General features: G+C 51.1%; 2 protein-coding genes across 3 annotated transcripts; both read right to left on the reverse strand.

Annotated features, from left to right (window-relative positions):
• Window positions 1–15,575: 15,575 nt before the first annotated feature.
• LOC142245691 (zinc-binding protein A33-like) lies at window positions 15,576–26,787 on the reverse strand. 2 transcript variants are annotated; one of them, XM_075318623.1, is made up of 7 exons: window positions 25,713–26,787; window positions 22,861–22,956; window positions 21,661–21,891; window positions 21,562–21,584; window positions 21,260–21,384; window positions 17,794–17,905; window positions 15,576–16,110 (listed from the first exon to the last, which is right to left on the reverse strand). In XM_075318623.1, the coding sequence occupies exons 1-7, from the start codon at window positions 26,400–26,402 to the stop codon at window positions 15,687–15,689; spliced, it is 1,701 nt and encodes a 566-aa protein (XP_075174738.1). In that variant the 5' UTR covers window positions 26,403–26,787; the 3' UTR covers window positions 15,576–15,686. The 2 variants fall into 2 exon arrangements, with proteins under 2 accessions (XP_075174738.1, XP_075174739.1); XM_075318624.1 differs by lacking the exon at window positions 22,861–22,956.
• A 3,706-nt stretch (window positions 26,788–30,493) lies between these two features.
• Window positions 30,494–48,712, reverse strand: LOC142245688 (nuclear factor 7, brain-like). The gene is made up of 9 exons (XM_075318619.1): window positions 48,386–48,712; window positions 43,283–43,357; window positions 36,494–36,651; window positions 33,769–34,224; window positions 33,359–33,454; window positions 33,036–33,269; window positions 32,927–32,949; window positions 32,717–32,847; window positions 30,494–31,225 (listed from the first exon to the last, which is right to left on the reverse strand). The coding sequence occupies exons 1-9, from the start codon at window positions 48,588–48,590 to the stop codon at window positions 30,687–30,689; spliced, it is 1,917 nt and encodes a 638-aa protein (XP_075174734.1). The 5' UTR covers window positions 48,591–48,712; the 3' UTR covers window positions 30,494–30,686.
• Between the last annotated feature and the right edge of the window lie 23,377 nt (window positions 48,713–72,089).

Consider the following 72,089-nt stretch of genomic DNA (forward strand, 5'->3'; position numbering starts at 1 on the left):
TGCCGGACAAAAAAATGTTGCAAGATACGTTGCCTCCGGCCGCCGCTTTAATTAATTTTGCCGCATCCGGAAAAAAACAGATGCAACGCAAAGCCATCAGGCACAATCCGGTAACAATGCAAATCTATGGGGATAAAACGGATGCGGTACCGGATCCGTTTTACCCGTTTTTTTCCGGATTGTAACTGATGGAAAAAACCTGATGTGTGAAAGTAGCCTAAAGGGGACTTACAATTCATGGATAAAAAAATGGCACCATCTGAAAATCTTAGACGCAGTCGTTGCATTTTTTGTGCCCATTAAACATAAACTATATGTTACAAGTTGGCCCAGTGACTCACAATCATGCACAACACAGTACGTGGGACACCCGATCGAATGTCTTTAAGGCTATGTGCGCACTAGACCGTTTTTCCCGCGGATTTACCCGCGGATTTGCCCCGGAAATTTCTTGAGAAATGTCTGCAATCTTTGTGCAGACATTTCCCATGAAATTCAATGAGAAAAAAAAATAGCTGTGCGCACTGTGCAGATTTTTCTCAAGAAAATTTCTTGAGAAAATTTTCTCGAGAAACTTTCTTGAGAAAATGTGCATGTCCATTAATTTCCGCAGGTACCTGCGGTATTCCGGGGGTATTCCGCAGGTAGCAATGATGTGCGGTATACCACCGGAATAGCCGCGATTTACCTGCGGTAATGCCCATCGCTGCCTGCGGTTTTGCAGGAAGCGATGTCATTATGCCAGGAAGAGGAGCAGAGGAAACACAGACGTCACACTCCCTGGACGCCGCACAGAAGCACTTCCGTGCGACCTCCAGGTGCCCGTGCAGTGTGTGTCCTGCTCCGGCCTCGCGGCTGCCTGCACTGCAGTGTCAGTGTGTGCCCGCAGTGTCAGCAGCCTGTCACGCTGCAGCGCAGGCAGACACGGACATCCTGCAGTGCTGGGAGCCGCGGGGATTACGATCGCTGCTGTCAGGAGGTGAGATCATTACCTGCTGTGACGATCTCCTGCCTCCTGACGTCAGCGCTGTCACTGCTGTCTAGAGCCGACTCGCGAGCGGCCCGAGACTGTCACTAGCGGTGACGTCACGGGCTCTCGCGATAAGTCAGTGACAGCGCTGACGTCAGCAGTACAGGAGATGATCACAGAAGGTAATGATCTCATCTATGCTCCTGATGGCAGCGCTCGTCATCCCCTGCAGTGACCTGAGCTGACCTATTGATGTTAGCTCAGGTCACTGCATTGCTCTCCCAGCCAATGGGGAACATTCTGTTTTTCATTGACTGGGACAGCGACTATGGTATGGATCGCCGTGCCCCCCCCCCTTATTGGATTACGCCGGACGTGGAATTGATTGTGCTCTTTTCAATAAATTGGTTAAAGAGGGAATGTTTTGGGGAGTGTTTTTTCAAATAAAACTTTTTTTGTTGTCTATTTTTTAATTATTACTGACTGGGTTGGTGATGTCGGGTATCTGATAGACGCCTGACCTCACCAACCCCAGGGCTTGATGCCAGGTGACATTACACATCTGGCATCAACCCCATATATTACCCCGTTTGCCAACGCACCAGGGCGCGGGATGAGCTGGGGCAAAGCGCCAGGATTGGCACGTCTAATGGATGCGCCACTTCTGGGGCGGCTGCGGCCTGCTATTTTTAGGCTGGGGAGTGTCCAATAACAGTGGACCTCCCTAGTCTGAGAATATCAGACCCCAGCTGTCCGCTTTACCTTGGCTGGTGATCCAATATGGGGGGGACCCCACGTTTTTTGTTTTAAATTATTTATATAATTTAAAATAACAGCGTGGGGTGCCCACTGTTTTGGATTATCAGCCAAGGTGAAGCTGCCAGCGGTGGTCTGCAGGCTGCAGCCGTCTGCTTTACCCTAGCTGGCTACAAAAAATGGGGGGACCTCACGTCATTTTTTTTTAATTATTTATTTATTTTATGGCTAAATACAAGCAGGGCTGTGGAGTCGGAGTCGGAGTCGTGGAGTCGGAGTCGGAGTCGGAGCTCATTTTGGTGGAGTCGGAGTCGGAGTTGGAGTCGGTATAAAATGCACCGACTCCGACTCCTAAAATATATAATAAATTGGGGACAGGAGTGCAATGCAGAATGTGCTGAATATTTTACTAAATAATAACATTTAGTATAATGCTTATATTTAAGTGAAAAATTTATTGTAGTATAATGTGAACATCAGACATTTAATTGTTTTTATGATACAATAATCAAGATATTTGGATAGAACATAAAATATTTATTGGATACAACTTTAGAACACAAAAAACTAATAAATTGTAAATATGTAATATTATATATATAAACACAGTGTATATACACACACAAGATATATATGTAATCTACTGTATATTACATAGTGTATTACATATTTACAATTTATTACAGTTTTTTGTGTTCTAAAGTTGTATCCAATAAATATATTTTATGTTCTATCCAAATATCTTGATTATTGTATCATAAAAATTATTAAATGTCTAATGTTCACATACACATATTCATGTACTACAATAAATTTTTCACCTAACTATAAGCAATATATGTAGGAGTCGGAGTCGGAGCCGGAGTCGGAGTCGGAGCCGGAGTCGGAGTCGGTGCAAGAGAATTTGAGGAGTCGGAGTCGGAGTCGGAGTCGAAGGTTTGGCTTACCGACTCCACAGCCCTGAATACAAGGCTAAGCACCCTTTAGGCTACTTTCACACATCCGGCTTGAGCTCTGCGGCTCAATCCGGCTGTGCAAGCTATGCAACGGATGCGGTGAAAACACCGCATCCTTTGCATAGGTTTTTCCTTTGCGGCCAGTCCGGTTTTTGCCGCTTGCGGCATGCTACTGAGCATGCGCAGTGGCAAAAACCGCATGCGGCGGCCGGATGCGGTTATTGCCGCATCGCGCCGCATCCGGCCGCCATAGGCATGTATTGAAAAATGTGCCGCATCGGCCGAATGCGGCGCGATGCGGTTTTTTTTGCCGCACGAAAAAACGTGCCAGGCAACGTTCCATCCGGCCGCCGCATCGGCTACATCTGCCGCATGCGGCAAAAAACGGACGGAACGCAAGGCCATGCGGCACAATGCGGCACTAATTAAAGTCTATGCAGGAAAATCGCAACCGGCAGCAAAAAAAACCGGTTGCGATTTTCATGCAAAGTGCCGGATTGTGCCGCATAGCAAAAACCGGAGGTGTGAAAGTAGCCTAAGTGCCACATGAAAGTCACTAAAGGGTGCCAGCTTAGAAAATGCAGGGAGGTGGAACATTATATAGGTTTTTCTCATCTATCTATCTATCTATCTATCTATCTATCTATCTATCTATCTATCTATCTATCTATCTATCTATCTATCCCTCTATCTATCTATCTATCTATCTATCTATCTATCTATCTATCTATCTATCTATCCCTCTATCTATCTATCTATCTATCCCTCTATCTATCTATCTATCTATCTATCCATCTATCCCTCTATCTATCTATTCATCTATCTATCTATCCCTCTATCTAGCTATCTATTCATCTATCTATCCCTCTATCTATCTATCTATCTATCTATCTATCCATCTATCCCTCTATCTATCTATCTATCTATCTATCTATCTATCTATCTATCTATCCCTCTATCTATCTATCTATCTATCTATCTATCCCTCTATCTATCTATTCATCTATCTATCTATCCCTCTATCTAGCTATCTATTCATCTATCTATCCCTCTATCTATCTATCTATCCATCTATCCCTCTATCTATCTATCTATCTATCTATCTATCTATCTATCTATCTATCTATCTATCTATCTATCCCTCTATCTATCTATCTATCTATCTATCTATCTATCTATCCATCTATCCCTCTATCTATCTATCTATCCATCTATCCCTCTATCTATCTATTCATCTATCTATCTATCCCTCTATCTATCTATCTATTCATCTATCTATCCCTCTATCTATCTATCTATCCATCTATCCCTCTATCTATCTATTCATCTATCTATCTATCCCTCTATCTATCTATCTATTCATCTATCTATCTATCTATCCCTCTATCTATCTATCTATTCATCTATCTATCCCTCTATCTATCTATCTATTCATCTATCTATCCCTCTATCTATCTATCTATTCATCTATCTATCCCTCTATCTATCTATCTTTCCCTCTATCCATTATCTGTCTATCGATTATCTTTATTATTTATTGCAGGGACAAACCTGCGGTAAATCCGCGGCAAATTCGCGGCAAATCCGCGGCAAAAACGCATGCGGATTTGGTGCGGATTTTTTCCGCAGGTGCGGAAATCTTTCACTGGCAGAAGTTTCTCAAGAAATTTTCTTGAGAAACTTCACATTTCTAGTGCGCACATAGCCTAATAATTTATTTTAAGGGTGAACAGACAAGACAGTTGTTTATAAGATTTTGGGTATGTCACAAACCACCGGGGGGGTCACTCAGAAATCCCCCGCGCTGGCTACCAGTACGTCACAATCGGGGGGTAACAAGTGGGGGTCACCCCTCCTTTATACCTCCCGACCGACAGACAGAGCACGTGACGCGCTCTCTAGCGCCCCTCTTATAGTCAGGCCAATTATGGAATTGCCCGACCATAAGCAAGGAGGCCGCTATACTACTTATGCCGATTATTGAAGGGTCCCCGGTGAGAGTAAGGTATATATTCCCCCGACCTCCGCGGGCGGAATATATAAAATCTCCCCGAATCTCACTGGCCTCCCCACAATAATCCTTGGCACACTTCGCTGCCACCAACCGATTTACGGTAACTATTAGCCGAACACACAGACGTGGGATTCAAGATCGAGATAACAGAACAGCCCAAGATTAATTATATAATTTAATCAGCCTAAAGCACACTAGAAACTACAATATATACAATAGGGAATCTACAGAATATACATATGTCAGAGTACAGTTACAATCAAAGCATGGGTTACAAACAGGCATACACAGTTCCAGCAGTTACCTTGTTGCGTCTGGCCACAGGGGGGCGCTGTAGACCAGGTTTCCAGGAACTCCCACAGATGTTTCCTACACGTGACCCCCAGCGAAAGAACACTGGAAAATGGCCGAAGTAGGGTTATCAACCTGGGCAAATCCAGGTCCCCTCCTACCTTAGTGACCTCAGAGGGAGCACTGCTCCACCCCTGGCTGGAGTTATGGACAAAATCCACAACATGGAATATGGCCATAACTTTGCCTGGGAGCGTCGTAGGCGGACGCCAATGCTCTCATTGTGATAGTTATGAATTTAGCCACAGAACGAGGGGACTCATGACCTGTCTGCCAGTTCCCCATTGGCTGATATCACGCCTGGGGCATTTCCCAATGTCCTGCTCCCATAAAAAGGGTGTGCCAGCATCGTCCGCATGCGGAGACACCATTTTTATGGTTGCCATATTTATCGGAAATATGGCTTGCGAGATATGAACCATTTTTTACTGGAGTCGTTCTGTCTGGCTAGTTCCATAGCCTTGCTAATTAGCTAGCAGCCCCCACTACAGGGTCACGGCAGGGAGTCATCCTGTGTCCATTGTCCCCAAGCCACCTAATTTCCATATCACAGGACATGGCCATGGAGGTGTAAGTGGAACACTGAGAACAAGAAGGGAGGGGGCACTGCCAGGGAGTGATGAGGGATTATGACTGGAGTCATAATTCATCTTCATATCCCGGGATTTGCCTCACACCTCCCCCCTTTTGAGGGCGCTAGGGGGCAGCACACTCCGGTGTTCCCCCGTGCGCCCGTCCGCGACCTCTCCTTGTCGGGACAGCCCGTCTGCGTTACCGTGGTCACGGCCCCTTTTGTGGCGAATGGTGAAGTTGTATTGCTGGAGCGCAAGGCTCCATCGCAACAATCGCCCATTCGTCCCAGAGACGGTGTGCAACCAGCTGAGGGGATTGTGGTCCGTCTCCACGATGAAGTGGCGCCCGTATAGATAGGGTTGCAGACGCTGCAGGGCCCACACTATGGCCAGGCACTCCTTCTCCATCGTGGAATAGGCAACTTCCCTTGGTAACAGCATCCTGCTCAGGTACAAGACTGGGTGCTCTTGGCTCGCAGAGTCCACCTGGCTGAGCACCGCACCGAGGCCGAAGTCACTGGCGTCGGTCTGTACTACAAACGGCCGCGTGAAGTCGGCTGCCTGTAGCACGGGCGGGCTGGACAGGGCGTCCTTTAGGGCCCGGAAGGCTGTCTCGCAGTCCATTGTCCAATCGACTGCAGAGGGCAGCTTCTTCTTGGTGAGGTCCGTCAAGGGCTTTGCCAGGCTACTATAGCATGGAACAAACCTCCTATAGTACCCAGCGGTCCCCAAGAAGGACATCACCTGCTTCTTGGTCCTGGGGGTGGGCCAGGATGCGATGGCTTCCACTTTCTCAGGCTCGGGCTTCAGTGTTCTCCCACCTACCCGGTGACCGAGGTACTGGACCTCGCTCATGGCCAGCTGACACTTTCCCGGCTTGATGGTCAAACCTGCCCGGTGGATCCGCCTGAGCACCTGTGCTAGATGCTCTAGGTGGTCCTCCCAGGTGGGACTGAAGACGGCAATGTCATCTAGGTACGCGGCCGCGTACCCTTCAAGTCCCTTGAGCAGGGTGTTGACCATCCGCTGGAAAGTGGCAGGGGCATTCCTCATCCCGAATGGCATCACCGTGGACTCGTATAGTCCAAATGGGGTAATAAAGGCAGAGCGTTCCCTGGCCTTGCGAGTCAGGGGGATCTGCCAATATCCCCGGCTCAGATCCATGATGGTCAGGTACTGAGCCCCGGCCAACTGATCGAGCAGGTCATCGATGCGTGGCATTGGGTACGCATCGGCGACCGTGACAGCATTGAGCCCCCTGTAGTCCACGCAGAACCGAGTGGTTCGGTCCTTCTTAGGGACGAGGACTACAGGCGAGGCCCAAGCGCTGTTGGATGCCTGGATCACCCCCAGCTTCAGCATCTCGTCAATCTCCTGGCGCATGTGTTGCTGCACCTCCAGGGAGACCCGATATGCTGAACGCCGGATCGGGGGATGATCCCCAGTGTCCACGTGATGGACAGCCAAGTTAGTCCTTCCGGGCTGGTTGGTAAACAACCCCCGGAAGGGGTGTAGGGTGGCCCACAGCTGGGACCGTTGGTCCTCCAAGAGCTGGTGGCCAACCTCCACATCCTCAATGGATCCGCCTGCCCTAACCTGGGCTAGCATATCCAAGAGGGTTTCCGCTTCTCCCTCCTCGGGCAGGTTGCACACGGGGAGCGCACATGCCTCCCGCTCATGATGTGCCTTCATCATGTTCACATGGAAGGGCTTCCGCCTTCCACGGGCAGGGTCCAGGGTGACCAGGTACGTCACAGGGTTGAGCTGCTGGTACACGAGGTATGGGCCTTCCCAGGCTGCCTGAAGCTTGTCCTGTGGTACGGGGACCAGTACCCACACCTTTTGACCCACTTGGTAGGTCCTCTCACAAGCGTTCTGGTCGTACCAACGCTTCTGATCGGCCTGGGCTTGAGCCATATTGTCGTGTACCAGTTGCGTCAAGGCCTGCATTTTGTCCCGGAAGCGCATGACATACTCGATAACCGACACTCCAGGGGTGGCCAAATCCCCTTCCCAAGCCTCTTTCACCAGAGCCAGGGGGCCCCGCACACGTCGCCCGTACAGGAGCTCAAACGGTGAGAATCCTGTTGAGGCCTGTGGAACCTCCCGGTAAGCAAATAACAGGTGTGGGAGATACCGCTCCCAGTCACGCCCATGGGAGTCGACCAACATCTTAAGCATCTGCTTTAAGGTGCCATTGAACCGCTCGCACAGGCCATTAGTCTGTGGATGGTACGGGCTGGCCACCAGATGTCGCACCTGGACTTGCTTACAGAGGGCCTCCATCAGCTGGGACATGAATTGGGTCCCCCGGTCAGTGAGCATTTCCTGGGGAAAACCCACTCGGGAGAAAATCTCCAGCAATGCGGTGGCCACCTTGTCAGCCCGAATGGACGACAAGGCCACTGCTTCTGGGTACCGGGTGGCATAATCCACTACCGTCAGTATGAAGCGTTTCCCGGAGCTGCTGGGGATGGCCAGCGGGCCGACCAGATCCACAGCCACCCTCCTGAAAGGCTCATCGATGATGGGCAGAGATACCAGTGGGGCTTTGGGGCGTGGCCCCGCCTTCCCCACTCTCTGACAGGTTTCACACGAACGGCAGTAGGCAGCCACATCGGCCCCCATTTTTGGCCAGTAGAAATGCTGGTTCAACCTGGCCTTGGTCTTAGCGATCCCTAGGTGTCCGGCCATCGGAATCTCATGTGCGATCCGCAACAACTCCGTCCGGAACGGATAGGGTACCACCAACTGTCGGTCCCTGGGCCACGCCTCCGGTGAACCCTGCTGGACCGTGGCCCGGTACAGCCGTCCTTGGTCCCAGACCACTCGCTCCGGGTCCGAGTCCGAGGGAGGCTGTGCCGCCTGCTCCTTTAGAGCTTTCAGGCTGTCGTCAGCTTCTAACGCTGCCTGAAACCCCTGACTAGATGTGGCCAGAATCGACGAGACTGTCACATCTTCGGTCAGTACCCCGGGACCTGTGTCCTGGCCTCCACCTGACTCGGCTGCCACTTGGTCAGAAGGGGAAGAGCTATCGGACCTCCGGGAGGCCCCTTGGCTTCCAGCACTCCCACTGCGGGTGACAGCGGCCACAGCCGCTGCGACCGTGGGTCGTGCCTGCTCCTCCTCCGTTCCTGACCAAGTCGCCGGTTCAGGCAGACCTACCTGGCTTCCTGACACCCCGGTTGTGGGGGAACCCTGCACCGAGATCTTACCTGGGAGCACTTCCGCTCCGGGACCGGCCCCAATCTCACCTGCCTGTTCCCCCCCTGCAGCAACAGAACCCCGCTGTGAAATCTCTGGGGACCCCACATTTGCTGTGGTAGCCCCCACCCCACACACTGGTCCTCCCCCTGCAGCACCCTGCTCTCTGCTTATCCCTGCAGAGGGCAACAGATCCCAGCTCACTGGCTGATCACTTGTAGAGGCATTGTCACACCTTTCTCTGACCCCCTCCCCTCCTGTCACAGCTGCAGCTGCGTGTGTGTCTATGGTGTCTGTGCAAGCCGAAATATCAGAGTTCACTCCCTCCTCCCTTACATCATTCATAGATAACACATTAACATTGTCAGGAGTCATGTCAGTACGGGCTGAAGGTTCAGCCCTTGGTTGGGGCCCAAACTGGGAGGTTATCTGCCCCAAATCTGTCCCAAGTAGCACGTTTGCAGGGATCCGATCAGTTACCCCCACCTCCCTCACCCCTCGCCCTGCGCCCCAGTCCACATAAATGTCAGCAACAGGCAGCGCCGGGTCAGTGCCTCCAATCCCGGAGACAGCGAGGGTTTTTCCAGGGATCAAGTCTTGGGGGGACACCATCTCAGGCCGCACCAGAGTCACCTCCGAGGCGCTGTCTCGCAGTCCTATGGTCACAGACCGGCCGACGGTGACAGGTTGGAAGCTGTCCAGGGACCTACCACCACCCCCACCCACACAATACACCTTGGGCGGCCCTTGGGACGGGGACGGAGCCGGGGCCTTGGGACGCTGAGGGCACATGGCCTTGAAGTGTCCAGGTAGGTTGCACTGGTGGCACCGTCTTGGTTCCGCCACGGGCCTGGAGAGGGGAGTTGAGGGGGACACCCCCTGCAGTCTAGGGGCAGGTGGGGCAGTCGCAGAATTCATCTTACCCCCTCTCCAGGTGCTGCTGGTGGCCGCTCTCCTGGCCTCAGGGGCCCGGTTGTTGGTGTAGTCATCGGCAAGGGCAGCTGTAGCCGTGGACCCCTTTGGCTTCTGGTCTCGGATGAACTGGCGGAGATCCTCAGGGCAGTTCCACAAGAGTTGCTCCGTGATGAACAAGTCCAGGATCTCCGGTCCGGTGGAAAGCTGCAGGCCTTGGGTCCAGTGGTCGGCAGCTCGGGCAAGTGCCCGCCGGTGGTCAGCCCAGGAGTCCTTTGGTCCCTTCTGTAGGCTCCGGAACTTCTTGCGGTAGGACTCTGGAGTGAGGTTGTACTGTTGGATCAGGGCCCGCTTGATGGTGTCGTAGCCCTGATCTGCCTCAGCAGGCAAGTCCCCAAGGATATCCAGGGCCTTACCCCTTAAACGGGGGGTCAGGTATTTGGCCCACTGGTCCTTGTCCAGATGGTGCTGCAAGCAAGTCCGTTCAAAAGCAGTCAAGAAAGAGTCCAAGTCTCCATCCTTCTCCAGCACTGGGAAGTCCTCAACACGGACCTTTGGAAGTTTGGTGTCTCGAAGGTCACGTGTGGCTGATGAGGGCCGGAGCTGAGCTAGCTGCAGCTGGTAGTCACGGTCTGCCTGTCGCTCTCGCTCTCGCTCTTCACGCGCTGCCTGCCGCTCTCGCTCCGCAGCCTCACGCTCTGCGTGCCGCTCCGCAGCCTCAGCGTCACGCGCTGCCTGCCGCTCTGCCCTGCGCTCTGCCAGGAGTTCCTTGTAGCCCTTCTGGTCTCCAGCCTGGAGAAGGGCCATAGCCATTTGAAGAAGGCTATCCGAGCCTCCCAGGCTCGGTGGAATGGCACGTGGTGATCTGCGGCACGCTGCAGAGCTAGGCGATTCACTGTCCCTTTCAGAGCGGAGGGCTGGCATCTGGCTCGTTGAGGAACCTTGGGTGAGCTCCTCCTCATCTTGTCCAGCAGTGCCAGGTTGTGCAATGTCCTCGGCAGAACGGTTTTCTGGCGTCGAGCTCCTGGAGGACTCGTGGGCAACCTCCTCATTGCTGTCCACAGCACCGTCCTCCCTCTCTTCGGCTCCTGCCTTAGCATTGGCCAGTTGCATAGCTCTGCTCCTGGTGCCATCAGCCATTCTTGCAGACTTTTGGTCACTGACACAGAACTGACACCTGATGCCTCCACACACCTTACAGTATCTGCACTCTGACACTTTAGTGTTGAGCTAGTCTGAAGACCCCAGCAGCCACAGCTGCTGCAGGCAGTCTTTAGTGTCTGGGAGTATGGGTCTCACACTCACACACACTATTATCTCGATCCCACCGCTATGCCACCAATATGTCACAAACCACGGGGGGGTCACTCAGAAATCCCCCGCGCTGGCTACCAGTACGTCACAATCGGGGGGTAACAAGTGGGGGTCACCCCTCCTTTATACCTCCCGACCGACAGACAGAGCACGTGACGCGCTCTCTAGCGCCCCTCTTATAGTCAGGCCAATTATGGAATTGCCCGACCATAAGCAAGGAGGCCGCTATACTACTTATGCCGATTATTGAAGGGTCCCCGGTGAGAGTAAGGTATATATTCCCCCGACCTCCGCGGGCGGAATATATAAAATCTCCCCGAATCTCACTGGCCTCCCCACAATAATCCTTGGCACACTTCGCTGCCACCAACCGATTTACGGTAACTATTAGCCGAACACACAGACGTGGGATTCAAGATCGAGATAACAGAACAGCCCAAGATTAATTATATAATTTAATCAGCCTAAAGCACACTAGAAACTACAATATATACAATAGGGAATCTACAGAATATACATATGTCAGAGTACAGTTACAATCAAAGCATGGGTTACAAACAGGCATACACAGTTCCAGCAGTTACCTTGTTGCGTCTGGCCACAGGGGGGCGCTGTAGACCAGGTTTCCAGGAACTCCCACAGATGTTTCCTACACGTGACCCCCAGCGAAAGAACACTGGAAAATGGCCGAAGTAGGGTTATCAACCTGGGCAAATCCAGGTCCCCTCCTACCTTAGTGACCTCAGAGGGAGCACTGCTCCACCCCTGGCTGGAGTTATGGACAAAATCCACAACATGGAATATGGCCATAACTTTGCCTGGGAGCGTCGTAGGCGGACGCCAATGCTCTCATTGTGATAGTTATGAATTTAGCCACAGAACGAGGGGACTCATGACCTGTCTGCCAGTTCCCCATTGGCTGATATCACGCCTGGGGTATTTCCCAATGTCCTGCTCCCATAAAAAGGGTGTGCCAGCATCGTCCGCATGCGGAGACACCATTTTTATGGTTGCCATATTTATCGGAAATATGGCTTGCGAGATATGAACCATTTTTTACTGGAGTCGTTCTGTCTGGCTAGTTCCATAGCCTTGCTAATTAGCTAGCAGCCCCCACTACAGGGTCACGGCAGGGAGTCATCCTGTGTCCATTGTCCCCAAGCCACCTAATTTCCATATCACAGGACATGGCCATGGAGGTGTAAGTGGAACACTGAGAACAAGAAGGGAGGGGGCACTGCCAGGGAGTGATGAGGGATTATGACTGGAGTCATAATTCATCTTCATATCCCGGGATTTGCCTCACAGGGTACATTTCCATTCATTTGGAATTAGTGTAGATTCTATTTGTCCAAGAAGGACATCATGGAGACCCGACCCTATGAAGGTTTGCAGGCTTAGATATTGCCACTAATCCACCACAAGGTGGCGCTTGGCACAAGTCATCGCTACAAAGAGCAAAATGAGTGATCCGACCGCAGCATGAGGTCCACTGGGATGTAGAGAAGTGTGTTCCTGTCCTGTAATGATATCATTACCGTTCATGGATCTTAGTTGTACTCCATGTGACAGATGCCACAGTAGGTTGCAATGTGTAGCACGGTGAGAGGGGAAACAGTTAAATAGTACGTGATGATGCCATGCCGAATCGTCTGGATACACAAAATGGCCATTTTTCCATTAAACACTTCATTTTTTTGTGTTTTTGTCCCCAATATGTGGTCTGTTGTAATGAACAGGTGTTTTGCACCTGTCCTTGATCTATTCTTTGCTTCCCATATCCCAGTCTGCTAAACTGTTGTGTGCCACGTTGGACTTTGCCAATGGCCCCTGCATGATCTCATGTGATCATCTACCTGGGCCTATATAAGGCTCACTAAGACATACACCTTTGTTTATTAAGCCTTTAGTGTACCGGAGCCCTATCTGCTGCTTCCAATATTTATGCTACCTGCCTGTGGTCTCCAGAGTTTCTACTATCTGTCTGCAGTCTCCAGACCATCTCCTGTCTGCCTGCATCTTCCTGGACCTCTGCTACCTGTGTCTGTGCTACCTGCCTGCTGTCTCCAGAACCTCAGCTACTTTTCTACAGTCTCCAGGACCTTTGCCATCTGTCTGCGGTCTCCAGAAAGTCTCTTGTCTGCCTGTGGCTTCCAGGACCTCAACTACCTTTTTGTAGTCTCCAGGACCTCTGCTACTTGTCTGTGGTCTACAGGACCGCTCCTACCTGCCTGCTGTCTCCAGAACTTCTACTACCTATCTGCAGTCTCCAGAACATATTCTGTCTGCCTGCAGCTTCCAGTACCACTGATACCTGTCTGCTGTCTCCAGGACCTCTGCTACATGTCTGTGGTCTCTAGAATGTTTCCTGTCTGCCTGCAGCGTCCAGTGCCTCTGCCACATGTCTGCTGTCTCCAGACCTCTGCTTCCGGCCTGCTGTCTCCAGTACCTCTGCTACCTGCCTGCTGTCTCCTTGACCTCTGCTACCTGTCTGCTGTCTACAGGACATCTCCTGTTTGCCTTCGGCTTCCAGTACCTCTGCTGCCTGTCTGCGGTCTTCTTGACCTCTGCTACCTGTCTGCCTTCTCCAGGACCTCTGCCACCTGTCTGCGGTCTCCAGGACCTCTGCTACCTGTCTGCCATCTCCAGGACGTCTCTTGTCTGCCTGCAGCGTCAAGTGCCTCTGCCACCTGTCTGCTGTCTCCAGGACCTCTGTAACCTGTCTGCTGTCTCCAGGACGTCTCATGTCCGCCTACGGCTTCCAGTATCTTTGCTGTCTGTGGTTTCCAGGACATCTTCTGTCTGCCTGAGACTTCCAGTACCTCTGCTACCTGTCTGCTGTCTCCAGGACCTCTGCTACCTGTCTGCTGTCTCCTTGACCTCTGCTACCTGTCTGCGATCTCCAGGATGTCTCATGTCTGCCTAAGGCTTTTTGTACCTTTGATGTCTGTGGTTTCCAGGACATCTTCTATCTGCCTGAGACTTCCAGTACCTCTGCTACCTGTCTGCGATTTCCAGAAATGTCTCATGCTTGTCTGCAGCGTCCAGTACCTCTGCTACCTCTATGCTGTCTTCTTGACCTCTGCTACCTGTCTGCCGTCTCCAGGACGTCTCCTGTCTGTTTGCAGCTTCCAAGACCTCTGCTACCTGTCTGCTGTCGCCTTGGCCTCTGCTGCCTGTCTGCGATCTCCAGAACGTCTCATGTCTGCCTACGGCTTTTAGTATCTTTGCTGTCTGTCATTTCCATGACATCTTCTCTCTGCCTGAGACTTCCAGTACTTCTGCTATCTGTCTGCGGTTTCCAGAACTTCTCATGCCTGCCTGCAGTGTCCAGTACCTCTGCTACCTGCCTGCTGTCTCCTTAACCTCTGCTACCTGTCTGCCGTCTACAGGATGCCTCCTGTCTGCCTTCCGCTTCCAGTACCTCTGCTGCCTGTCTGCGGTCTTCTTGACCTCTGCTACCTGTCTGCCTTCTCCAGAACCTCTGCCACCTGTCTGCGGTCTCCAGGACCTCTGCTACCTGTCTGCCAGAAACTTCCAGTACCTGTGCCACCTGTCTGCGGTCTCCAGGACCTCTGATACCAGTCTGTGATCATTTGGACGTCTCCTGTCTGCCTTTTGGCTTCTAGGAACTCTGCTACCTGCATCACCTGCCTGCTGCTCCAACACCCGTGTGCCCACCCGGACCTTGGCGTTAGAAGATCCATCTCACCAGATCAGATGAGCCTAACAACAGGATATGTGAATGCGTCACGGCAGGTCCCCGCTAACTACTGATGGTGCTGCATACATCCTATGGAGAGTAAAGCGGGCTTTACACGCAATGACATCGCTAACGAGATGTCATTGGGGTCACGGAATTCGTGACGCACAGCCGGCCTCGTTAGCGACGTAGTTGCGTGTGAAACGCACAAACGACTGTTAACGATCAAAATTACTCACCTAAATTGTTGATCGTTGACGCATCGTTCTAATCCCAATTATCGTTGCTGTTGCAGGACGCAGGTTGTTCGTCGTTCCTGACGCAGCACACATCGCTACGTGTGACACCGCAGGAACGAGGAACATCACCGTACCTGCGGCCGCCGGCAATGAGCAAGGCAGGAGGTGGGCAGGATGTTCCGCCCGCTCATCTCCGCCCCTCCGCTTCTATTGGGCGGCCGCTTAGTGACGCCGCTGTGTAACCGAACGAATCGCCCCCTTAAAAGAGAGATTGTTCGGCGGCCACAGCGACGTCGGTGAAGAGGTAATTGCGTGTGATGCTGCCGTAGCGATTTTGTTCGCTACGGCAGCGATCATCCCATGACGCACCACCGACGGGGGCGGGTGCTATCGCTCGCGACATCGCTAGCGATGTCGCAGCGTGTAAAGCCCGCTTTAGCTGGGGATATTTTACTCTGATAGACTGGTGTTAGAATGGTTTAAAAAAATAAAGCGCTCGTCTTAATAAATTATCCTCAAAGTCTATTAAATAATAACTTCTCGGAACACAATGCTTAAGCTTTATTCGCGTAAAATGAAAGGTTCTTGGCTTGGTGATCACAGTGTCATTGATTATGTTGATCTCATGTGACGGATATCGGACATTGTAATTATTACCATCAACTATTCCACATTTGGTCGCTACAAGCATCTGATCACAGTCGGATGTGGACCATTTTCATCTCAGCGTCTTCAGCAGTGCTGGTCCCAATGTATGGATAGAGTTTCCCAGTGAAGGTCTCGGAGAAGCTGCAAAGATGATCCTTCTTCTGCACGTCATAAAATGAGATCTGACCACCCTCGTAATCCAGGTAGACCCCCACTCTCCTCGGTGACTCAGAAATGCCCAGAATAATAATCTTCTCAGTCAATAAGTAAAGGCCAATTCGGATATTATACGACAGCCCCCAGAAATCACCAAGTAGAAGAATGTGGTTTGCCTCCTTCCTATTCAGCGTCTCCTTCATTAAACTGATGTCCCAATCCTTCTTCCCATCTACGTCGATCTCCCAGTAGTGGCGGCCATTAATGAATCCTTCGCTGGTCAAAGCTAAATCAAGGCAAGAGAACCTCTTCGGGCTACAGGAAACATAAGATAAGGAATAATTTAATCACTTGAAGCTTTCTTGATGCCCTATAAGTAACTCAATACAGCCAATAATGTCTAAACCGCTGGCAAAAAAAGTGAGTACACCCCTAAGTGAAAATGTCAAATTGTGCTCAATTAGCCATGTTCCCTCCCAAGTGTAGGTCTCCGGTGTGAATTGGGGCAGGAGTGTTACATTTGGTGTTATCCCTCACACACTCTCTCATACTGGTCACTGGAAGCTCAACATGGCTCCTCATGGCAAAAAATTCTCTGAGGATCTGAAAAAAAGAATTGTTGCTCTACATGAAGATGGCCGAGGCTATAAGAATATTGTCACCACCCTGACACTGATCTGTAGCTCAGTGGCCAAGATCATACAGCGGTATAACAAGACAGGATCCACTCAGAACAGGCCTCACCATGGTTGACCATAGAAACTGAGTGGATGTGCTCAGCGTCATATCCAGAGGTCGTCTGTTCAAAATAGACGTATGAGTGCTGCCAGCATTGCTGCAGAGGTTACAGGAGTGGGGGGTCCGCCCGTGAGTGATCAGACCATATGTCGCACACTGCAGAGGCTACAGGGGTGGGGTGTCTGCCTGTCACTGCTCAGACCATACACCTCACAATGCAGAGGTTACGGGGCTGGAGGGATCCGCCTGTCTGTGCTCAGATCATATGCTGCACACTGCAGAGCTTACAGGGATGAGGGGTCCACCTGTCAATGCCCAGACCATACGCCACACACTGCATAGACTACAGGGATCGGGGATCTGATTGTCAGTTCTCAGACCATATACTGCAGAGGTTACAGCGGTGGGGGTTCCACCTGTCAGTGCTCAGACCATACGTCGCACACTGCATCACATCCCTCTGCATGTCTCATCCCAGAAGGAAGCCTCTTCTAAAGATTATACAAAAGAAAGCCGCAAACATTTTGCTGACGACAAGCAGACTAAGGACATGTATTACTAGAACCGTCCTGGGGTCTGATGAGACAAAGATAAACTTATTTGGGTCAGATGGTGTCAGTGTGTGCGGCGGCAACCAGATGAGGAGCACAAAGACAAGAGTGTCCTGCATACAATCAGGCATGATGGTGGAGGGTCATGGTTTGGGTCTGCATGAGTGCTGCCAGCTGTGGGGGGGCTACAGATCATTGAGGGAACCATGAATACCAATATGTACTATGACATACTGAAGCATGGCATGATCCCCTCCCTTCATATTCTAACATGATAACGACCCCAAACTCAGGTCCAAGACCACCACTGCCTCTCTAAAGAAACAGGGTAAAGGTGTTGGACCCAAACCCTATGGAGCATCTGTGAGGTCTCCTCAGAGGGAAGGTGGAGGAGCGCAAGGTCTCTAACATCCACCAGCTCTGGGATGTCATCATGGAGGATGGAAGATGATCCAACGGCTCCTATGAAGCTCTAGTGACCTCCAGGCCCAAGAGAGGTAAGGCCATGCTGGAAAATAATGGCGGCCACACAAAATATTTACACCAAGGACACAATTTGACAATTTTCAATTAGCTGCTTATACTCTGTTCAAATAGGTATAACGTCAGTTCCCGTGGATTGAGGTTTCTCTATCTAAGATGTGGACTCAGTGGAGCAGAACTTCTGTTCCCGGTGACGTCCATCTGCAATGATAAATCTGCAGCTTACCTGTCCTCAACCCTTCTAAAGAAGCGAGGCTTGTAGGAGGCACTGGTCAAGTCCTCAGACAATAGGAGATTTCGGTGAGCCGTCTCGGGATCCAGCGTCAGAGGTGAGGCAGCTGTGGGATTAGAATGGAAGAGCATGAAGATTATTCGAGACATATAGAAGATAATAGTTCTGACTTTTTCCAAGATCTATCTCCTAAGAAGCAGAAGCCGGACGCAGCATGTTGCAGACTTATAGGGAACCAATCACAAGGACTTTCGTTTGTAACCTACAGCCAGTGCTATACTGGCGCTATTAGGCTGATTCTATACATACCTTTAGTGATCAGCTCGGATGTTTAGGTTTTGAAATCCAAGAAAGTAAAGTTTATAAAACCTTCAGCTTCTTGAGTGACAGCAGCTGAGGATCAGATAATATCTGGGGGATATGCATAGTTATTCCTCCCTTTGTTAGAATTAGCATAAGTATTATACAATCGATTTACTTTTTGCCTTGCAGGACCTGTGGTGAGGTCATACCCATGTGACCAGAAGGGGCGGGGCATCAGCCAACATAGCTGATACCAGTAAGCAACATTTTTCTGTTGACTGAAGCCTCGCCCCTTCTGGTCACATGGGTATGACATCAGCACAGATCCTGCAAGGCAAAAAGAAAATCAATTGTATAATACTTATGCTAATTCTAACAGAGCGAGGGGATAACTATGAACCCACCCCAGATATTATCTGATCGAGAATCAGCCTGATAGTGCCAGTATAGCACTGGCTTTAGGTTATATACGAAAATCCTGGTGGTTGGTTCCCTTTAAAGGGTACGGCTATCTCCGGCACTTCCATTGAGAAGGAATGAGCAGAGGTGCTCCAACTCACACGAGACTCTTTTGAGCCCTGTAGTTGACATTGGTCTGTGTCCCAGTGATTGGAGTCCCACAGATCGAGACGTTATTCCCTAGCCCAAAAATAAAAAGCAATTCTTCCCAATACCTGGTCACCGTATATACTGCAGGAGGCCTCCATGCTATAAGACTGAAAAAAAAACCAGTTATTTTTCTCCTTGGCCCAGGTAAGACGCTTCTGGCGTTGTCTATTGGTCACGAGCGGCTTGACACAAGGAATGTGACACTTGTAGCCCATGCCCTGGATACGTCTGTGTGTGGTGGCTCTTGAAGCCCTGACTCCAGCAGCGTCCACTCCTTGTGAATCTCTCTAAAATTTTTGAATGGCTTTTTCTTAACAATCCTATCAAGGATACGGTTATCCCGGTTACTTGTGCACCTTTTTCTACCGCACTTTTTCCTTCCACTAATATGCTTGGATACAGCACTCTGTGAACAGCCAGCTTCTTTATCAATGACATTTTGTGGCTTACCCTCCTTGTGGAGCTTGTCAGTGACTGCCTTCTGGACATTTTTCGAGTCAGCAGTCTTCCCCATGATTGTTTAGCCTACTGAACCAGACTAAGGGACCATTTTAAACGCTTAAGAAGCCTTTGCAGATGGTTTATGATAATTATTCTAAATTTATGAGATAATGACTTTTGTGTGTTCATTGGCTGTAAGCTATAATCATCAACATTAACAGAAATAAACACTTTCAAATAGATCCCTCTGTGTCTCTATATAATATATATGAATAGATTACTGTGTGTAATGACTCTATATAATATATAATAAACACGTGAAATAGATTCCTCTTTTTGTAATGACTATATAATATATAGGAATAGATCACTCTGTGTGTAATGACTCTATGCAATATATAGGAATAGATCCTGTGTGTAATGACTCTATGCAATATATAGGAATAGATCCTTCTGTGTGTAATGACTCTATATAATATATAATAAACACGTGAAATAGATCCCTCTGTGTGTAATGACTCTATATAATGTATAATAAACACGTGAAATAGATCCCTCTGTGTATAATGACTCTATATAATATATAATAAACACGTGAAATAGATCCCTCTGTGTGTAATGACTCTATATAATATATAATAAACACGTGAAATAGATCCCTCTGTGTGTAATGACTCTATATAATATATAATAAACATGTGAAATAGATCCCTCTGTGTGTAATGACTCTATATAATATATCATAAACACGTGAAATAGATCCCTCTGTGTGTAATGATTCTATATAATATATCATAAACACGTGAAATAGATCCCTTTGTGTGTAATGACTCTATATAATAAACACGTGAAATAGATCCCTCTGTGTGTAATGACTCTATATAATATATAATAAACATGTGAAATACATCCCTCTGTGTGTAATGACTATATAATATATAGGAATAGATTCCTCTGTGTGTGATGACTCTATATAATATGTGTCACATATTTATACACAACAGGACATAGAATAGTGCAGTAAAAAAAAAAAACAAGTTATATGAAACAGAACTATCACTATGGCAGGGGGACAAGCTGTTCTAGCCATAAATACTGCTGCAGTTCAGTGTGAAAGTTTTATTGTCCTTTGATAAGGGTCTGGTCCGGGCTGTGACACGCTCGGATGGTCAGAGGAGCACATCTTTTAACTGATGTAAAAAGACATGAATCCATGAGACACATTCATATTGACAACGGACAAGATAAAGATTCCCAGATCACATCAGGACTACAAGATCCCAGGTACCTTCAGCTGCACTACAACCAATGTGGTGTACTTAATTATATGTACCAAATGTCCAACTGGGGGTCTGTATGTAGGGGAGACTGGACAACAGCTCAGGACAAGGAGGAATTCTCACCGCCACACAATAAGAGAAAAAAGGATGGATCTACCTGTGGCCAAACATTTCTGTAACCCCAACCACAGCATCATGGACATGAAATTGCTGGTATTGAAAGGAAACTTCAAGTCCCAGAGAGATAGGAGACTATGGGAGTACAAACTTATGATGACCGGTGACACATTCAGAGAAGGAATGAATGTGTCTCATGGATTCATGTCTTTTTACATCAGTTAAAAGATGTGCTCCTCTGACCATCCGAGCGTGTCACAGCCCTGGACCAGACCCTTATCAAAGGACAATAAAACTTTCACACTGAACTGCAGCAGTATTTATGGCCCCACAACAGTTTGCCCCCCTGCCATAGTGATAGTTCTGTTTCATATAACTTGTTTTTTTTTTTTACTGCACTATTCTATGTCCTGTTGTGTATAAATATGTGACTCTTCAGATTTTGTGTTATACCATGCCTGATGAAGAGACCTGAGTAGTCTCGAAAGCTTGCAATTATTACCATCTTTTGAGTTAGCCATTAAAAGGTATCAACCACTGAGGACTTTCTGTTCTTTTAAACAAAATTTTTTTTTATCTCTACTGGCTAACACGGTACAAAGATATATTTTACTTGTATAATATGTGTTTCACTTTTTGTATTGAATAAATGAAATAAATTAGCTTTCTGATGATATTGTAATTTATTGAGCTGCACCTGTATATATTACCTGGTTGCACTGCAGACAGCATATCCTTCCAGGTATAGTAGAGGATTGGTCCCTTGAACAGTCCCTCGGGCGGCTTCTTCTTGATCACAGTGATATTTTCTTCTATCTGTTTCGTCTCACAATGACTGTTGTAAAAAATAACAAAAGTTATAAAGTCGTCTTCTCAGTGTCAGGGTTTCGTGCTTTTTCTTGGAGTTCGGTTTCGCCGCCTTGCTGTGCCATCTCCTCATATCTCAGTGGTTTTTCACTCCCGCGGCGTTGACCTTTCATCGCGGCGCATACACTGCATGACCAGGACTTACCGCTGTATGAATCCTACGATATCCTGCGGGAAGAAGAAAGAGAACTGAAATTCATATCCCCACAATGTCGCCACTCCTCTGACTGACGGATGACCCCACCTGTAAGATCCCGATGTCATTGTCTACCAACTTCTTCTGACATTCCTCCAGGTTTTTCTCAAGTTTATTCTGCTTCTTTATGAGAGTCTCCTTGTTTCTCTCCATTTCCTTCTGGATGGGATCGTAGGTGGCGTCCAGTCGCCGGTGATGCTCTCGTTGTGCATCAACTAAAAACGTGCATAGTTTCTCAAACTCTTTAGTGATGTGTTCAGAGACCTGCTGCTTGTGAGCCTGGAAATGGCAGGAGAGATAGAAACATGTCAGGAAAGACTGATATTACCTAGGTATGCAAAGATGAAGGTGTTCAGATTATGTATAAACTAGCTAGGTATGTCACGCCAGGTACAGGGAAGTATCAAGCGAAAGGGAAACCCTGTGTCTAGAGAAAGAGGAGATGGTAAACCCTGACCAAACCTACTGCTGGCTCCTCTAACCACCCTAGATAGGTCTGTACCTATGCACTGAGCAAGATACCTGACCCTGAAATAGGACAGGTCGGGAACGGATGGGATGAGCGCTTAGTCAACCCCACTAGGCTCTAAGGAACACACAGGGAGCACAAACAGGGGGAAGAAAACAACTTATCAGGGAGAGGAACAACATCAACAAAGTTTCTCCAGATGAGTTCAAGCTGACTGCTTGCACGCAAGACCTGTAAAGGGTTTTTAAACTGATCACCAGCAAAGAGCAAGGGGGAATGAGAGTATTTAAAGACATCAATGGAAGTGCTGATGATTAACAGCTAAAAAGGTGAGGAAATCTGCAGGGTCCTAAAGAGAAAAAGATAGCAGCAGGAGAAAAGGAAAATCAGGGAGTAGCTTGTGTAGCCAAACGCTGCGACCTTCTACAACCGGACATCACAGGATTGTCTGTCAAGAGTGACACACCCATGACTGTATACAGGAGATCCACAGGTTATACCAGCTGTATATATATATATATATATATATATATATATATATATATATATATATATATATATATGTATATGTACAGTGTATCCACCCATATCCTGTCCACCGCCATTAACTTGAGAACGGCGGCAGCTATAATTAAGAGATAATGAGCTGAAATCACATGTAGGCTGGAGCTGAAAGTGTTACGTAATACTGGCCTTGTGAACTGGGGGCCAGATACTGCACCGCAGGGGGCTTGTTCCATGTTTTCTCCACTTTCAGCCCAGTGACGGAGGGCAGTTACCTTATGTTCTGCGATCTTCTGCTCCTGCTCCGTGTTTGCATTTTTCACATCATTCACTAATCCCAGCTGCTTCTGGATATTCCGAAACAAACCACCCTACAATGGAGATGAGAGATCACATCGGTGTTACTCTTCTGGGTGGTGACGTTGGATCCTCTCCATGGTCGGGTTCTGCGGTGAATGGTGGTGACGCAATGTCTGCCTCCTAAGGCTACTTTCACACATCCGGCTTGAGCTCTGCGGCTCAATCCGGCTGTGCAAGCTATGCAACGGATGCGGTGAAAACACCGCATCCTTTGCATAAGTTTTTCCTTTGCGGCCTGTCCGGTTTTTGCCGCTTGCGGCATGCTACTGAGCATGCGCAGTGGCAAAAACCGCATGCGGCGGCCGGATGCGGTTATTGCCGCATCGCGCTGCATCCGGCCGCCATAGGCATGCATTGAAAAATGCATGCCTATGGCGGCCGGATGCGGCGCGATGCGGCAATAACCGCATCCGGCCACCATAGGCATGCATTGAAAAATGCGCCGCATCGGCCGAATGCGGCGCAATGCGGTTTTTTTTGCCGCACGAAAAAATGTGCCAGGCAATGTTCCATCCGGCCGCCGCATCGGCTAAATCTGCCGCATGCGGCAAAAACCGGACGGAACGCAAGGCCATGCGGCACAATGCGGCACTAATTAAAGTCTATGCAGGAAAATCGCAACCGGCAGCAAAAAAAAACGGTTGCGATTTTCCTGCAAAGTGCCGGATTGTGCCGCATAGCAGAAACCAGAGGTGTGAAAGCAGCCTTATAGTCAGGATATTCTCTCCACAGACCGGATCACCTCTGGGTGTGAATGTTTACCATTGCATGTATCTGTATTATTGATATTTAATATTTTTATAATTTTTTGGGGCTAATTTTCCTGTCTCTTTAGAGATTTACGCATTTTAGAGCATGTGCACAGATACGACCTAAGACTCAATGATTAAGGACAGCAGTCCGAAACGCGTTTGCTTGTAAATTGCTTCTTGGGTTTTGGACTTGCAACTTTTTAATATGTTCTAAATAAAGTGATTTCTTTTTTTATAAAGATTTGGATGCCACAATTTCTCCCTACCTTGTAGTGAGGGGTATATAAAGCCTCTCTGGTTGTGAGTGGTGTATATAGCGTCTCTGGTTCTCGGTGGTGTATACAGCTTCTGGGATCTGGTTGCCAGCGGTATATACAGCGTCTCTGGTTGTCAGTGGTATATACAGTGTCTCTGGTTGTCAGTAGTATATACAGGGTCTATGCTCTGGTTGTCAATAGTATATACAGGGTCTCTGGTTGTCAGTAGTATATACAGGGTCTATGGTTGTCAGTAGTATATACAGGGTCTATGGTTGTCAGTAGTATATACAGGGTCTCTGGTTGTCAGTAGTATATACAGGGTCTATGGTTGTCAGTAGTATATACAGGGTCTCGGGTTGTCAGTAGTATATACAGGGTCTCTGGTTGTCAGTGGTATATATGCCATCTCTGGTTGTCAGTGTTGTATATAGTATCTCTTGTTGTCAGTGGTATATATAGCGTCTGGTCTTTAGTTGTCAGTGGTATATACAGTGTCTCTGGTTGTCAGTAGTATATACAGGGTCTATGCTCTGGTTGTCAATAGTATATACAGGGTCTCTGGTTGTCAGTAGTATATACAGGGTCTATGGTTGTCAGTAGTATATACAGGGTCTCTGGTTGTCAGTGGTATATATGCCATCTCTGGTTGTCAGTGGTGTATATAGCGTCTGGTCTTTAGTTGTCAGTAGTATATACAGGGTCTCTGGTTGTCAGTGGTATATATGCCATCTCTGGTTGTCAGTGGTGTATATAGCATCTCTGGTTGTCAGTGGTATATATAGCGTCTGGTCTTTAGTTGTCAGTAGTATATACAGGGTCTCTGGTTGTCAGTGGTATATATGCCATCTCTGGTTGTCAGTGGTGTATATAGCATCTCTGGTTGTCAGTGGTATATATAGCGTCTGGTCTTTAGTTGTCAGTAGTATATACAGGGTCTCTGGTTGTCAGTGGTATATATGCCATCTCTGGTTGTCAGTTGTATATATAGCGTCTGGTCTTTAGTTGTCAGTGGTATATACAGTGTGTCTGGTTGTCAGTCGTATATACAGAATCTGGGCTCTGGTTTTCAGTGGTATATACAACATCTCTGGTTGTCAGTGGTGTATATATTCGTCCCTGGTTGTCAGTGGTATATACAGTGTCTGGGCTTCAGTTGTAAGTGGACCATACAGTGCCTTTGGTTGTCGGTAGTATATACAGCGTCTGTGCTCTGGTTGTCAGTACTATATACAGCTTCTCTGGTTGTCAGTGGTATATACGGCATCCCTGGTTGTCAGTGGTATATACAGGATCTGGACTCTAGTTGTCAGTGATATATACAGTGTCTCTGGTTGTGAATGGTATATACAGGTACTGGATTCTGGTGGTCAATGGTATATATAATGACTGGCTTCTGGTTGTCAGTGCTATTTACAATCTGTATACTGTGTGCATAGTGAGAATTTACTGATGATTCTTATAGGGTTATTACAAGTGACAAGCTATCCTCTATGCCTGGGGTAGGGTATACACCTTGCTGATCTTTGGGATCCCCAGCGATCCTGAGGTTAACCCCGAGAACGACGCTCTGCGGCGCTGTCCTAAACATAGTGGAGGTGAGCATGGACGTCTATGGGACAAGCCGGGGGCTGCAGAGGCCGGGGGCACAGAGGTTGGATCTCCAATAATCAGCAGAGGATAGGGGATGGCTTGTTTTTTTAGTAAATAACCCTTTAAGATTCTTAAACTCGCGGCATAATCTGGGGCTTTTCTTACCTGTGTCAGATTTGACGCCTCGATCAGTGGAATGAGCCTGTGGCTTTGGTGTTGGAAGGAGTCTCTGCACACCAAGCAGCACAAGGTCCCGTCTCTTAGGCAAAAAAGAGTGATCCTCTCCTTGTGTGTCTCACATTTGTGCTCTTGATCACTTGCTTGTCTTTCCTCCTGATTCACTGGACGATTCACCCTCTCTACCAGGCTGGCCAGGACTCTGTTGTGAACATACCCATCCCTGGGGCTTTTTAGTTTGCATGTGGGGCACTCTATCTCTCCATGATCTGCCGATGTTGATCTCTTTTGCACACATATGTGACAAAAGTTGTGCCCACAGGTCTTCAGGAACACTGGATCTTGGAACGTTTTGTTGCAGAGGCTGCAGGTGAGTTGGTCGGACATGTCTTCAGGAGCCATTATCATTTGTCTTACCGCTGCTGTATCTTCTGGTTCTTTAACCTTTTCCTCCAACTTTAGTGATGCAATGTTGGAGGCACACTTGTCATCGAGCAGTGACTCCTGGCATATAGGACATGTTTTATCCTGACCTTCCGTGTCTCTCCATTGCCCTTGTAGGCAAGAGCGACAGAAGTTGTGGCCACATGACTGGAGAATGACTGGATCCTTGGACACCTGGTGGCAGATCAGACAGCTGAGGTCATCCACGATATTTCCTACGTTCTTCTTGGCCATGGTGGATCAATGTCTTGCCAAGCGAAGTGAAAAGCAAAGTAGTAAGCAAAACAAAGTCTTCTGATTCTCTTACTTTCTGTTTGGTTCTGAGCAGACACTCCCTGACGAAAGAATGAAACTCTACAAGATCGTTCCCAAAATAAGGCACAAAAACAAACGGTGTCTGTAAGGCAAAAGACTGGGCAAACCGGATGCTTATGACTTGCCAGTAATTCAGAGTTAACGATTACAACCATAAAGTCAAGGTAAAGAAATACAATGGGATGAAATGAGGATTGTAAATTAATGACTTGCATATTTGGAATTTTCATCATAAAAATCTCCATAAAACTGGGCTGGAGGAGAAGAAAAGTAACTGGGCATGAGGAGAAGAAAAAACTGTGCAGGAGGAGAAGAAAAGTAGCTGGGCTGGAGAAGAAAAGAAACTGGGCAGGAGGAGAAGAAAAAAACTGGGCTGAACGAGAAGAAAAAACTGGGCTGGAGGAGAAGAAAAGAAATTGGGCTGGAGGAGAAGAAAAGTAACTGCACAGGAGGAGAAGAAGAGAAACTGGATTGGAAGAGAAGAAAAGTAACTGTGCAGGAGGAGGAGAAAAGTAACTGAGCAGGAGGAAAAGAAGAGAAACTGGGCTGGAGGAGAAGAAAAGAAACTGGGCTGGAGGAGAAAAAAAAACTGGGCTGAGGAGAAGAAAAGAAACTAGGCTGAAGGAGAAAAAAAAGAAACTGCTGGAGGAGAAGAAAAAAATTGGACTGGAGGAGAGGAAAAGTAACTGGGCAGGAGGAGGAAAAAGGTAACTGGACAGGAGGAGAAGAAAAGAAACTGGGCAGCAGGAGAAGAAAAGAAACTGGGCAGCAGGAGAAGAAAAGATACTGGGCAGGAGGAGAAGAAAAGTAACTGGACAGGAGGAGGAGAAAAGTAACTGGGCTGGAGGAGAAGAAAGTAACTGGGCTGGAGGAGAAGAAAAGAAACTGGGCAGGAGGAGAAGAAAAAACTGGGCTGGAGGAGAAGAAAAATTTGAGATGTGAAATTGAAAGTAATTTGAAGACCAAGATAGAAAGATGAGAACTCTTCCTCAGGAGGCCGTACTGAGGAACTAGCCGGGCTACCCCCTGCATAGCGTAAACTGTAATGTGGAGGTAAACCCGCTTAGAAGACGGTTTAGCAGAAGAGATAATCGTTACAGACTAGATTGAGCTCACTGACAGTCACTGTTAACTCCTATATTGTCCTGTGTAGTATGATACATTGAGGATGGAGAAGAGAGAAGAGGTACAGATAAGAAAGAACTCACTGACAACTCTGCAGTCTGCTCCGTGCTGTGATACGCTGAGGACGAGTTACAGACCAGAATGGGCTCTTACGTACGGTCATGCACAGAGGACGGAGAAGATAGACGCTCACTGGCAAATATATTTTTTATTTAGTTTACTCGCCTATATGGCATTCGTCAGGGACATGGCTTGAAAGCGGGTATCCAGTGAGCGAAGATGAGACCGCATCCGGTCCTGTTGCTCACATTCCTTGACCACCTCTTGCTGCAGCCAAATTGAGCGGCACTGGAACCAGTTGGCTCCATGGCGAGCAAGAGGTAAGTGGATCCACTGGACCAAAGGCACCAATCACTGACCTGGAGGAGCAACCTGAATGGCTACCGAGTCTTCACTAAAGCCACTGGAGGTGGACATAGGCTAACATGCTGGTAGGAAGCCAAGGGCAGCCCTAGAGGATCATGGTGACCCGGCAGCTGCCACCACGGATATACAGTGTATCTACCCATATCCTGTCCACCACCATTAACTTGAGAATGTCATAGAAGTGGTGTCTAGGGATAGTAAATTAGCCATGCGCTACGCAATGAAACCACCTATAACACCACCTGGTGGAAAACAACAGATTTAGCATTTTTATCTCGAAAACAGAACAAGATAGAGAAATAAAGTGAATTACAAAGTTTTGGGCATCATCAATTCAATAGGAATCCACACCTTGCACAGAAATGGATCTGGATCTGGTCCATGGGTCTCTGAGAAGTGGCCGGAATGTCCAGTAATCCAAAAGGCATCCTGACATTGAGGACACCCATCTGGCATTGAGAAGGACGTCTTTTCCTTGGCCTCTTTCGAAAGGGGAACCTACTAGTACCTGTTTGTGAGATCTAGGGTGGTGATGTACCAAGCTCGCCCTACCCTTTCAATCCGCTCATCAACACGGGGCATAAGGTGCATTTTATTAGGCCTGTAACACCCAGACTGGAGTATGGGAGCAGCTTTTCCCACCCATGCTTTTTTGGTGGCTCCTAAATTTTGGACCCAAAATATACTACGCAGTAGCTTAATGTTACTGGTCTGGACTTTCCGGGATTTTCATCACTAGTTCGGTAACACTTAATACTGTCAACCACTTTACCTCTTGCCTTCTTACAATATGTGTATAAATTCTGGCTTAATGTATCATTTTAATTTATTTTTTTTTGTAGAACTGTGAATTTTATTTTTTAAAATTATAAAAATAAAGATCAAAGATAATAAATATGAGATGTGCAAAAAAGATTTGCACTGCCCTGTTCTAGAGTCCGTGACTATGCTCCTCAGCCGGATCAGCCTTCGCGGCCACGGTCGGCAGGCGGATCAGCCTTCGCGGCCACTGTCGGCAGGCGGATCAGCCTTCGCGGCCACTGTCGGCAGGCGGATCAGCCTTCGCGGCCACGGTCGGCAGGCGGATCAGCCTTCGCGGCCACGGTCGGCAGGCGGATCAGCCTTCGCGGCCACGGTCGGCAGGCGGATCAGCCTTCGCGGCCACGGTCGGCAGGCGGATCAGCCTTCGCGGCCACGGTCGGCAGGCGGATCAGCCTTCGCGGCCACGGTCGGCAGGCGGATCAGCCTTCGCGGCCACGGTCGGCAGGCGGATCAGCCTTCGCGGCCACGGTCGGCAGGCGGATCAGCCTTCGCGGCCACGGTCGGCAGGCGGATCAGCCTTCGCGGCCACGGTCGGCAGGCGGATCAGCCTTCGCGGCCACGGTCGGCAGGCGGATCAGCCTTCGCGGCCACGGTCGGCAGGCGGATCAGCCTTCGCGGCCACGGTCGGCAGGCGGATCAGCCTTCGCGGCCACGGTCGGCAGGCGGATCAGCCTTCGCGGCCACGGTCGGCAGGCGGATCAGCCTTCGCGGCCACGGTCGGCAGGCGGATCAGCCTTCGCGGCCACGGTCGGCAGGCGGATCAGCCTTCGCGGCCACGGTCGGCAGGCGGATCAGCCTTCGCGGCCACGGTCGGCAGGCGGATCAGCCTTCGCGGCCACGGTCGGCATCCTGGTGCCTCGAGCTTTTATTGGGCCTCATGAAGTCATGATGACATTGTGGGGCATAGCAAGCACAGGACTGAATTAGCTGCTAGATCAGGGGCAGAGTGAATATTTTTACTTAACTCTAAATAACTCACTAATATTTGCGCTATTTTATAAATAATTTTCATTAATTTCTCTTGGTTGAATCAAAAGGGTATTCTTTGTAATGGACTTGCCCTTTCTATGTGCGGTCATCCTCCCTCTGTGAGAGCTTTTATCTTACATAGTGTACAGCTGGTTTTCAAGCTGCTCGACCCACCAGAGGCCCGTGTGCGCAGTAGTTACATTCCAAGAGTTAAATTCTAGGATCCCAATCAGCTCTCAGATTTCTGTACAGCAGTAAGACTCACCTCCCCATCAGCCCCTAGCATTGGCAAGTTTCCAGAGCAGATCTACTAATCACAACTCTCACTTTCCTGTGCAGTGTGCTTGTTCGCATGCCAGGTTCTCACTTTACAAAAATATACTGATATAAAAGATTTCTTAGCAGGCACTTTAGTCACTAAATCTCACCGCCCTACCCTCTGCTGCTCATTGATTGCATCTATACATAGACATTGATGGAGGAAAAATGGGACGGATGTGACAGACCACAACGAGAGACACTAAGGGCCAGACATTATCTAGTTGGGTTACCCATCTCCTATCCAGCGATGTTGCCAGTTTTTCTGGGACAAATTGGCCAAAAGACCATCTTTTACTTTCTCATTGAAATATTGTGGGTAACATTTGCTGAAAATAAAAAAAAGGAACCAAGATCATCCGTCATTTATTTGAAAACTAAAACAGAATGTAAAAATTAATGTAAAATAAAGCAATGTAAAATCACAGAATCACAAATCTAACATTTACATCTGACAAGAAATGTAACCGCCAAAACGACTGAACTAAAACCAAAGTGGGAATGCAACAATGGCGTCGGGAGCAGCGAGACCCCCCTCAACGCTCAGCTGTGGACGAGACGCAGGGGGTCGGAGTTGCGCCCGGAGTCGTGCAGGAACGGGGACAGGTACGGATACAGCTTCTCTGTGAACGTGGCTGTGAACGTGTAGATGGCGGTCATATCGTCGGCATTGTAGAAGGATATCTGGCCTCCCTCGTAATCCACGTACACTCCGATTCTCTTCGGCTTGGCGTTCAGGATCAGGGTCCTGGAGGGCGACTCCAGAGCCTTGTACGCGTCGCCGTTCCTCAGCCAGATGGCCCAGTAGCCGTTCTTGGGGTTCAGCTTGATCTTGCCCTTGCGGTTGCTGGACTCGCTGGCCATGCCCACGTCCCAGGCCGTCTTGTCTCCCACTTCCACCTCCCAGTAATGGCGGCCAGAATCGAAGCCCTCAGAGCCCAGGACCAGGATGCACTGGCTGAAGCGTTTGGGATTATCGAGCACCGAGAGCTTGTTGTCTCCGTATTTCACGCTGGTCAGGCGATCAGACAGCACCAGGTTGGGGTGCGCGGTGGACGGGTCCAGCATCATAGGGGACAAGTCTGAACGGAAACAGTCAGCAATGGAGGGAAAAAAGAAAATACATTTTTATTTGTAAATTATCAAAGAAAACAAATTCTCACGACAACGAGAAAGACCGGCCGGGTCCCATCCAGGGAAGGTGCTGGGGCTGCAGTGCGTCCCCCACAACGCAAGCGGGGGCACAGCTCGTGTCCATCTGACACTCGGGGAGCAATAGGACTCTCATCTATCATGTGAATCACAGCACAACAATTGTGCCTGCTGTATATACACCTCATACAAATATATACCATCACCTGATAGATATGTGCCCCCCTACATTGCACAATGCCATGAACTGGGCACTGTATGAAGTATAGATGAGGGGTATCAATCACATCTGATGATCATGTGCAGGGGGAGGAGGTGAGCTGTGACATCACCTATGGTGAATCCTGTCATCTCCTGTATATAGAGGTGTTATCAGTCATTGTACAAGAGGAGGAGGTGAGCTTTGACATCACCTATGGTAAATCCTGTCTCATCTCCTGTATATAGAGGTGTTATCAGTCATTGTACAAGAGGAGGAGGTGAGCTGTGACATCACCTAGTGTGAATGGTGGATCCTGTGTTATCTACTGTATATAGAGCTGTTAACAGTCATTGTACAGGAGGTGGTGAGCTGTGACATACTATATGGTGAATCCTGTGTCATCTCCTGCATGTAGTGGTATTATGAGTCATTGTACAAGAGGAGGAGGTGAGCTGTGACATCACCTATGGTGAATCCTGTATTATCTCATGTATATAGAGGTGTTCTCAGTCATTGTACAGAAGGAAAGAGGAGAGTTGTGACATTATAAATGGTGGATCCTCTGACAACCTATATACAGTAGATAATCATTGTACAGAAGGAGGAGGTGAGCTGTGACCACCTAGTGTGAATGTTGGATCCTGTACCAGTCATACAGGAGAGGAGGTGAGCTGTGATATTTATTGTGAGTGATGGATCCTGTTATCAGTCATTGTACAGGAAGAGAGGAGGTGGGATGTAATATCTATTGTGAGTGATGGATCCTGTTATCAGTCACTGTAAAGGAGGAGGTGAGCTGTGACAGCATCGATGTTGAATCCTGTGTTATCTCCTGTATATAGAGGTGTTACTAGTCATTATACAGGAGGAGGAGAGCTGTGACATCACCTGGTGTGAATGGTGGATCCTGTGTTATCTACTGTATATAGAGGTGATATCCGTCATTATTTTACAGGGAAAGGCTCTAAAAAGCCCCCAAGTAAAAAAAAAATAAAAAAAACTAATATAATATATATATATATATATATATATATATATATATATATATATATATATATATATATATATATATATATATATATATAATATATATATATATATATATATATATATAATATATATATATATATATAGGCAAAAATGTTTAAAAAGGCATATCCAGCCGCCATTATCCCATAGGGAGAGGTGACAGAGCTGGTGAGGCAGAGTCGCCACTTACACGGCTGAATGAAGGACCTCATCTGCTTCCATACGGCGTACTGAATGGGCCCCTTGAACGTCCCCTGGCACAGGTCCTTTGAGAGCAGCGTGTTCCCAGCCACCATCACATCCTTCTGCTGTTCCTGGCACCTGGACAGTGAGGTAAACACATCAGCACCACCCGGCACAGAAATCACACACCAATGACGACCGGATACGGGACACTTACTTCTCAATGAAGGACTTGATGCCCTAGAGAGAGAAAGAGGGAGAATTAGGAAAACTGAAGCGAGACACAAGGAGGCGGTGACACAAACCTCCCCGGAGGCAGCACTTACCGTGAGGAAAGAGATGGAGTCGGTGTCGTTGGCCCGCTCGCTGGTCATGGTGATGGTCTGCTTGATGTTGTCCTGGTTCTCCTGCATCTTCACCATGTTGGCCTCCATCTCCTTCAGCAGGTTCTCGCCCTGTTCCTTCAGATTTTCCAGAACCTTCTCCTCTTGCTCCTTTAAGAATGCGTGCAGCTTCTCGAACTCGGACTCAATGTGGAGCCGGTACTCCGAGACATTGCTCTGAGGAGGGAGAACGACAGGAATCACCTAGGACGTCGGCGGCAGAGGCCGACAAGGCGTACATTGGAGTTCTCCTGGCTGCCGCTCACCTTGTGCTGCTCCACCTTCTCCTGCTGCTGGTCGGTCAGCTGCTCCGTCACCTTCAAGGCTTCCTCTAATGGGGCCACGATGGTTGACAGCTCGGTCTGGAGAGGAAGATTATGCAATACATATGAATGTGATGAAGGGATTTCATAAATCTAGTCTCAGGTGTCAGACACAGCCACAGACTGTGGGGAGAAGACAGAAGCAGTTTCCCACCACCTCTGCCTTCCACGTCACTGGTTATGTAGTGACGGACTGCACTGAGGCCTCTGTGGGACCTGGCGATCATTGGATGTCTGTCCACCAGAAAGTAGGCACACACCAGCTCTGACAGCGACATAGGGCTCAGCAGTAACTGTGCCTCCGATGGATGCCCACTAGCGTGCAGCAGACAATGCGACTGACCACCACTTACCCGGTACACCCCAACCGCGTCCAGGATGGGCAGGAAGTTGTGACTGGCGTGTTTGAGCGAGTCGCGGCAGATGACGCAGCTCAGTATGCCGTCGTCCTTGCAGTACAGCTTCAGCCGCTCGTCGTGCTCAGGGCAGTTCTCCGCCAGCTTCGGCTTCCCGTTCACCTTTGCGGGGGACCCGGCGGTGCCCACAGTCTTCTTCACCAGGTTGGCCAGGGCTCGGTTGGTGGTGTACTTCTTGTCGGTGATGACTTCTTTACAGTCCGGGCAGGTGAAGGATTCCTGCCCGTCCCAGGCCTTGTCGATGCAGTTGCGGCAGAAGTTATGGCCGCAGTCCACCATGACTGGATCCTTGAAGAGCTCGCTGCACAGGAGGCAGGTCAGTTCTTCAGCAAAGTCCCCGGACGCCATCGCTGAATTGGTGGAGGAGTCGTGTTCAGCATCGACTTTGACTTTCTAAGGAAACAAAGCACAGTTGGGGTAAGGAGTGACCTGAATACTCGCAGTGTCATAGATCAGAAGAGGGGAGAACTGTAACAAGTAATTCCGGACGATAGTGAGGGCGATAGTGGTGAAGCTTCATCCAGATTACGCAGCCTGAGTATGAACTGGTTGTGGATCTCCTGACAGCCCCATAGGTCAGGGGGCCTGCGACCAATCTGTGCTCGGACCATGAAACACAGACCTCGTGTAACCGCCATCAATGCATCCCTGTATCCCAGTACACGGGATCCACCAGAAGGATCCACGAAGTCCAAACATTCTCACCCGAGCGCCATAGATAGGAAAGGCTTCAACAGGATTGTACATAGTTTGGTGTGAGCTGCGCTACTTATAAAAGTAATCCCGGAGATAAAATAGAACAACAACTCCCAGCATCCCATGCAAAAAAAAACCAGATCAGCTCATCTTCTGTGACAATCTTGGGACAAGGCCAAAACATTTTGGGGGTTAAAAAAAAAACAAAAAAAAAAAACAACCCCAAAACGATCTGGTGCCACGTAACCAAGGCGTCCGATGCAAACACTTGTGCCACATGTGATGATATAACCTTAAGCGCAAATCACCAGAACTAGAAAATAACTATCCTGCAGCCGCTAACACCGTGTTTCCCCGAAAACAAGACCAGGTCTCGTTTTTTTTTCTCCGCTGATGCCCCCCTAGGGCTTATTTTGAGGGGACATCTTCCATTTTCCCATGAAAAATAATCCCTCATTTCTTCCAATCTCATCACATTCTGGATCATCAATATTGTGTGTTCCTCCTATTACTGGATCAGATGCACATTTTATTATCTGATCCAGTATTCTTGTGGTGGAGAACCATCCTATAGTGGTGGGTATATACCATATATACAAAAGGTTTACCTTACCTGTTTACATTATTCTCTATGTGCTGCTAAGTTTACCCCCAAAAGAAAGCAGACACCCTCTAAAAGAATCACACTTACCAGATCCCAAACAAGTAGAGTTGGCAAGTGAATGGGCTCTCACATACAGATCTGCCTCACTGTCGGGTCCCCTGCGTTCTACAGCGGTTGGCTCCCCCTGGTGGCTGGAAGCAGTATCAATCTCTGGCGGAGTGATACTGGTACCCGATCTATTTGTGAAAGCTGCAGTGCAATGTAGTTGGAACGGCGAGGGACCCGACAGCAACAGATCTCTATGTGAGAGCCCATCCACCATCAGCACTTGCCAATTTGGGGTCCGGTGAGAGTGATTTTTATTTTTGCAGGGGGAGCCAGTTTCTTTTCGGGGGTGTCTGCTTTCTTTTATGAAGAATCCTGCTGTATTCTTTAGCTTTATTATGGAACCGCAACTAGGGCTTATTTTTGGAGTAGGGCTTCTATTTAGAGCATACTCAAAAAAGCCCCAAAAATCCTACTAGGGCTTATTTTGGGGGAAACAGGGTAGCAACTGACCGCATCGCTCCTCGCTGCCCGGCGGTGGCACACAGACGTGGTAACATCACATTCTGGGCACGTGCTGTAATGCACAATTGCAGGAGGGGAGGTATAGGGCTAATATATGCCGCATCTGACGTCATCTCATAGACGTCGGTTCTGCCTGGCCACGGAGTTAGGCCTCAATTAGACATTCATAGTCAATGGGATGTTCAGGTCAAGAGGGTGTTTTTTGTTTTTTTTTTTTTGTTTTTTTTTATGGACTGAGTGCCCACAAAAAAAAAAATGAAATAAAAAAATGATATATTGATATTAAAAAAATAGTAAAAAATATATTATAATATAAAAAAATACAATTATATTTTATAATAAAAATTAATATCATTATTAATATGTACTATTTTTAATATAATTATAATATATATATAATATATATTATAATAATTTTTTTCACAAAGAACAATGGATGTACAAAATAAAAATTGATCAAACATTTTCACCCCATGCGACCATATAGGGGTTGGATATACACGCCTGGATTCATCCGTATTTTCAGGCGCCGTCCGCTCCACACAAGGACGAGCCGCCCACCACAATGGGCCGATCAGTACTGGACGATGCGCTGGATCCCAACAGAAAGAATATGGTCCACAGGAAAACCCAGCAGAGCCGTCTGACGTAGGAACGTCGGGAGGAGCTGGGCATTAATGATGACATTATTGCGGTGACCGATGTGACCTCAGGTCACTGATCTAGACCCGGAGTACAAGAGCGGAGAGAAGTTGACGTGGCGGGTCACGACAGGCTGGAGCGCTACGTTACCTTTGCGTCCGGTGTGCTTTCCTCGTTTTTCCGCTTCAGGGGAGCTTTCCCGTCCTCGGTCACTTCCGGGGTCGCGCTGTTCGCCGCCTGCCCCTCTTTCACTGGTTTGGGAATCACCAGTCGGGTTTTTTCCACCCATTCATTTTGGCGACGGTTCACTGCGGAAACAAGCGAGCTCACGTGAGCGGGTGAAAGCGGTGGGTCATCATTCCGAGTCCCCCGTATACATGGATGTGCGGCTCATTCATGTGTTTTCTACGAGGAGAGGAAAAAAAAAAAAACAGCCGTCGCTCCTCGGTGAAAAGCTCCTAGAGGACATAAGAGGATGAGCTGGCACTGGCCACCCCTCATCTGTCAGGAGACCCCGTACACGGGAGGATGATCCAGAGGACAGCGGCAGGTTCAGCCCCTATCAGATCAGGCTACAGGGACAGAAGCCAAAAAGTCGCCAGTCACTTTAACCCCTTCACAACCAAGCACATACCTATGTCCTTGATTGTGTATGTTCCTTTAAAGCAGGCTTGCATGACGAGCCCACATTATTCCCTGCACATGTCGGATGATCTGATCAGCAGATGTGCAGCTAACAGGCGAGGGTGGATCGGAGATCTGAGATCCACCCGCGCCCGTTAACTAGATGTCAATCTGTGACAGCGTGATCTAATACCTGCCGGCGGGGATCACATTATTTCCCGCCGCGATCATGTGGCACCAATGAATTGTCATGACAGCGCAGGGTCAGATGATGACCCACTTCCGGTGATTGCCGGCCGAGCGCAGCATCCACCCGAGAGCAGCATTTCTCCTGATCAGAGCGAGGCTGAAGATGAGGATGATGACGATGATGCATCGCTCTGATCTAGAGAAGCTACTGAATAGAGTAGTCATAAAATTCTCCAGGGAGACCAATAAAAACAATAAAAATGTAAAAAGAAAGGGGGTATAATTAAGAACATCAGCTCAAAACCCAAAAAAGATAAGCGGTCATATGGGTTTAGTGAAAAAAAAAAAAAAAAAAAAAAAGGAGTTATGGTTCTTGGAAGGAGAGAGAAAAAAAAATAAATCTCCCAGGGGTTAAAAATGTAAAAGGTAAAAAAGTTGGGACACAAAAAAATATAATGATCCCGCATCCACAAAAATGACCACAATGATGAGGTCCATTCACGTCACTTTGTGGCTGCATAAGAGAGAAATGTCCCCACGTTCGCACTGAGGTGGCGGTCTCACAGAAAGGACCCTCCATGCTCGCAGCTACAGGGGGGCACGGACAATCACCCAGTCCAGACCGGAACCAATCAGTGCAAAAAAAAAATCCATGTGAATGTGTCCTTAGATCCCAGCGGTGGCTGACGAGTCCTCTCCACCGGGGCAGGACCCCACCAAGGCGCGGGGTGTCGGCTCCGGTACATAAGTTACATCAGGGGGCGCAAACTATAGAGGCCTGGTTGACACAATAAAACCTAAAGGGTAATCCACTTTCGAAAGCGTTGGGCCGGCCACCTACAAGTGCGGCGATCGCCAATCTTTACGGAAGAGAGAGACAAGAATTTCCAAATCCTCACGATGGAGAAACAAAAAAGAGGATCCCCCCCAATACGGGCGGTCGTACAGATTGGCATTACATGTCGACAGTTAACATCCGTCCCGGTAATCTCTGCATTGGTCGCTCCCGGTAATCAGGCAATTTGCTGATTACTCATCGGTCGGTGGTGCGACTTTTATATGAGATTGTCCCATGTTCTGGAGTAGGAGCGCTACGCTCTCCTGACCTCCTGGGGGTGCTGTGTTCCCGATAACTGACAGTCTGGGTTGGCGCCATGGCTGACCTGATGGCTCCACCTGTGCGCTCCCGATGAGGCTGTATGAGGAGACGCGCAGGGGCACTGGAGGCGGCCAGTCTGAGAAAACAGCGAGCACCGGCAATCGCAGCTAGCCGATCCGATCAGCGCTTACAAGTAGTGATGGGTGGACCCGGATTGGATATGCGCGGGTTCAAAAGTACCCGAGCACCAACCCCAGAGTTCTCAGAGACTGGTGTAGGGTCCCCCCATATAATGATACGCAGCATAGATAAAGCCAGACAGCTGCAGGCTGCAGCCCCAGCCGTGCCCTTATTTCGGCTGTGTATCAAAATAAGAGGGACTGCAGGTGGCTTTTTTTTTTAATTATATATTAACAAAAAAAAAAAAACCCACGTACGGTCCCCCTCCCTCAATTTTGATACCAGCCATGATAAAGCCGACAGCTGGGGACTGCTATTCCCAGGCTGGGGAGACCCATGCTTATTGGGCCCCCCCAGCCTAAAAATAGCAGCCTGCAGCCGCCCAAAATTGTTGCATCTATTAGATGGAACAATCACTGAACTGAACCCGGCTCTTGCCAATTGCCATGATGCGGTGACAATCGGGGTAATAAGGGGATAATGACAGCTCACAGCTGCCACTAAGCCCTACATTGGAAATGGGAGACATCTGAGACACCCCCATCACTAATCTGTAAGTCAAAGTAAATAAACACAAAAAAAAAAATCCTTAAATACAAAAAAACGAGACAAAACAAAAGCCACACCCTTTTTCACCACTTTATTAACCCCCAAAACATCCAGTTTTGACCTAATCCACACAAAGTCCAACAACGATTCCAGCTCTGCTACATTACTGAAGGTGCAGCACCATGGGCACAGAACATAACCCGATGTGAACTTCAGGCAGAGAGTGACGGACCAGCAGTGAAGTCACTCAGGTTATTTGCGGTCACAGCTGGAGGTTCCCATGATACCCAACCTATCACCGCAGGTAACCTGACCATAGCTGATCTCAAAGCTCACAGGCGGTCATGCTCTATGGCACGTGCTGTGCCTTCAGTGTAGTAGAGCTGGAATCGTCGTGGGACATAGTTTGGATTACATCGGACCTGTGTGTTTTTAGGGTTAATAAAAGGGGTGAAAGAGGGTGTATGTTATTTCAAATACAGGATTCTTTTCTGTGTTTTACTTCTTTTCACTTACAGATTAGTGATAAGGGGGGGGGGGGTGTCTCAGACATCTTCCATTACTAATCTAGGACTTGGTGGCAGCTGTGAGCTGTCACTAACTACTTATTACCCCAATTTCCACCGCAACAGGGCAATCTGGATGAGCCGGATAAAGTTCCAGGATCATCACAACTACTGGATGCAACAATTCTGGTGGCTACAGGCTGCTATTTTTAGGCTGGGGTGGCCCAATAAGCATGGGTCCTCCCCAGCCTGAGAATACCAGCCCCCAGTTGTCAGCATTGAATATGTTGAAAAATAATGGAGCGGCCCCAGAAGCAGTGTTACAGCCACGGGGAAGACTGGCAAGTAAAAACGCTCCTGCTCTAATCCCCCTATCCCTTCTACCACACTTTTCAAGCACAGGAATCTGGTCCCCATAGACTTATATGGGGACCGGCGTCTGGGCAGATATCTAGGATGAATTCCGGGCTGCAACAGGGTTGTTGTGTATTTTAAACCCGGTTGGACCCGCCCATCCCAAAACTGTACATGTCCGACAGACTGCAGCGGGATCGAATACATATAAGGGGGGAGGGGGTGTAATTTCATCTATTGCCAAAAACACAAGTTATGCCTTATTAATTGGGTGGAGATCACTTGCTGATTACTGGGGACCTCAGTTGGGATCTAGAGCCCTGATCTTGGGACCGCGAGGGGTGATCTCCATGAAGGGGGGGGGGGACTTGGGCTTTTAAGGAATAACCTCAACTGTGATTTTGGCAGCTGTAGATTGTCGCACCCTTAGTTTATGGATGAAGGAAGTAAAGTTCTCTCTCAAGTACAGGAGGGTGGAGGCTGCTTTCCTCCTCTAATATGGAGGCCAGACCGCTCCCATGGAAATGCCCAATAAACATTCCTTAAAGGGGATGTCCAGGGCTGAAGTATTGATGGCTTGTGACAGGTCATCAATATCAGAATGATAGAGTCTGATAACATTAGCCCCTCTGGTCAGCTGGTTGCATTTCTTGAGACAGTCAAATATATACAGTATACAGAGCTGATACGGCGCAGCTCTATACTCCACGTAGTGGCCGTTCTTGATACTGCAGATCACATGCACTTCAGTAGGAGCTGACTGCAGTACTGAGAACGGCCACTACACGATGTACAGAGCTGACTGCAGTACTGAGAACAGCCACTACACGGTGTACAGAGATGACTGCAGTACTGAGAACAACCACTACACGGTGTACAGAGCTGACTGCAGTACTGAGAACAGCCACTACACGGTGTACAGAGCTGACTGCAGTACTGAGAACAGCCACTACACGATGTACAGAGCTGACTGCAGTACTGAGAACAGCCACTACACGGTGTACAGAGCTGACTGCAGTACTGAGAACAGCCACTACACGGTGTACAGAGCTGACTGCAGTACTGAGAACAGCCACTACACGATGTACAGAGCTGACTGCAGTACTGAGAACAGCCACTACACGGTGTACAGAGCTGACTGCAGTACTGAGAACAGCCACTACACGGTGTACAGAGCTGACTGCAGTATTGAGAGCAGCCACTACACGGTGTACAGAGATGACTGCAGTATTGAGAGCAGCCACTACACGGTGTACAGAGATGACTGCAGTACTGAGAACGGCCACTACACGATGTACAGAGCTGACTGCAGTACTGAGAACAGCCACTACACGGTGTACAGAGCTGACTGCAGTACTGAGAACAGCCACTACACGATGTACAGAGCTGACTGCAGTACTGAGAACAACCACTACACGGTGTACAGAGGTGACTGCAGTACTGAGAACAACCACTACACGGTGTACAGAGCTAACTGCAGTACTGAGAACAGCCACTACACGGTGTACAGAGCTGACTGCAGTACTGAGAACAACCACTACACGGTGTACAGAGCTGACTGCAGTACTGAGAACAGCCACTACACGGTGTACAGAGCTGACTGCAGTACTAAGAACAGCCACTACACGGTGTACAGAGCTGACTGCAGTACTGAGAACAGCCACTACACGGTGTACAGAGCTGACTGCAGTACTGAGAACAACCACTACACGGTGTACAGAGCTGACTGCAGTACTGAGAACAGCCACTACACGGTGTACAGAGCTGACTGCAGTACTGAGAACGACCACTACACGATGTACAGAGGTGACTGCAGTACTGAGAACGGCCACTACACGGTGTACAGAGCTGACTGCAGTACTGAGAACGGCCACTACACGGTGTACAGAGCTGAGTGCAGTACTGAGAACGGCCACTACACGGTGTACAGAGCTGACTGCAGTACTGAGAACGGCCACTACACGGTGTACAGAGCTGAGTGCAGTACTGAGAACGGCCACTACACGGTGTACAGAGCTGAGTGCAGTACTGAGAACAACCACTACACGGTGTACAGAGCTGACTGCAGTACTGAGAACAGCCACTACACGGTGTACAGAGCTGACTGCAGTACTGAGAGCAGCCACTACACGGTGTGTGAAGGGTAAATGTAGATGTGAGCTGAGCGGATCGATTCACAGGCGCCAAGTCAATAGTCGGTGGCCATAAGCCGGGATCAGCGAGAGCCGCCTCCTAGGTGCCAGCATCCCCAGTGCTTCTTGAGTGGCCGGCCTGGCATAAGGTCATGTGGATGTCTCGCCAAAGTGATGACATCACACCATGCTGGCTATTGAAGAGAAGTGCTGGGGATGGGCTGCCCCAGACATAGCGGATGGAGTGTGGCTCTCGGGGATCCCGCCTGGCAGCCCCGGACATAGCGGATGGAGTGTGGCTCTCGGGGATCCCGCCTGGCAGCCCCGGACATAGCGGATGGAGTGTGGCTCTCGGGGATCCCGCCTGGCAGCCCCGGACATAGCGGATGGAGTGTGGCTCTCGGGGATCCCGCCTGGCAGCCCCGGACATAGCGGATGGAGTGTGGCTCTCGGGGATCCCGCCTGGCAGCCCCGGACATAGCGGATGGAGTGTGGCTCTCGGGGATCCCGCCTGGCAGCCCCGGACATAGCGGATGGAGTGTGGCTCTCGGGGATCCCGCCTGGCAGCCCCGGACATAGCGGATGGAGTGTGGCTCTCGGGGATCCCGCCTGGCAGCCCCGGACATAGCGGATGGAGTGTGGCTCTCGGGGATCCCGCCTGGCAGCCCCGGACATAGCGGATGGAGTGTGGCTCTCGGGGATCCCGCCTGGCATCCCCGGACATAGCGGATGGAGTGTGGCTCTCGGGGATCCCGCCTGGCATCCCCGGACATAGCGGATGGAGTGTGGCTCTCGGGGATCCCGCCTGGCATCCCCGGACATAGCGGATGGAGTGTGGCTCTCGGGGATCCCGCCTGGCATCCCCGGACATAGCGGATGGAGTGTGGCTCTCGGGGATCCCGCCTGGCATCCCCGGACATAGCGGATGGAGTGTGGCTCTCGGGGATCCCGCCTGGCATCCCCGGACATAGCGGATGGAGTGTGGCTCTCGGGGATCCCGCCTGGCAGCCCCGGACATAGCGGATGGAGTGTGGCTCTCGGGGATCCCGCCTGGCAGCCCCGGACATAGCGGATGGAGTGTGGCTCTCGGGGATCCCGCCTGGCAGCCCCGGACATAGCGGATGGAGTGTGCCCGGAGCATCAGTTCCCTGGTCTCTAGATTTCAGGAATGAGGAGCACTTTAGAGAGGAACAAAAGCCAAGAAAAAGGAGCAGGGTCCACAGGAGCCACGGAGGACTGGGTGTCCATATTGGAGGGGGTGGCAACGGAGACCTGAGTGTGAGGTCCCAGCGACACCATCACTTACAGCCGACATAATGGACGAAGAACTCCTCGCGGCCCAGCTGCTTATTCATCCGGGTCTTCATGACTTCCGCATCATCTGGAGAGAAAAAGACAAGACAAGATAAGCGGCGGAGAGGAAACTGCCGGACAGGCCACGGCATCCGGTCTGTACCACCGCGCCGGCCGAGTGCTGATGACTATTGTCACCACAATCTGCAGCACACCTGAGGGCTCCGGGAGGGAGCGCGCCACACGCCGACATGTTGTACGCAGCTGGGGTCATTGTCACAGCATTATGTAGGGGTGGCCCACAATCCCCTCCTGCCGCCCCCCGCAGACACTGATAGGACGGGGACCACCGAGCAGGCATTGCTGAGGTACACTGAAAGCTGGGCTGCGATTGGTTGCTGAGGTACACTGAAAGAAAGCTCTGATTGGTTGCTAAGATAAACTGAAAGCTGGGCTCTGATTGGGTGTCATAAAAAAAAAAAAAAACAGACCGTTTAACCCCAGGTTGGGCTCATACAGGACCCGATGCCTCCCGATGCCGGTCACATGACGGTCACATAACGGTGAAGACCACCGACTACATTGGGGGCCGACAATTTAACCAGGAATAAATATTTTATTTTGTGGCTGCCGCGCTGCTTCCTCCAGAAATAACAGGACTAGTGATGGCGGCTCAGACAGGAGGCCCGAGCCCAAACACCCCGCTGTACAGAGCGCAGGGGGGGGGGGGGGCAGGCCGGAGGTGACCCCGCGTAATGGTGAACGATCGCGGGGGGCCAGGCCGGAGGTGACCCCGCGTAATGGTGAACGATCGCGGGGGGCCAGGCCGGAGGTGACCCCGCGTAATGGTGAACGATCGCAGGGGTGGGGGGGGGGGGGGGGGCCAGGCCGGAGGTGAGCCCGCGTAATGGTGAACGAGCGCAGGGGTGGGCGGGGGGGCCAGGCCGGAGGTGAGCCCGCGTAATGGTGAACGAGCGCAGGGGGGGGGGGGGGCCAGGCCGGAGGTGAGCCCGCGTAATGGTGAACGAGCGCAGGGGGGGGGGGCCAGGCCGGAGGTGAGCCCGCGTAATGGTGAACGAGCGCAGGGGGGGGGGGGCCAGGCCGGAGGTGAGCCCGCGTAATGGTGAACGAGCGCAGGGGGGGGGGCCAGGCCGGAGGTGAGCCCGCGTAATGGTGAACGAGCGCAGGGGGGGGGGCCAGGCCGGAGGTGAGCCCGCGTAATGGTGAACGAGCGCAGGGGGGGGGGGCCAGGCCGGAGGTGAGCCCGCGTAATGGTGAACGAGCGCAGGGGGGGGGGGCCAGGCCGGAGGTGAGCCCGCGTAATGGTGAACGAGCGCAGGGGGGGGGGGGGCCAGGCCGGAGGTGAGCCCGCGTAATGGTGAACGAGCGCAGGAGGGGGGGGGCCAGGCCGGAGGTGAGCCCGCGTAATGGTGAACGAGCGCAGGAGGGGGGGCCAGGCCGGAGGTGACCCCGCGTAATGGTGAACGAGCGCAGGAGGGGGGGCCAGGCCGGAGGTGACCCCGCGTAATGGTGAACGAGCGCAGGAGGGGGGGCCAGGCCGGAGGTGACCCCGCGTAATGGTGAACGAGCGCAGGAGGGGGGGCCAGGCCGGAGGTGACCCCGCGTAATGGTGAACGAGCGCAGGAGGGGTGGCCAGGCCGGAGGTGACCCCGCGTAATGGTGAACGAGCGCAGGAGGGGTGGCCAGGCCGGAGGTGAGTCCGCGTAATGGTGAACGAGCGCAGGAGGGGGTGGCCAGGCCGGAGGTGAGTCCGCGTAATGGTGAACGAGCGCAGGAGGGGGGGGCCAGGCCGGAGGTGAGTCCGCGTAATGGTGAACGAGCGCAGGAGGGGGGGGCCAGGCCGGAGGTGAGCCCGCGTAATGGTGAACGAGCGCAGGAGGGGGGGCCAGGCCGGAGGTGAGCCCGCGTAATGGTGAACGAGCGCAGGAGGGGGGGCCAGGCCGGAGGTGACCCCGCGTAATGGTGAACGAGCGCAGGAGGGGTGGCCAGGCCGGAGGTGACCCCGCGTAATGGTGAACGAGCGCAGGAGGGGTGGCCAGGCCGGAGGTGACCCGTGTAATGGTGAACGAGCGCAGGAGGGGGGGGGGGGGCAAGGCCGGAGGTGACCCCGTGTAATGATAAACGAGCGCAGGACAGGGGGCCAGGCCGGAGGTGACCCGCGTAATGGTAAACAAGAGCAGGAGGGGGGGGGGGGGGGGGGGGGCTAGGCTGGAGGTGACCCGCGTGATTGTGAACGAGCGCAGGAGGGGGGGGGGGGGGCTAGGCCGGAGGTGACCCGCGTAATGGTGAACGAGCGCAGGAGGGGGGGGGGGGCCAGGCCAGAGGTGACCCGCGTAATGGTGAACGAGCACAGTAGGAGGGGGGGGGGGGGGCAGGCCAGAGGTGACCCGCGTAATGGTGAACGAGCACAGTAGGAGGGGGGGGCAAGGCCTGAGGTGACCCGCGTAATGGTAAACAAGCACAGGAGGGGGGGCTAGGCCGGAGGTGACCCGCGTAACGCTGAACGAGCGCAGGAGGGGGGCCAGACCGGAGGTGACCCGCGTAATGGGAAACGAGCGCAGGAGGGGGGGGGCTAGGCCAGAGGTGACCCGTGTAATGGTAAACGAGCGCAGGAGGGGTGGGGGCTAGGCCGGAAGTGACCCGCGTAATGGTGAACGAGCGCAGGAGGGGGGGGCTAGGCCAGAGGTGACCCGCGTAACGGTAAACGAGCGCAGGAGGGGGGGGGGGCTAGGCCGGAGGTGACCCGCGTAATGGTGAACGAGCGCATGGACGTGTGATAGCACCAGAGTACAGTCATCTGTGCACCAGGGGGCATGCACAGTATAGAGTACACGGAGGTATCCAAAAAGAGCATCAACAGAGCTATGCATAGGGGCGTACACTGTACATAGGGGTATATAGCAGATGTACATGGTTTATAAGGGGTGCGCACAGTATATAGGAATATACAGAGGAATATACAGTGTCCATATAGTATATACAGAGGTGCACATGGGGGTATATATGCAGGAGTGCACACTATATAGAGCTATATAGGGGTGTATATACAGGGGTGCACACGGTATATAGAGATATACAGGGGTATATACAGGGGTGCACACGGTATATAGAGATATACAGGGGTATATACAGGGGTGCACACGGTATATAGAGATATACAGGGGTATATACAGGGGTGCACACGGTATATAGAGATATACAGGGGTATATACAGGGGTGCACACGGTATATAGAGATATACAGGGGTATATACAGGGGTGCACACGGTATATAGAGATATACAGGGGTATATACAGGGGTGCACACGGTATATAGAGATATACAGGGGTATATACAGGGGTGCACACGGTATATAGAGATATACAGGGGTATATACAGGGGTGCACACGGTATATAGAGATATATAGGGGTATATACAGGGGTGCACACGGTATATAGAGATATATAGGGGTATATACAGGGGAGCACATGGTATATAGAGATATATAGGAGTATATGCAGGGGTGCACACGGTATATAGATATACAGGGGTATATACAGGGGTGCACACGGTATATAGATATACAGGGGTATATACAGGGGGGCACATGGTATATAGAGATATATAGGAGTATATACAGGAGTGCACACGATATATAGATATACAGGGGTATATACAGGGGTGCACACAGTATATAGAGATATATAGGGGTATATACAGGGGAGCACATGGTATATAGAGATATACAGAGGTACATACAGGGGTGCACACGGTATATAGATATACAGGGGTATATACAGGGGTGCACACGGTATATAGAGATATATAGGGGTATATACAGGGGAGCACATGGTATATAGAGATATACAGAGGTACATACAGGGGTGCACACGGTATATAGATATACAGGGGTATATACAGGGGTGCACACGTTATATAGATATACAGGGGTATATACAGGGGTGCACACGGTATATAGATATACAGGGGTATATACAGGGGAGCACATTGTATATAGAGATATATAGGAGTATATACAGGGGAGCACACGGTATATAGAGATATATAGGAGTATATACAGGGGTGCACACGTTATATAGAGATATACAGGGGTATATACAGGGGTGCACACGGTATATAGATATACAGGGGTATATACAGGGGTGCACACGGTATATAGATATACAGGGGTATATACAGGGGTGCACACGGTATATAGATATACAGGGGTATATACAGGGGTGCACACGGTATATAGATATACAGGGGTATATACAGGGGTGCACACGGTATATAGATATACAGGGGTATATACAGGGGTGCACACGGTATATAGATATACAGGGGTATATACAGGGGTGCACACGGTATATAGATATACAGGGGTATATACAGGGGTGCACACGGTATATAGAGATGTATACGAGTATATACAGGGGGGCACACGGTATATAGATATACAGGGGTATATACAGGGGTGCACACGGTATATAGATATACAGGGGTATATACAGGGGTGCACACGGTATATAGATATACAGGGGTATATACAGGGGAGCACACGGTATATAGAGATATATAGGAGTATATACAGGGGTGCACACGGTATATAGAGATATATAGGAGTATATACAGGGGTGCACACGGTATATAGAGATATATAGGGGTATATACAGGGGTGCACACGGTATATAGAGATATATAGGGGTACATACAGGGGTGCACACGGTATATAGAGATATATAGGGGTACATACAGGGGTGCACACGGTATATAGAGATATATAGGGGTACATACAGGGGTGCACACGGTATATAGAGATATATAGGGGTATATACAGGGGTGCACACGGTATATAGATATACAGGGGTATATACAGGGGTGCACACGGTATATAGATATACAGGGGTATATACAGGGGTGCACACGGTATATAGATATACAGGGGTATATACAGGGGTGCACACGGTATATAGATATACAGAGGTACATACAGGGGTATATACAGGGGTGCACACGGTATATAGATATACAGGGGTATATACAGGGGTGCACACGATATATAGATATACAGGGGTATATACAGGGGTGCCCCGGATCGGGCCGGTCACTCACGGAAGGAGCCGTCCTGCCTCTTGCACGAGTACGTGGACCCGATCTGCACGGTCACATCTTCCTCCACGTCCCCGTCGTCTCCATCGCCGCCATCATCATTCTCCTCGTCGTCGTCGTCCATGGGCTCCTCGTTTTCCGCCTCCTCCGGGGAGACGTCTTTCTTCTCCAGCTCTGAGGAGACGTCGAGCTGCGCTACAGAGGCCATAACGGCGGAACACGTGACCGGGAGAGCGGGAGGGGAGCCTGGACACAGTCACCTCTCACACAAGGGCGGGGAGCCTGAACACTGAAGCTAGACTGCACCGGTTTCTTCACTGCAAAATGCACATGCGCCGCCTCCCATGAAGCGCCGCCTCTTCCGGTTTACAGGACAGTACAATGTCGGCCACCGGCCCCACGTGGAAGCCACATGTGCGCGCTGCAGAGGCTCCTGTGCACCGACAGGGGGCAGTATACACACTGCAGAGGCTCCTGTACACCGGCGGGGGGCAGTATACACAATGCAGAGGCTCCTGTACACCGGCGGGGGGCAGTATACACACTGCAGAGGCCCCTGTACACCGACAGGGGGCAGTATACACACTACAGAGGCCCCTGTGCACCTGCGGGGGGCAGTATACACACTGCAGAGGCTCCTGTGCACCTGCGGGGGGCAGTATACACAATGCAGAGGCTCCTGTACACTGGCGGGGGGCAGTATACACACTGCAGAGGCTCCTGTGCACCTGCGGGGGGCAGTATACACACTGCAGAGGCCCCTGTACACCTGCGGGGGGCAGTATACACACTGCAGAGGCCCCTGTACACCGACAGGGGGCAGTATACACACTGCAGAGGCTCCTGTACACCGGCGGGGGCAGTATACACAATGCAGAGGCTCCTGTACACCGGCGGGGGGCAGTATACACAATGCAGAGGCTCCTGTACACCGACAGGGGGCAGTATACACACTGCAGAGGCTCCTGTACACCGGCGGGGGCAGTATACACAATGCAGAGGCTCCTGTACACCGGCGGGGGGCAGTATACACAATGCAGAGGCTCCTGTACACCGACAGGGGGCAGTATACACACTGCAGAGGCTCCTGTGCACCGACAGGGGGCAGTATACACACTGCAGAGGCTCCTGTACACTGGCGGGGGGCAGTATACACAATGCAGAGGCTCCTGTACACCGGCGGGGGCAGTATACACAATGCAGAGGCCCCTGTACACCGGCGGGGGGCAGTATACACACTGCAGAGGCCCCTGTACACCGGCGGGGGGCAGTATACACAATGCAGAGGCTCCTGTACACCGACAGGGGGCAGTATACACACTGCAGAGGCTCCTGTACACTGGCGGGGGCAGTATACACACTGCAGAGGCTCCTGTACACTGGCGGGGGCAGTATACACACTGCAGAGGCTCCTGTACACCGGCGGGGGCAGTATACACACTGCAGAGGCTCCTGTACACCGGCGGGGGCAGTATACACACTGCAGAGGCTCCTGTACACCTGCGGGGGCAGTATACACACTGCAGAGGCTCCTGTACACCGGCGGGGGCGGTATACACAATGCAGAGGCTCCTGTACACCTCCGGGGGCAGTATACACACTGCAGAGGCTCCTGTGCACCGACAGGGGGCAGTATACACAATGCAGAGGCTCCTGTACACCGGCGGGGGGCAGTATACACACTGCAGAGGCTCCTGTACACCGACAGGGGCAGTATACACACTGCAGAGGCTCCTGTACACCGACAGGGGGCAGTATACACACTGCAGAGGCCCCTGTACACCGACAGGGGGCAGTATACACAATGCAGAGGCTCCTGTACACCGGCGGGGGGCAGTATACACACTGCAGAGGCTGCTGTGCACCGACAGGGGCAGTATACACACTGCAGAGGCTCCTGTACACCAGCGGGAGGCAGTATACACACTGCAGAGGCTCCTGTACACCGGCGGGGGGCAGTATACACACTGCAGAGGCTCCTGTGCACCGGCGGGGGCAGTATACACACTGCAGAGGCTCCTGTACACCGGCGGGGGCAGTATACACACTGCAGAGGCCCCTGTACACCGGCGGGGGCAGTATACACACTGCAGAGGCCCCTGTACACCGGCGGGGGGCAGTATACACACTGCAGAGGCTCCTGTGCACCGGCGGGGGCAGTATACACACTGCAGAGGCTCCTGTACACCGGCGGGGGCAGTATACACACTGCAGAGGCCCCTGTACACCGGCGGGGGCAGTATACACACTGCAGAGGCCCCTGTACACCGGCGGGGGCAGTATACACACTGCAGAGGCTCCTGTACACCGGCGGGGGCAGTATACACACTGCAGAGGCCCCTGTACACCGGCGGGGGCAGTATACACACTGCAGAGGCCCCTGTACACCGGCGGGGGCAGTATACACACTGCAGAGGCTCCTGTACACCGGCGGGGGCAGTATACACACTGCAGAGGCTCCTGTACACCGGCGGGGGGCAGTATACACACTGCAGAGGCCCCTGTACACCGGCGGGGGGCAGTATACACACTGCAGAGGCCCCTGTACACCGGCGGGGGCAGTATACACACTGCAGAGGCTCCTGTACACCGGCGGGGGGCAGTATACACACTGCAGAGGCCCCTGTACACCGGCGGGGGGCAGTATACACACTGCAGAGGCCCCTGTACACCGGCGGGGGCAGTATACACACTGCAGAGGCCCCTGTACACCGGCGGGGGGCAGTATACACACTGCAGAGGCTCCTGTACACCGGCGGGGGGCAGTATACACACTGCAGAGGCCCCTGTACACCGGCGGGGGCAGTATACACACTGCAGAGGCTCCTGTACACCGGCGGGGGGCAGTATACACACTGCAGAGGCCCCTGTACACCGGCGGGGGGCAGTATACACACTGCAGAGGCTCCTGTGCACCGACAGGGGGCAGTATACACACTGCAGAGGCTCCTGTACACCGGTGGGGGAAGTATACACACTGCAGAGGCTCCTGTGCACCGACAGGGGCAGTATACACACTGCAGAGGCTCCTGTACACCGGCGGGGGCAGTATACACACTGCAGAGGCTCCTGTACACCGGCGGGGGGCAGTATACACACTGCAGAGGCTCCTGTGCACCGACAGGGGGCAGTATACACACTGCAGAGGCCCCTGTACACTGGCGGGGGCAGTATACACACTGCAGAGGCTCCTGTGCACCGGCGGGGGCAGTATACACACTGCAGAGGCTCCTGTACACCGGCGGGGGCAGTATACACACTGCAGAGGCTCCTGTACACCGGCGGGGGCAGTATGCAGACTGCAGAGGCTCCTGTACACCTGCGGGGAGCAGTATACACACTGCAGAGGCTCCTGTACACCGACAGGGGGCAGTATACACACTGCAGAGGCTCCTGTGCACCGACAGGGGCAGTATACACACTGCAGAGGCTCCTGTACACCGACAGGGGGCAGTATACACACTGCAGAGGCTCCTGTGCACCGACAGGGGCAGTATACACACTGCAGAGGCTCCTGTACACCGGCGGGGGCAGTATACACACTGCAGAGGCTCCTGTACACCAGCGGGGGGCAGTATACACACTGCAGAGGCTCCTGTGCACCGACAGGGGCAGTATACACACTGCAGAGGCTCCTGTACACCGACAGGGGCAGTATACACACTGCAGAGGCTCCTGTACACCGACAGGGGGCAGTATACACACTGCAGAGGCCCCTGTACACCGACAGGGGGCAGTATACACAATGCAGAGGCTCCTGTACACCGGCGGGGGCAGTATAGAGACTGCAGAGGCTCCTGTACACCTGCGGGGAGCAGTATACACACTGCAGAGGCTCCTGTACACCGACAGGGGGCAGTATACACACTGCAGAGGCCCCTGTACACCGACAGGGGGCAGTATACACACTGCAGAGGCTCCTGTACACTGGCAGGGGGCAGTATACACACTGCAGAGGCTCCTGTACACCGGCGGGGGCAGTATACACACTGCAGAGGCTCCTGTACACCGGCGGGGGCAGTATACACACTGCAGAGGCTCCTGTACACCTGCGGGGCAGTATACACACTGCAGAGGCTCCTGTACACCGGCGGGGGCAGTATACACACTGCAGAGGCCCCTGTACACCTGCGGGGCAGTATACACACTGCAGAGGCTCCTGTACACCGGCGGGGGGGCAGTATACACACTGCAGAGGCTCCTGTACACCGGCGGGGGCAGTATACACACTGCAGAGGCTCCTGTACACCGACAGGGGCAGTATACACACTGCAGAGGCTCCTGTACACCGGCGGGGGCAGTATACACACTGCAGAGGCCCCTGTACACCGGCGGGGGCAGTATACACACTGCAGAGGCTCCTGTACACCGGCGGGGGCAGTATACACACTGCAGTGGCTCCTGTACACCGGCAGGGACAGTATACACACTGCAGAGGCCCCTGTACACCGGCGGGGGCAGTATACACACTGCAGTGGCTCCTGTACACCGGCGGGGGCAGTATACACACTGCAGAGGCCCCTGTACACCGGCGGGGGCAGTATACACACTGCAGAGGCTCCTGTACACCAGCAGGGACAGTATACACACTGCAGAGACCCCTGTACACCGGCGGGGGCAGTATACACACTGCAGTGGCTCCTGTACACCGGCGGGGGCAGTATACACACTGCAGAGGCTCCTGTACACCGGCGGGGGCAGTATACACACTGCAGAGGCTCCTGTACACCTGCGGGGGGCAGTATACACACTGCAGAGGCTCCTGTACACCTGCGGGGGGGCAGTATACACACTGCAGAGGCCCCTGTACACCGGCGGGGGGCAGTATACACACTGCAGAGGCCCCTGTACACCGGCGGGGGGCAGTATACACACTGCAGAGGCCCCTGTACACCGGCGGGGGGCAGTATACACACTGCAGAGGCTCCTGTACACCGGCGGGTGCAGTATACACACTGCAGAGGCTCCTGTACACCGGCGGGGGCAGTATACACACTGCAGAGGCCCCTGTACACCAGCGCGGGCAGTATACACACTGCAGAGGCCCCTGTACACCGGCGGGGGGCAGTATACACACTGCAGAGGCTCCTGTACACCGGCGGGGGCAGTATACACACTGCAGAGGCTCCTGTACACCGGCGGGGGCAGTATACACAATGCAGAGGCTCCTGTACACCAGCGGGGGCAGTATACACACTGCAGAGGCTCCTGTACACCGGCGGGGGCAGTATACACACTGCAGAGGCTCCTGTACACCGGCGGGGGCAGTATACACACTGCAGAGGCTCCTGTACACCGGCGGGGGCAGTATACACACTGCAGAGGCCCCTGTACACCAGCGGGGGGCAGTATACACACTGCAGAGGCTCCTGTACACCGGCGGGGGCAGTATACACACTGCAGAGGCTCCTGTACACCGGCGGGGGGCAGTATACACACTGCAGAGGCTCCTGTACACTGGCGGGGGCAGTATACACACTGCAGAGACTCCTGTACACCGGCGGGGGCAGTATACACACTGCAGAGGCTCCTGTACACCGGCGGGGGCAGTATACACACTGCAGAGGCTCCTGTACACCGGCGGGGGCAGTATACACACTGCAGAGGCTCCTGTACACCGGCGGGGGCAGTATACACACTGCAGAGGCCCCTGTACACCGGCGGGGGCAGTATACACACTGCAAAGGCTCCTGTACACCGGCGGGGGCAGTATACACACTGCAGAGGCCCCTGTACACCGGAGGGGGGCAGTATACACACTGCAGAGGCTCCTGTACACCTGTGGGGGCAGTATACACACTGCAGAGGCTCCTGTACACCGGCGGGGGCAGTATACACACTGCAGAGGCTCCTGTACACCGGCGGGGGGCAGTATACACACTGCAGAGGCTCCTGTACACCTGCGGGGGCAGTATACACACTGCAAAGGCTCCTGTACACCGGCGGGGGCAGTATACACACTGCAGAGGCCCCTGTACACCTGCGGGGGCAGTATACACACTGCAGAGGCTCCTGTACACCTGCGGGGCAGTATACACACTGCAGAGGCTCCTGTACACCTGCGGGGGCAGTATACACACTGCAGAGGCCCCTGTACACCAGCGGGGGCAGTATACAGACTGCAGAGGCTCCTGTGCACCGACAGGGGGCAGTATACACACTGCAGAGGCTCCTGAACACCGGCGGGGGCAGTATACACACTGCAGAGGCTCCTGTACACCGGCGGGGGCAGTATACACACTGCAGAGGCTCCTGTACACCGGCGGGGGCAGTATACACACTGCAGAGGACCCTGTACACCGGCGGGGGCAGTATACACACTGCAGAGGCTCCTGTACACCGGCGGGGGCAGTATACACACTGCAGAGGCTCCTGTACACCGGCGGGGGGCAGTATACACACTGCAGGGGCTTCTGTACACCGGCGGGGGCAGTATACACACTGCAGAGGCTTCTGTACACCAGCAGGGGCAGTATACACACTGCAGAGGCTCCTGTACGCCTGCAGGGGCAGTATACACACTGCAGAGGCTCCTGTACACCGGCGGGGGGCAGTATACACACTGCAGAGGCCCCTGTACACCGGCGGAGGGCAGTATACACACTGCAGAGGCCCCTGTACACCTGCGGGGGCAGTATACACACTGCAGAGGCTCCTGTACACCTGCGGGGGCAGTATACACACTGCAGAGGCCCCTGTACACCGGCGGGGGCAGTATACACACTGCAGAGGCTCCTGTACACCGGCGGGGGCAGTATACACACTGCAGAGGCTCCTGTACACCGGCGGGGGCAGTATACACATTGCAGAGGCTCCTGTACACCGGCGGGGGCAGTTTACACACTGCAGAGGCTCCTGTACACCTGCGGGGGAAGTATACACACTGCAGAGGCCCCTGTACACCGGCGGGGGCAGTATACACACTGCAGAGGCTCCTGTACACCGGCGGGGGCAGTATACACACTGCAGAGGCTCCTGTACACCGGCGGGGGCAGTATACACACTGCAGAGGCCCCTGTACACCGGCGGGGGCAGTATACACACTGCAGAGGCTCCTGTACACTGGCGGGGGGCAGTATACACACTGCAGAGGCTCCTGTACACCGGCGGGGGCAGTATACACACTGCAGAGGCTCCTGTACACCGGCGGGGGCAGTATACACACTGCAGAGGACCCTGTACACCGGCGGGGGCAGTATACACACTGCAGAGGCCCCTGTACACCGCTGGGGGGCAGTATACACACTGCAGAGGCCCCTGTACACCGGCGGGGGGCAGTATACACACTGCAGAGGCCCCTGTACACCTGCGGGGCAGTATACACACTGCAGAGGCTCCTGTACACCGGCGGGGGCAGTATACACACTGCAGAGGCTCCTGTACACCGGCGGGGGCAGTATACACACTGCAGAGGCTCCTGTACACTGGCGGGGGCAGTATACACACTGCAGAGGCTCCTGTACACCGGCAGGGGGCAGTATACACACTGCAGAGGCTCCTGTACACTGGCGGGGCAGTATACACACTGCAGAGGCCCCTGTACACCGGCGGGGGGCAGTATACACACTGCAGAGGCTTCTGTACACTGGCGGGGGGCAGTATACACACTGCAGAGGCTCCTGTACACCGGCGGGGGCAGTATACACACTGCAGAGGCCCCTGTACACTGGCGGGGGGCAGTATACACACTGTAGAGGCCCATGTACACTGGCGGGGGGCATATACACACTGCAGAGGCTTCTGCTGTACACCGCTGGGGGGCAGTATACACACTGCAGAGGCTCCTGTACACCGCCGGGGGGCAGTATACACACTGCAGAGGCTCCTGTACACCGCCGGGGGGGCAGTATACACACTGCAGAGGCCCCTGTACACTGGAGGGGGGCAGTATACACACTCCAGAAGCTCCTGTACACCGGCGGGGGGCAGTATACACACTGCAGAGGCTCCTGTACACTGGCGGGGAGCAGTATACACACTGCAGAGGCTCCTGTACACCGGCGGGGGGCAGTATACACACTGCAGAGGCTCCTGTACACTGGCGGGGGTCAGTATACACACTGCAGAGGCCCCTGTGCACTGGCAGGGGGCAGTATACACACTGCAGAGGCCCCTGTACACCGGCGGGGCAGTATACACACCAAAGGCTCCTGTACACCGGCAGGGGGCAGTATACACACTGCAGAGGCTCCTGTACACCGGCGGGGGGCAGCATACACACTGCAGAGACCCCTGTACACCGGCGGGGAGCAGCTTTATTCTTCTTTGGACGAAGAGCATCGAGTAGGGATTGTGATGTCGCGATCATGGGCTTTTCTCTGCCACATGGCTCCGGTTGTCTCTGGTCGGTGGATGAATTTTTTGAGGCCTTAGGCCTCATCTATGATGTTCCTGACCGAGTCTCCTTAGCTGAGTCCAGGCTGCGTCGCTTCCAGCAGGGGAGTCGGTCGGAGTAGACTTATTGTTCAAAATTTCTCAGATGGGCAACCGACACCAAGTAGAATGACCCGACTCTCAGAAGCCAATTCTGTCAGGGACTTTCAGAAAGATTGAAGGATATCTTGGTGATTTATGAAACCCCTGAGACCTTAGAGGCCACCATGTCCTCTGCTATATGTGTGGATAGATGCCTCCAAGATAGAATAGTTAGACCACTTTTCCTGGAGACACTTTCTAGGGGCTACACACCATTGTCTGGGGGACAATCTGAGGGTGAACAATAACTCATGGCTTTGGAAGAGCCCAAGCAGCTACGGGAGACACTACTTTGTATGCTTCCACGGAGATTCGGACAAAAAAGGGGTTCGGTTTGTTTTGTGGTAAAAAGGGTAATTTTGTTGGAGTCTGTCCCTCGATTCCTAAACAAAAAGGAACATCTGGGACTCAGCTTACCCTTGGTGTTGGTGGGATGGACTATTGGGGTGTGTGTTTGTCTCCTACATGTAATTCTCAGTTTGTTCTGACAGCAGAGGTGGTGCTAGAGAGCATGACTGAGAAAATGTCTTTGTATGTGGACAGTGAAGCTGGAGTCATCATGGTGGATTGTGACAGGGTATGCGGCAGAGCAGTAAGGGACGCCAGGCCAAGGCATAATCCAAAGGGCTTTATTAGAACCACAAAGATAAAGCACCAAACATAAATATAAATCCTTAAAGTCTGCAAGGAGTCCACAACAAAACAAAAGATCCAGGGGCGTCTCCCGGTATTCCAACGCCAGGGAAAATATGGCAATGGTCCTTATATGAGTTCCTTGAGTCCAACAGGGTGAACAACAAAACGCAATCCCACGTGGCCACTGATCTCCAGTCTGTAATAGCCCATACACAGGCTCTAGGATCCAGCCTCAGCTATAGATCCTAGTCCTTCTCCAGCCGAGATCCAACTAACTGACCTAACATGGGTCTCATTGTTCTTCTCTCCTGGGATCAGCCCCTAAGGTGGGCAGAAGAGTCCAACTCCGCCTGGACACTTGATACATGAATGGACTTTAGAAGTCCTAGCTCTTTCTTGTTTACCAAGTTGTGGATTGGAGAAGTCCAATGCTGAGAAGAACAAACAATCCCCCACCAGTAGTACATACAGGACAGTCAAGGAGAGACAGACTATTACACCATGAGCACAGGCGGGGGAGGGACACACTGTTACATGGATGTCCTGTTTGTAAGAACTCATGCACTTACCTGCAATATGTTGGCTAATCCCATCTCCATCTATAATATTATTGACTCATCGCCACTTGCTCAGGGATGCCTGGAACAGATGGTATATGGTATAAAACTGAGGCTAGGACCCCTGCATTATGAAGTAATTTCTTGCTATTGTGAAGACACAGCCCTGTTCAATGTCTATCAGGGGTTAATGTTCTTAATTTGGCCAGACATGGGTCCCTTTTGTCTGGTAACTCATGCTTATTAAATCATTGTTTTCCTCCGGACCCATCGGAGCCGTCCATTGTCTGAGGTTGTGTATTGCTAATTTAATGTAACATCCCTCAGCCTCCCTGTCTACCTCGCTCAGAGGAGACATACAGGAGAATTAACTACGCGGATTGGAATGCTACTCAATAAAAGCACAGTTTTATTCCACCAATTCTGTGAGACCACCATACCCTGGGAGGAGTGCCCAGGAGATATCAAGAGGGACTTCCTGAGTCACCAGGGTGTTCTTTTGCAATATGGCTTTAGCCTAGAGGTTTCGGCCCCGGTTGGAAGTCCTTTACCCAACCTAGGCACTATGGCGCTGGTTAGGGGACCAGAAACTGGATTATATTGTGCTGAAGTACCGCCGTGGAATCTAGGATTCGGCTGGAAGAAACTCAGGTTGGGATGATTTGGTTCCCTGGCTATGGACTTTGCTGCGCTCGTGAAGCTTCCTACGCTTGGTACTATTCTACTCCCGGTGGGTGCCTGCCAAAAGCAGAGTGCTGCTGGGTTGGGGTATGTGGCCTTGGAAGTTCTGAAGGCACGAATATTCTACTCCCTGGCGAGCAAACGGAAGGGTGAGACTGTGTTGCCTGTTACATCATGTGATTTGCATGGTTTTGTTATATGCCTTTGACTGTTGGGGACCCAATAAAGTCTAATTATTGTGGTTCCTGCACCCTGTGTTGTCTGAGTAGTGTTCTGCCCATGGGTAAGAAGTTTGGGCATTCAGTTGGATGAGCCCTGGTCCAAAGCCGGCTGGGTCAGCTAACGAGAGCACCCACTTACCCCCGTGTCTCCACAGGTATGTCCTGGAAGGCCTTCCCACTCCCATTGTACTGGATCTACCCTGGTTGGTGAAACATAATCCTGTGGAGGATTGGCAATCCAGGAAAATTGTGGCGTGGGGAAATTACAGCCTTGATAACTGCTTAAACACTTCTTTCTCTGTGGTCTCTACGGAAACCTTACCTGCATTTTTGTCTGGGTTTGAGGATGTATTTTCGGAGAGGGGGTGTCAGGATTTGCCTCCCCATCGTGTATATAACTGTCACATTAATCTACTTCCTGGAGCAAAACTTCCCAAGTCCAGACTGTATAATCTTTCTGGCCCAGAGAGACAGGCCATGAAAGATTTCATTGCTGAGAGCCTGGAGAAGGGACATATCAGAACCTCCTCTTCGTCCGTGGTGGAAGGGTTCTTCTTCGTTAAAAACAAAAACGGGGCTTTTGTTTGGATTTTCTGGAATTAAATCAGATTACCATCCGACACCCTTATCCTCTCACTTGGATTCCGGATTTATTAAACCAGATTGTGGGAGCTAAATAGTTCTTCAAGTTGGATTTAAAGGGGGCTACAATCCGGTTAGAATCTGAGAGGCTTTCAATACACCTAAGGGTCAGTTTGAAAGTCTGGTCACGCAATTTGGTCTCACTAATGCCCCCGTCGTTTTCCAGTATTTTGTGAATGCTTTTTTTCACCATTTGGTGAGCAGGTTTGTGGTGGTTTATTTGGACAATATCTTGATCTACTCACCCGATACAGAGACACATCAGATACATGTAAACGGGTATTACAGATTTTAAGAGATAAACTGTATGCCAAACTGGAGAAGTGGGTTTTCGCTGTCCAAGAAGTGCAAATTTTGGGATACCTGTTGTCTTCAGGTTTTCGGATGGATCAAAAGATCCGTACAGCACATGACTACGATCATTGAGAATAACCTGAAAGTGTTGGAGTGCCTTAAGGAGGTTTACCAAATTTTACCGGAAATTTATTCAGAACTATTCAGTATTTGTGAAACCTCTCACTGATGATATTATTATAGCACCTTTTATTCCATGGCGCTTTACATGTGATCCGGAACCATGGAAGACCACCACAAATCATTGGCAAAAGGTGACAAGAGCATTGGGAACTAATCTGGCCGCAATCCCCTTACTAACCATCACAGCTAGAAGTAGCCGAGGGGTGAACTAACATCCTGTGAACCGCGAACCCAGCCGGAGAACTAACTATCCTAAAGGTAGGAAAGATGAATAATTCTCTGCCTCAGAAAATAGATAAAGAATAGCAAGCCCCCCACATTCAAAGACAGCAGTGATATAGGAAAAACACAATACACAGGTAGATGACAGGATTAGCAAAAGGTGAGGCCCCCGCTGACTAAAATAGGAAAGGACAGGAAAGGGACTGATGGTGGCCAGAGAAAAACCCTGCAAAATACCAACTTCCTGATAGTACAAAAAGGCCCTCAGATCGCACGATCTGCACTCCGTCCTATACCAGGTGCCCTTGTCATACCAATGAACAGAAAACAAGAATCATAACAAAGTCAACAAGCCACAAACACATGACCCAAAGGAGCTATACTCCACACAGAACTGCAGGGAGTTCCCCAACAAGCCACTGAAGGGGAAAATCCCTGCAAGCAAATAAACTGAAACCAACCACAGCAAATGACAAACCCAGATAAACAAAAGAACCAGACAATAAATAAAGAGCAAGCACTTATCTGGGGAAGATGTGGTGTAGAGCAGGATTAAGCAGGCTGGAGATACAAAGAACAACTGACATCCGGCAACAGCCTGCAATCAGACCAGGATTTAAATAAGCAGAGAGTTAGCAAAGGAAACACCCACTGCACAACACACCTGGTCCAAGTCCAAACCATTCCTGGCCACCAGAGGGAGCCTCCCAGCAGCCAAAACATAAATAACATTCACAACAGTACTCCCCTTGAGGAGGGGTCACCGAACCCTCACCCACGCCACCGGGTCGCTCGGGATGAGCATGATGGAAGGCGCAAACCAACCTGTCCGCATGAATGCCAGAAGCCACAACCCAAGAGTTATCCTCCTGCCCATAACCCTTCCATTTCACAAGGTACTGAAGCTGACGCCTACTGCGACGGGAATCCAGAATTTTTTCAACCTCATACTCCAGATCCCCTTGTACCAAAACAGGGTCAGGAGGCGCTGCTGCAGGAACTGCCGGCTCCACATGTCTCTTCAACAAGGACTTATGGAAGACATTGTGAATCTTAAATGACGCAGGCAGAGTCAAACGGAAAGATACAGGGTTAATAATCTCCGAAATCTTATAAGGTCCAATAAATCTGGGCTTAAATTTAGGAGACGGAACTCTCATAGGCACCTGGGTCCAAAATTGGGGTTTATGTTCTGCCAAAGGGGTAGCATCAATACCCCTTTAAGGAATAGGAATTTGCAAAGGAACCATGGGAAAACCACAATCCCTAGCAAACCCAAAATCCATGAAATTAAGCGCTGCCCCTGAGTCCACAAAGGCAAATGCAGAAAAGGAAGACAATGAGCAAATCAATGTGACAAACAAAAGAAACTTTGGTTGCAAAGAACCCACAGTAACAGAAGTAGCCAATCTCCTTTCACGTTTAGGGCAGACAGAGATGTTATGAGAAGCGTCTCCACAATAGAAGCACAGTATATTCTTCCGTCTGAACCCCTGCCAACTAGCATTAGAAAGGACCCTATCACACTCCATAGGCTCCAAAGGCTGTTCCACAGGCACAAAACCAGCAGGTATCTTCCTGCGCTCACGTAAACGCCTATCAATCTGAATGGCCAAGGTCATAGAGGCACCAAGACCAGAAGGGACGGGAAATCCTACCATTACATCCTTCACAGCATCAGCAATACCCTTCCAAAAAAGAGCCGCAAGCGCATCATCATTCCATTTGGTAAGGACCACCCACTTTCGAAATTTCTGACAAAACGTTTCTGCAGAATCCAAACCCTGAGTTAAGGTCAACAAGACCTTTTCTGCTTGGTCCACAATATTGGGTTCGTCATATAATAAACCCAAGGCCTGAAAAAAGGAGCCCACATCATTGAGAATCGGAACATCAGACACTAAAGAGAAGGCCCAGTCCTGAGGGTCACCACGCAGCAAGGAGATGACAATCTTAACCTGCTGTACGGGATTCCCTGAGGACTTAGGGCGCAGGTCAAAAAATAATTTACAATTATTTTTGAAGCTCAAAAATCTCGACCTATCTCCCGAAAAAAATTCAGGAACAGGAATCTTAGGCTCTGCAAGGGGAGTCTGTGCAAGAAAAGACTCTATACAACGAACCTTAGCATCAAGATGAGCAACATGCTCACCCAATTCATCCATGCTAGAAAAAGAAATCTTCCACAGAACCCAAAGAAGAAGAGGAAAAATACCCCAAAAAAAAAAAAGTTTTCTCAGCAGCTTTTTATTTTTTTTCCTTCTTAAGAGTACCCTTTAAATTTGTTGGCCGGATGTACTATTATGATCTGGAACCATGGAAGACCACCACAAATCATTGGCAAAAGGTGACGAGCATTGGCAACTAATCTGGCCGCCATCCCCTTACTAACCATCACAACTAGAAGTAGCCGAGGGGTGAACTAACATCCTGTGCACCGCGAACCCAGCCGGAGAACTAGCTATCCTAAAGGTAGGAAAGATGAATAACTCTCTGCCTCAGAAAATAGACAAGAATAGCTAGCCCCCACATTCAAAGACTGCAGTGATATAGGAAAAACACAATACACAGGTAGATGACAGGATTAGCAAAAGGTGAGGCCCCCACTGACTAAAATAGGAAAGGACAGGAAAGGGACTGATGGTGGCCAGAGAAAAATCCTGCAAAATACCAACTTCCTGATAGTACAAAAAGGCCCTCAGATCGCACGATTTGAACTCCGTCCTATACCAGGTGCCCTTGTCATACCAATGAACAGAAAACTAGATTCATAACAAAGTCAACAAGCCACAAACACATGGACCCAAAAAGGAGCTAAACTCCACACAGAACTGCAGGGAGTTCCTCAACAATCCCCTGAGGGGGAAAATCCCTGGAAGGAAATAAACTGAAACCAACCACAGCAAATGACAAACCCAGATAAACAAAAGAACCAGACAATAAATAAAGAGCAAGCACTTATCTGGAGAAGATGTGGTGTAGAGCAGGATGAAGCAGGCTGGAGATACAAAGAACAACTGACATCCGGCAACAGCCTGCAATCAGACCAGGATTTAAATAAGCAGAGAGTTAGCAAAGGAAACACCCACTGCACAACACACCTGGTCCAAGTCCAAACTATTCCTGGCCACCAGATGGAGCCTCCCAGCAGCCAAAACATAACTAACATTCACAACAGTATACATAGTATGGACAAGTACAATATTCATGAACAAAACAAGGCACAGACTGGTACAGGATGAGAGAGGTCCCTGCCCGCGAGGGCTCACAGTCAACTGGGGATAGGTGAGGATACAGTAGGTGAGGGCAGAGCTGGTTGTGTGGCACTATATCAGTGTCAGGTTTCCAGGTTTTCCAGTTCTCTTTTGAATGAGCTTGCCCTCAGTTAACATGGAGTTTTAAGGTTCTGTTGCCCTACTTCCTGTCCAGCTGCTTAAAAGGCCGCCTCTCAGCCCAGTCCAGTGCCTGAGTATACTGCTTGCTGTGTGCTCCTGCTTTGCTGCTGCTAATCCTGATTGCTTTTGGATCCTCCTAAAGACTACCGACCGACCGACTCTGGACCTTACCCGGTTTCTCAAGCTGTGCCCGGATTCCGTCTGCCATCTTCGGTCAGCACTCTGCCCGGTTCTCTCTGGTTCGTAACCACTCTGGACAATCATCCCGTACGGACACTCCTGGACTTTTACCGCTTGCCCCTTGTGTCCCGGCTGCTGCGCATTTAGGCCTTCCGGGGTGATTGCCGGACAGTCCCTGTATAGGGGTTCGCTCTGGTGGTCTCCCTGGGGGAGTCCGGTGCGTGGCCCCGGGAATTCCCTCCGCTCCGTTTCGGGAAGGTATTGTGTGTATTTGTATTGCTGTGTTTGTTCCGTTGTTATCTACCGTGGTTACAGATTATAAAACATCTTGTATCAAAAACTCGTCTCTGCTGATCATTGCCCTACGCTATCGAAATCCTCAGAACATATAATAAGTATTACATTATACTCAGGCCTAAAAAAGAGGATTTCGCTGGGGCAATGACTGAGACACGAGGAGTAGATCAGCTCTTTTCTATGATTAACTCCTTGCAGCAGGAGATGGAGGTGGTGCAGACTAAACTTAGAGATGTGGAGGCACAGCTGGGTCATGATCACCAGGTACTGGGTCCGGCTATACAGGATTTGCAAGTCAGAGTGGAGGCTCAGGAAGCCGGCCCCACTACGTCCGTATCAGCTGCCGGTATGCCTAGGTTACCCCCATTCCGTTTCAATGGTGACCGTGGTCAGTTTCGTGGATTTGTGAACCAATGTATACTGTTTTTTGATGTACATGCTGATTATTACCGTTCTGACCGGTCCAAAGTGTTATGTATAATTATGTTATTAACCTCACGAGCACTGGCTTGGGCTAATCCTATGATAGAGAACCGAGACATCCGTTTAAATCACCTAGATGATTTTCTGACCGCAATGGCGCAAATGTTTGATGATCCGAATCGCCGTGCTACCGCTGAATCGGCTCTCCTTTCCTTACGTCAGGGAAAGCGTTCTGTCGTTGAATACACCACTGAATTTAAGAGGTTAGTGGTAGACACCGACTGGGGAAACAATGCATTATTGTCTGTTTTCAGAAAGGGGTTGTCCGGTACCATCAAGGACGAGTTAGCTCGTTCCGAATCTCCAGGGGATTTTGAACTGTTTCTCCAGCACTGTGTGCGTATTGATACCCGCTTGACGGAACGTAGACAGGAAAAATGGGCGGCTGTAAACCGTGTAAACAACTTTACATTTCCTTCCAGAGAACCCGCTCTCAGGACGCCACGGGAGGCCGAGGACGTTCCTATGCAAGTAGACTCTCTGCAAAAGCGAGAGACCAATGAACGTCGCGAACACCGGCTCCGTGAGCGTTTGTGTTTCTATTGCGGTCAATCGGACCATTTCTTGATCGACTGCCCGAAACGTCCGAATCGCCCAAATAAGGTATTGGCAGCCATGGCAGAGTGTGACAACACGGACGCAGAGTCCGATATCTCTGAGGCAAGTGGACACTTGGATGCGGTATTTCCCTTGACTGTAATGTCAACCTCACCGAAGGACTCGGAAGGGAAATATACCCATTGCTCGCTCCCCATTCAGATCCGGTGGGAGGGACAGCTAATACCTACCTCTGCAATGATAGACTCTGGGGAAGGGGGAAATTTCATGGACTCTTCTTTTGCCAGGAAACACGGTATCCGGACTCAGCAAAGATCCTCACCGGTTACCATGGAGACGGTAGACGGATCTCTGTTAATCTCTGGACCAGTCGATCGGGAAACCGTACCGCTAGAATGCGTCATGAAGCCAGGTCAGCAGGAGACCCTTGTTTTCATGCTAATTTCATCTCCTCATTTTCCGATTATTTTAGGTATTCCGTGGCTACGGTCTACAAATCCGGTCATCGATTGGGAAACTAAGGAAATATCCTTCCCACCGCAGAATATTCCGACCATTAGTCCAGCTGTTCCGGTTCCAGTACCACCAAATACGGAGAGCACTGTACAGGTACCTGTTTTACCCCCGGTTTACCGTGACTTCGCTGATATATGCGACAAAAGAAAAGCCGACCGACTTCCCCCGCATAGACCGTATGATTGCCCCATAGACTTACTCCCAGGGGCGGAGATTCCGTTTGGTCATGTCTACCCGTTGGCGGCACCTGAGCTAGCAGCACTAAAAGAGTATATTGATGAAAGCCTAGCCAAGGGATTTATTCGTCCGTCTACCTCCCCCGCAGGGGCACCCATCTTTTTCGTGAAAAAGAAGGAGGGGACTCTGAGACCCTGTATTGACTACCGGGAACTGAATAAAATAACCATCCGGAACCGGTATCCGTTACCGTTGATTCCTGAGCTATTGGAGAGGGTCCAACAGGCAAAAATATTCACCAAATTGGACCTCCGTGGGGCATATAATCTGCTTCGTATACGTCCCGGAGACGAGTGGAAGACCGCGTTCCGATGTCGGTACGGACATTTTGAGTACCTAGTGATGCCTTTTGGACTTTGTAACGCTCCCGCGGCATTTCAACATCTAGTTAACGATATTTTTAGGGATATCATGGACCAATTCATGGTGATCTATCTGGACGATATCCTAATCTTTTCTGATTCTCTACAGGAACACCAGGAGCACGTCAAGACCGTACTTACCCGTCTGAGGGAAAACCACCTGTACATTAAGCTGGAGAAATGCGAGTTCCACTGCTCACAAATACAATTCTTAGGTTATGTCATCTCTCCTCAGGGACTAAACATGGAATCTAGCAAGATACAAGCCATTCTGGACTGGCCGGAACCGGGAAACATCAAGGAGGTACAATGCTTTGTCGGTTTTGCCAACTTTTACCGACGCTTTATCCGTAACTTTTCAGAGATTGTCCGTCCCATCACTCTGTTAACCAAGAAAGGACAGAAGTTTGTGTGGTCCGCCCAGGCCCAGGAAGCATTCCATCGTCTCAAGGTATGTTTTACCTCAGCGCCAATATTAGTCCATCCGAATCCCGCACTTCCCTTTATCGTGGAGGTCGACGCTTCCGACTATGCATTAGGGGCCATTCTTTCTCAAAGGACCGGGGACAAGAGTCTCTTGCATCCGTGTGCCTTCTTTTCCCGCCGGTTGTCCCCTGCAGAAAGGAACTACGACATTGCGGACAAGGAATTATTGGCGATTATTTCCGCTTTCAAGGAATGGAGACACCACTTACAGGGAGCCGCGCAGCAAGTGATAGTACTCACGGATCATCGTAATCTGGAATTTCTTAAGTCTGCCAGGTGCCTGTCTCCACGGCAAGCCCGTTGGAGCCTATTTCTTAACCAATTCAATTTTGTCGTTACATACCGTCCAGGTTCACGTAATGGGAAAGCCGATGCCTTGTCCCGAATCCACGCCATGGACTCCGTGCCTGGAACCCCGTCTCAGACCGTGTTATCTGATGCCAATTTCGTTGGAGTAATCCAGGACCAGGACTTGTGGAAGGACATCAAGCTGGCCTATGATGGTGACGTATTTCTTGCTGCCCCCCCGAATGATGTAACTCTTGTTCTTCGGAATGGTGTGTGGTTGAGAGAGCGACGCATTTATGTCCCGGAGGCCGTTAGGGTATGTGCGCACTAGGCGTTTTTTTCACGCTGCGTTTTTATGTGCGTTTTTGTCTAAAAAACGCACCCGCGGCTAAAAAAACGCGGCAAAAACGCATGCGTTTTTGCCGCGATTTGGTGCATTTTTTGCTGCGTTTTTGCTCACTGCGTTTTTAATCAGTGCACAATGCCATTAAAGATTGTTGATGAAAAAAAAAAAAAAAAAGGTCTGATGTCATTTCCTTCTTCAAAATGTTCATTGTATGCAGGAGAGCAGACAGCTGCAGAACTAGTGTATGCAGGAGAGCAGACAGCAGCTGCAGAACTACAAGTCTCAGCATCCTCCATTCACTAGTGTATGGAGGAGAGCAGACAGCAGCTGCAGAACTACAAGTCTCAGCATCCTCCATTCACTAGTGTATGCAGGAGAGCAGACAGCAGCTGCAGAACTACAAGTCTCAGCATCCTCCATTCACTAGTGTATGCAGGAGAGCAGACAGCAGCTGCAGAACTACAAGTCTCAGCATCCTCCATTCACTAGTGTATGGAGGAGAGCAGACAGCAGCTGCAGAACTACAAGTCTCAGCATCCTCCATTCACTAGTGTATGCAGGAGAGCAGACAGCAGCTGCAGAACTACAAGTCTCAGCATCCTCCATTCACTAGTGTAAGCAGGAGAGCAGACAGCAGCTGCAGAACTACAAGTCTCAGCATCCTCCATTCACTAGTGTATGCAGGAGAGCAGACAGCAGCTGCAGAACTACAAGTCTCAGCATCCTCCATTCACTAGTGTATGCAGGAGAGCAGACAGCAGCTGCAGAACTACAAGTCTCAGCATCCTCCATTCACTAGTGTATGGAGGAGAGCAGACAGCAGCTGCAGAACTACAAGTCTCAGCATCCTCCATTCACTAGTGTATGCAGGAGAGCAGACAGCAGCTGCAGAACTACAAGGCTCAGCATCCTCCATCCAGGACTGTATGCAGTTTTTTGCCCAAAAAGAAAAAAAAAATGACATGGGCTTCGCCATATTTTTGTATGCTAGCCGGGTACAGCAGGCAGGTACGGGCTGCCCCCAACCCCCAGCTGCCTATTTGTACCCGGCTGGGAACCAAAAATATAGAGAAGCCCTTTTTTTTTAATTATTTCATGAAATAATTAAAAAAAAAAAATGACGTGGGCTTCGCCTAATTTTTGAGTCCAGCCGGGTACAACTAGGCAGCTGGGGATTGGAATCCACAGTGCAGGGTACCCATGCTTTCTGGGCACCCCCACTGCGAATTGCAGTCCGCAGCCACCCCAGAAAATGGCGCTTTCATAGAAGCGCCATCTTCTGGCGCTGTATCCAACTCTTCTAGCTGCCCTGGTGACGGGTGGCTAGCTAGGTAATAATGGAGTTAGGGCTAGCTGTATATTATCAGCTAGCCCTAAGCCCGAAATTCATGGTGTCACGCCAATATTAGACATGGCCACCATGAATTTCTAGTAATGATAAAAAAAAAACACAACACAGAGAAAAATATTTTTATTAGAAATAAAACACAACACAATTAGTGACTCCATCTTTATTGAAATAAACCCCCCTCCGCAGTAATCCTGGGTCAGGGTCCCGCGCCGTCCAATCAGGATCCAATATCATCTGATCGGTTTGCTGGAAGGCAAAGCGATCAGATGATGTGTCAGGATCAAGTGCCTGAATCCCATCACACATCAGGTGATTGTATAAAAGCCGATTATACAATCAGCAGATGCATCAGTAGAAAAAAAAAAAAAAAAAATACATACTCACTTATGTGCTGTGGTGATTACCGGCAGCTCCTGGAGCGATCGATTGGACAGGAGTCTGATCCCGTCCGATCGCTGCCGGAGCTGCCGGTAATCAGCTGATGAAGTCCCCTGACGGCAGGATCAGCTGATACCGGCCGGGCGCGAAAAAGCCGGCGACACCGCGATCAGCTGATGCGTCAGGTGACTGCATCAGGTGATCCACCGCCAGGTCCTGCAAGCAAGGTCCTGCCCCGGGGAGACTGCACACAGCCAGAGCGGCGGGACCGGGAGGAGCTGGGAGCGGGCATGGCACCGGGACCCTGCGGACAGGTGAGCATATGACATTTTTTTTTTTCTACTGTTCACTTTGGTTTTCGCCGCTGCCTCTGTGGCGCCCCTGACCTGGTCAGGCACCACTGAGTACTGCACCCATGCTGGGGACAGTACAAACAGGTAATCCAGAAGGCTGACCGAGGTGTGACTACACAGGCGCATAGTGATCAGGTCTCACACATGTACCTTTGAGAGGACCCCTGGGGATCCCAGGAGGGGGCAAAGCCTTCACCTCCACTGGAATAGTGGAGGGGGCCAAAAGCCTCCATCTCCACTCAAGGGGTGTGGTAAGAGAGCCTGGTTGCTAGGTGGCGTAGGCAAGAACAGGAGAGGAGGAGCAGTGAGCCGGTTTAGTGCAGAGTCCAGGGAGCTCCGAGGAGAGCAGACCCCTGGGGCTGTTGCAGTCTAACAGCGCCCGCGCAGTGGCTACCGACGGGGGAGAACGGTCACCTAGGAGTGCTACCCGAAATCCATCTTCAGCTAAAGAGAGAGCACGGAGTGGGAAGTAAGGAGACTGCTAGGGAGTACCAGGCCCAAACGGGCGGCAGATCCCGGAGCGGGGATAGATCCACCTTTCCTTGCTAAACCTGCCGGTGTGGGGCCCTCAAAGCCCACACCACAACACCCAAAAGCCGCAGCCACGTAGCCACAGTTAGGGCCCATAGTTCACAGGAGGCAAGTAGCTGGAGTGATCTGGTCCAGGCGACAAGCAAACGGCAACCGAAGGGGAGAGAGGCTTCAGCAACTTCCCTGGGTGACCCCCATAGGGACTAAAAGTCGGGGTTACCCCAAACCACCAAGGGCTAAGGAAGGCGAGTCGGTAGTCACCATCATTAGTCAGCCGGAAGGATACCTGGTTCCAGCCTGGTTCATCCCAGCTACGCCCGGGTTACTCACCCTGCCATCTAAAGTGAGTAAAACCCCTGAAAGACCTTCTGCTTGTGTGGAGTTATTCTGCGCCTTGTGGTTCTACACATCTACACAGGGCCCTGGGGCTTGCCTCACTCTCAGGAGGCTACTACACCCGACTGCACCCACCATCAGCCCCAGGCATCCCTTAATCTGCAGTGGCGGTCCCCACTGACCGCAATTCTGAGAGTGGCGTCACGACAAATAGAAGATTTCCTACCAGTGACAAGATCCAGCCGAGTGGAGTCCCTGAAGGTAATGCACCGACACAGCACCTGTGGGGCTTCACATCTGGCGTCACGAACAGGATAAGGACTAGACCTGTTCAGACAGGTGACCATGTGCCTGGGCGGTCCGCTTGAAAAATTGGAAGCGCCGCCATATTGCCACCATGAAAAGCGCGCTGAAAAACAACAGCAGCCCGCGCTGGGAGAAGTTACCGCCCACGAAGAGGTGTGGCTACCCAGAGATCCCCTGCAGAGTCCTGACCTCGCAAGTGAAGAGAGCGGAAGCGTTCAGAGACGTCGGGACAGAAAGGGAGCCAGAAGCCTGCTGCTAGAGGAAATGGCGTCTGAACACAGAGACCCAGAGCCAGGCTCCACTGCCTGGTGGTGTCGGGAGCTTGCCGAGTTCTGCGATCAACTGGAGGCCAGGGTCGGAAGGCAGATCAGAGAGGGACGTGCGGAGTTTCTGGAAATGGCCGCGGCGGTTCAGGCCTATGAGGGGAGAGCCGCGCGCCGAGTGCCAGACCGGACGGTGACGACTCAGACCCCGATGCTGCCAACGATGGGTGAGTCCAGTGTTGCCCCTGCCAGCGCGAGTGCCCCGATCCCTGCTGCCATGCCCGCGGTCCCTGAAGAGGCGTCCGGCGCGGCGACGCTGAAGCAGGCCGCAGCCACGCCAGGTGCAGCCCGCCAAGCCCAGGCCGCCGCAGCAATGCCCTGCTCGGCCCACCGAGACCCGGTCCCTGCAGCAACACCCAGTCCGGCCCGCAAAGATCCGGCTGCCACCGCGACCCTCATCCGCGCCGCAGGTGTGACGCTGACCCAGGCCGCCGCCATGCTAGGCCCGGCCCGCCGAGACCTCACCGCAGCAGCAACGCTCGTCCGCGCCGCAAGTGAGGTGCTGAACCAGGCCGCAGCCACGCCAGGTGCGGCCCGCCAAGCCCAGATCGCTGCAGCGACGCCCAGCCCAGCCTGCACAGATCCCATCGCAGCTGCGACGCCGATCCAGGCCGCCGCAGCGATGCCCTGCCCGGCCCGCCAAGAACTGGCCATAGTAGCGAAGCCCGCTAAGACGCCAGCGGCAACAGCGACGCTGATCCAGGCCGCTGCCATGCCAGGCGCGGCCCGCCAAGACCAGGCCGCCGCCATGCAGGGCGCGGCCCGCCAAGACAAGACAGACGTACCATTGTTTACCCCGGCCTGCAAGGCCAGAGCAGACACCGCTCCCCAGTCTAAAGAAGTCCCAGCTAGGAAGTCCCTGATAGGTGCGGACCCCGAATACTGGAGACTGAAGGCTGACCTGGAGGCCAAGTTCCCACAGGAGATGGTGGACCGGTATCTGCTCCCTCCGCACACCCCCAAGGCGACTTCTGCAGCAACCACGCCAAAGAGTCCCCCGCCCGGGCCTGCTGATGAAAGTCCATCCCCAGCACTGCCACGACAGGAGTGTCCCGAAGAACTAAGGGGGA

This window comes from Anomaloglossus baeobatrachus, chromosome 7 (assembly GCF_048569485.1).
Source record: "Anomaloglossus baeobatrachus isolate aAnoBae1 chromosome 7, aAnoBae1.hap1, whole genome shotgun sequence".
In the NCBI taxonomy this organism is placed as follows: Eukaryota; Metazoa; Chordata; class Amphibia; order Anura; family Aromobatidae; genus Anomaloglossus; species Anomaloglossus baeobatrachus.

Bases quoted from the DNA above. Each gene is read 5' to 3' on its own strand.
- LOC142245691 (XM_075318623.1), bottom strand. From the start codon at position 26,402: ATGGCCAAGAAGAACGTAGGAAATATCGTGGATGACCTCAGCTGTCTG. The intron at 17,906-21,259 runs GTAATATATACA...CTAATCCCACAG, and splicing joins GCTGTCTGCAGTGCAACCAG to CTGCCTCACCTCTGACGCTG. The intron at 16,111-17,793 runs GTAAGCTGCAGA...TGTTTCCTGTAG, and splicing joins TTTAGAAGGGTTGAGGACAG to CCCGAAGAGGTTCTCTTGCC.
- LOC142245688 (XM_075318619.1), bottom strand. From the start codon at position 48,590: ATGGCCTCTGTAGCGCAGCTCGACGTCTCCTCAGAGCTGGAGAAGAAA. The intron at 32,950-33,035 runs GTAAGTGCTGCC...TTCTCTCTCTAG, and splicing joins ACTCCATCTCTTTCCTCACG to GGCATCAAGTCCTTCATTGA. The intron at 32,848-32,926 runs GTAAGTGTCCCG...CTCACTGTCCAG, and splicing joins ATCAAGTCCTTCATTGAGAA to GTGCCAGGAACAGCAGAAGG.